Here is a 70,138-nt window from a genome sequence, read left to right on the forward strand (position 1 = left end):
CTCTCTCTCATAATTTATTGGACTTTGTCATTAAGATTATGAGCTTTTCTTAGACCACTTCAGCAGAGACCCATTTCCACATTTTCTTTCCCTTTTTTTTTATATATAGATTTGGTTTTCTGATATGTATATATATAAAAAAAAAAATGGAATAAATGCACTTGACCCTTTCATACAAAAAGGCTATATATATATACAAAAAATTTCATAAAATTTTTTATAACAGTTGAATTAGAAAGTTTTTATAGGTTTTTATATACCGCACACTAATATCATTTTTTTATTTATCATTAACAATCGACCACATTAATATTTACGAAAATTTTTGTCATTTTTTTTTTTTTTTTGGTGTATATAGTTTATCATTTATGATAGATGCACCCATCTCAAAGTGGGCCCCATAAAAACCAACATGCCCTATTAAAAACCCACATCTCCTTAACCCTAACGACAACAACAACAATAACAACCACCACCCCACACCCTTCCTTCCATTCTATGCAATTGCAAAACCAAAACACCCTTTCTTTGTCATTTGCCATTAAAGTCACAGTCGCAGAGAGGGTTGTGTTGTGCTGTTACTTACATTGGGAGGGGACCGTATTGGGTTCAATGCAACTGCACCACTTATATGTGTGCCCTTTCATAAAGTAGAAAATTATCTGATGTGAACTCAAGCACTTACCCTTTGCTTTGCCTCATCATGTGGCAACATCATATGCGACGTATCATGACTCTAAAGATAGATGTAGCACCCCTGCCCCCCCCCCAACCTTTATTTTGATCATGTTTCAATTGGTGTATATATAACATATATATGTACATGACATGAGCAGCTCATTGAGTTTAATCCAAATTACATTTTCTATGACTGATAAGAAAAATCCCAAAAAGTTGTGTTCACACACAAGCATTAATCCACAGTAATTATAGCCTATGTTTCTCAAAGATAATCATTATCTCTTTCGATTTCCTTGGGATGCAACTCAAGTTGCTGCAAGTCAAAATATACACGACATATGTCTAAGAAATTCAGAGCCAACTTCATGTCTTGTGTATTTCACTTGCGTTTACAATAATAATGCTCTATATATATGTTTTCTTATATTCCACATTTGGAGGTTTAAAAGATCTCTTAATTTAATTATACCAATTTTTTATTTGTCGCTGACCTACACATGCCTTTCTTCATTAATTATAAGTTGTTCAATTCTTGCAGTTGCTTTTCTAGTGGTGTAATTGGATAGTGAAACGAAGTTAATGGAAAACTGTTTAATAAGCCTCAATGCAAATGCAGACACAACTTGCGAGTGCAAAGTCATGAAAGCGGCTTAGACTTAATTTCAAACAGGTTGCATTAAGTTGCCTGATTGGACTTGAAAATTCTTATTATTAATTAAGGTGTGTCGGTACCTTAATGGGCTCAAAAAATTGGTCTTCACATGCAAGACCTTTTAAGTTTTATTTTTCTTAAAAAAAATGTTCGGGGGCGGTGAAAGCAATTAACAAATTTTGGTTATAGCTTTTTTTTTTTTTTTTTTCTTTCTTTTTGGTGGGGGGGGGGGTTAATTTTTTAATAATTTGACATTTAAGAGAATTTGAATCTTAGAAGTCTTTGTTGAAAATAATAAATAAGAGATGACAGTTGAACTGTAAAACTCTTGTTTTATAACTTAAAATTTGGTGAAATAATTTAATGTATCTGTTATACTACATATTCTTCTCACATAAAGATGGACTTTACATGTGGATTATATATGTAAGACCTAAAATTATGTGGGAAGGAAAGGTACTACACCAAGTTTATGGAATAATGTCTCTTAAAGTTTTAATGCCTTTTGATCAGATATGCAATAGATAGGGGTTCAAGTGATAGTTCAATGATAATATTATCTTTTGTTGTGTCACATTTATGTGGTTCAAATGTCACGTATTTAGTTACATATATATATATATCATATAATTATATAAACGGAATTAATTAATGTAATATATATGGTTATGTATAGTTTAATTACCTATGAAAATGTTTGAAGAATGAGATATATATAAACTAAGAAGTGCAAAAACTAGTTACACTTTCTTAGGCATTGTATCTAAAGTTCTCCAATTAAGTTCAAACACATAACTGCATTGATCAATGCAAACATAAATAGTGTTATCTTTGTTTTAAAATAAAAGATGTAAAGAGAGAAGGAGAGACTAGAGAGTGAAACATCAGAAACCTTAGTGACTACATTTTTACCATTCAGGATTGTTGTTTTAAAGTGACCCTAATTCCAAATATGGGAACTAAATTTGAATCAAGAAAATCCTTTGATTGGAAAATCAATGACAATTAGTATTCCTTAAATTTAGTCAGTAAAGTATATCAACTTGTGATAAATGTGATTTGCACAATACACTAACATCTCCCCTCAAATCCAAGGTGGAAGCTTGATGATACCTTTAGTTTAAAATGTAAACTTGTGAAGATACCTTAAAGATGACCATTAGCAAATGAATGAGATGTATAATGACATGCCTAATGTGGATGAATCTTGCAAAATATTGACAAATGTAGCAAACAACAACATATGAATGTCGAAAGATGGCTACAAGGGCCTCAGAACAACTACACCAGTTATAAATAAATAAAAATGGTTGATATGGCAGACGGACGACCACATAAGTGGCTTGAGGAATATTGGCAAAGGTTTACATCATGGAGCACATTAGTGAGTTGGTGAATTTCACATAGATTAAACCCAAAAAGAATGAGTGATTGGCCAAATTATGTGACTTGAGAGCCTCAAATGCGAAAATAAATCCCCAAAATTGAAATCTATGCATAAAACAGAGTGGGCATGCTCTAAGTAAAACAATGGATGGACAACAGCAGTCGACGATGATCAAAAGTGTTGGGTTATAAATTGACTCCGGTTAATTAATTCAATTATCCAAGTTAATTAACTAAGTCAAATTACATGAAAATCATGGAAGCACCAACAAAGCTCCAAATAAATTAAGTGAAGTGAAAATTAAATGACACGGTGATTTGTTGATGAATGGGGAAAACCTCTTGCAAGGCAAAAATCTCACTGGGCGATTTTTAGTTCACCACTCTCAAAAATCCACTAATCAAGAATAAGCGATTACAAGTATAAGGAATCTTACCACTATCTTGAACTATCTCAAAATACCAACCTACAGTTGAACCTTTACTCCAATCCCCAATTAGATTTGATCTTATAGAGACTTCTTCCTTTGCACGGATCCCAGTACATGACTAACTCTCAACAAATGATTGATTGTTGTTGGATGCAAAGTTATTCACTTCAAATCACATTGAAGATCTGGAAGCACTTGGTTACTAAACCCTAAGGCGCACAAAAATGCAGTTCTTCTCACAAAGTGCATAAGTTCTCTAATTGAATCTCTCTGTGTTTGATAACTTTAAAATAAAGTTTTTATATGGTCTAGAGGTTTAGTAAACGAAACTCTAGCAACTCAAGTCATCATGGGCCAAAATTCAAATCTGAGAATTCTGAAATCGCAAAGCTCAATAGATCGAGAGATATCAAGCTTGTGTCGAGAATCCTTCATTCAGTCTCGATAGATGCTAGTGACAAGCTTCACTAAATCAACTTTTCTTCACTTGTTTCAAGGTTCAATTTTTAAGTCTTTAATGATACCACTTGTAAAGCAAACTTCACATACTTGTTGATACGTTAAACCTCATTTAGATCTACTCAATTACAAATAAAATGCATTTTGTCAAATGATAAGTTAATACATAGAAAATATGACCCTAATAAAAAGCAATCAATGACTTAGCTCAAATGATGGTTGGCAGTTGGTTGCTTGAAATCAAGTGAATTCCACATAAAATTGACTCTGATACAATGTTAAAAGAAAAGATCAAGAGAGAATAGAAGTAAGAAGAATTACATGATTAGGCTTGATGACTTACATCCATATTGAAATGCCCGTAGTACTATATTCTATTATTTTTACTATTCATAACTAATTTAACAATGAACCCTAGCTAGGTTCTATAAAGAAACTAAAAGTTGCTCTAAGAGAATCCCCTTGATTGGACTAAAATCAATGACAATTAATGTTCCTTGATTTTAGTCAATCACAAATCAGCTTGTGTTAAATGTGATATACATGATAAGCTAAATTTTTTTAAAACAATTAAATTTAATGCAACTATGTGTTTAAATTTAATTGAAAAATCTAAGGTATAATATTTAAGAAATGGTACATAAGTAAAGTTTTGCTCAATCAAGAATAGTGACTATGCTTTAAGTATGTACATTTTAATCCATCAAATACAAAAACTGAAGGGAAAAAAACCTTAATTTGATCACCTTTGTCTATTATTCTCCCCATTTCAAGTGAAATATATAGAGAGATCTCATTCAATTTATATGATTTTTATGTTATTTAAATGATGTAACATTAAATACATATTTAAGGGGTTTTTTTTTTCCCCTTGACCTATGTATCATCTTTTCTAAAGATATTAATCCACAAATTCCACAGGCCATTGAATTCAAAAGAATATGCAAGGGAGACGGATTAAATGTTGGATCATGATTCTTGTCTTCATGTCCTGTGAGCATGATGTTATTTAAAACCTGAGATATGGAAGTTTCAAATGTGAGTGAAGTGATGTAATTATTTAAACAGTAAGTCTCACATCTGATAATCGTGACATGAATGGGTGAGTGATAGATTGATATAATATGTGTAGACTAAAACCTATCATAGCTTTCTAAGTTAAGGTGAGATGCACTTGTAAATGTCGTTGGCTGCATCTAATGGCCACTTTTGGCTTATGCATAATAGTCCAAGTCTAATTCTCGCCCACCAACAAAAATGTCACTATCTTGAAAAAAAACCCTAATTCTCTTCCAAGAAGCAATTGGTATAATGTGGCATGGCTCATCATAGTGTCTTATTTCCTTCTAATCTCTCTCTCTCTCTCTCTCTCTAGCAGCGTTGGTTAATTGTCTGTTGTGGCAGAAGCGAAGGGTCACTATCTCCTTGTTCCTCATCTCTTTCCCATTAGGTGGCTTGAATGCGACGTTACCTCTGAGAGAACTCCTGTCTTGGGCCTCCCACTTTGCCCTTTCATACAAACACCATCCTTCCTCTCCCTGCAACATATGGATACTCATGTGTGGACCAAATGGATAGAAATAGAGTAATCATGTCCCTCTAACCAAAGCTTGTTTAGATGCGGACATTCATCTTTTTCTTACTGTTTTTTTTTTTTATAAATATGAGAAAGGCTAAAGATATAACAAATTTTATTTCATAATTTTTACGGATGTAATAATGAATGTGATTGATGAATTCTAATTACCTTATATATGAATGTCTAAACTATTCTTTTTGTGACTGATAATACATTAGTTTGTAAATATTTTGCAATATTCCTAACATCATTTTTTTTTTTTTAATTTTGGTGCTTCCATATAATAATATTTTTTTTCCGTCTGTGTCAGTTGTATATATTCATTCATCCAGATTTTAAAATTCAAGTTCTTGTCAGCCAAAAATCAATTTAAAACCAGGTGCCATGTTGAATTGAAGTTCATTTCAGACGAACAGAACTTAGGTGCGCAGCTTTATAAATCTTTTCTGCCAATGGAAAATTCCTGAAGGTAGGTATTTTATTATTAGACTAATATTTATAGGTATAATGCAGTTAAAATATTCAAATGAATAAGAAAGTATTTACTGGTTTAAAAGGACACTAAAATCAAATAAATTTAAAACTTTGGACAAAAGGGTTGCCAATTTTCAAAACCAGTTTGCAAATAAGATTTTTTTTTTTTTTTTTCCTTTTTAGTGACTAATATTTATTTATTTGATTCCATCAAAAAAATACACTTCAAACTTTGTAAAATTGAAAACCACTTTCCAACTTACAAATTCAACAAATGCTGTTAGAAATGAATGTTCTTTTTTTTTTTAAGGCTAATTTCATCTTTTGTCTCTCAAAAAGAGTCTGTTTGATTTTAGTCTCCTAATTCTGAAACATTCGATTTTGGTTCCAAAAGCTTTATTAAAAAAATATTGAACAATTTGGTCCCCTTCTATTCTTCTACTTAGGTGACTAGCATAGACTAAGGTACCCCATTTTTTAGGGATCAAATCGAGGCGACCACATATTTAAGTGACTAAAATTGAACATGAACCGTTTTAAAATTTGAAGCTCCAAAAATTAAAAATTACTCTAAATTTTATGAATAGATTATGAGAGACATCCTTTGGTAATTCTAATAAATATCACGCATATTTTAGAACATGTCAAATGTTGTTGGAGATTAGTAACTTTCACATTCTACTTGTTTCCACAGATGTATGATGTATCCCATACCCGTATGTAATTCTATCTAGTATCTAGAATCCTCCTGCAGTTGTACTCCAAGATGATTTGACCTGCAGAGAGATGTGAAGTAGCAATGGAAAAAGGGTTTTGAGACCTTCATTTTCGGCCCTTTCATCACGTGTAGTATCACATTCGAAGCTACAAACCAAAAACTTAATGTTTGGAATAGATATTTGTGCAGAACCAAACAGAAGGAAAAATGTGGATGCAAGAAGACGATGAATGCAAGTGGCAATGAAAACATGAGAGCCCACCATTTATTTGAAGGATAAAAAAGCAGTCTAGCACCATCAATCACACATACAACAATATATTATGCATGGGCTATTGTTTGTGACCATGATGGATGGTGGGCTTTTTTTCTACATGTAAGATCTGAACTGTCAAATGTAAGGATAGTTCTTTGAACTCCTTTTAATCAAAAGCCTGACGCGTATGATATCATTGTTGTCTCAAATTGGAGACCCCTGGACCACAAAAGGGCATCTTTTCGGATGTTGCATTAAGGCTGTGGGGTTGGCTTTAATTATTTGATTTCCTTCGTCCTTTGCCTTTTTATGTTATAAATGGACATCTCTCAATGTATCGATCGGCCATTATTTGGTAAACCTTTTTTTTAATATCTATAAATATAATAATTTTTGTAGTTATAACGTAAGATGAGAGATTTAAAAATTCTAAATATCTTGATAGAAAACAACCATGAAATGTCAATTAAGCCACAAAGCTTTTAACATGATTTGGTAAACTTATGAAAACACAAAATAAAATAATAGAATGCAAGCAAAGAGATATAAATCTAACAGGGTTCGGTTTATACCTAGATCTATGGATAACACCAACCAAAAAAAAAGATCCTACATAACCACAATTACAAGCTCTTATATATAAAAACTAATCTCTTTCCCCAATACATTTGGTGTCCTAAGAGAGGTGGTCTAGCAGTCTTGGTGTGAACGCGGGAGCACCAAATGCCATGTTCGAGCTCCAATGGGCATGATAAGCCAAGAATGTATTAACCCCTTGTGATAGATTGACCAATTAATTAGCCAAGTTGATTAATTAATCAAATTAACATACCATAAGCGTGACAGCACAAACAAATCATCAATTAAACTAAATGTAGCAGAAATTAAATTGACATGGGTGATTTGTTTTCGAATAGGGAAAACCTACATGGCAAAAACCCCACTAGGTGATTTTAAGGTCACCACTCCCGAGAATCCACAAGTGGTTACAAGTAAAGGAATCACAGTATTTTATACCAACATTCAGTTAAACCCTTACCCCAATACCTAATTGTACTTATTCTATAGTGACAATCTCTCATTTTCAATGCGTGGCTCCCAGTACGTGACTAACCAATAGATGCGAGGATCCTAGTACGTGACTTAATCACCAACTTGAGAAGGATATTGGCTACAAAGTTCTTCAATTCATCACACGATGAAGAACAAGAAGCTCCTTAGTCACAAAACCTTACGGTGTACAAACATAGCAGTTTCTTCAAGAGAAAGATGAACTAGGGCAAATTTTGTCTCTAATCACAATTTGCATGAACAAAACTTTGCTTCACACTTGTACAACTTCTGTAACCTTTTACGGTCCTCAAAATAATCCTTATATATGTTTAAGGTTGTGAGAAAAAAAAAAGCCTAAACACATACTCACAGATTGGATGAAAATTAGTTCTGAAAAACAGAGTTTCATAAACCCCGATAGATAGCCATCTATCGAGCTAGCTGTCGAGCCACGGGCTGAAACAGCTTTTAAACCTCAATAGATGTTAGCTATCAAACTTTAAAATCCAGCACTCCTTCACTTGTTTCTTGGACAGACTTGCATGGTTTTAACACTTGAACTTGAAATCTCGTTCCTTGAAGTATTAAATACATCCTAGATCTACTCAATTACAAGTAAAGTGCATTTTGTCAAAGGATTAGCCAATTACATAAAATATTGACATATGTTCCTAACATTAAATCACATATGTTCTAACAATCTCCCCATTTGGCAATCTGTGACAAAACCACAACAAACAAATGAACATATGAGAGAAGTCATAAATCACTCAACTCATAATCACTTGTTGAATACAATAAAATCTATCATAACACAAATTCCTGAAAAACTTTGCAAGAAGAGAGTTTATGGCAAGTAAACTTTGACAACCTGTATTTCTGAAACACTTTAAACAAAACTCATCAGGCATCTTAGTGTGAAATAGAAATATAAGATTGCATACATTATATAAGAAACATATGTATAAAGAAAGAAAATAAACAACACATGGAAAGATAAGTGAATAACATACATCAATATATATAAACCAAATACAAATACAATGTATGTCAAGTGATCACAAGACCAATATACAAAGAAATAATGTATCTAAAAGAGAAAGAAAAGAAAAGATACAAAAATCCTCACTACATCCCTCAAATAATATGGACACTCCTCCTAACATAAATCTCTTATACTAACCCTCCCCCTATGAGTATGATTACTCTAATCTCAAAACTACTCCTCATTTTTGTCACGAGTGACAAAGGATAAGTATATCAAGTAAACATCTTATCATCACTAGGCGATCTAGCACCACTGTCCTTACCATCATCATCATTGTCGAAGTCATTGTCATTATTACCAGATGCCTCGGGAGAAGGAGAGGAAGCCACAATGAAACCACCCATGATAGCCTATCGTCGTGCGATATGACCAACACGAGTGTTCACCTGACACAGCTTATCACTGAGAGTGTCAAGGTGAGCATCCATGCACACAAGCTGTGCCATGATGACCTCAAGTGTCACTCCACTTACAGAAGACGAAGGAGCGGAGGTGGATGGAGATACAAGAGCTAGAGGAGCTACTGTCTCGATCTGCGTCCACATCAGGCAAAGCTGAGCATCACTCCGTCTAACAGTAGCTACATCAATGGCACCTATAATGAAGAAGTGATCGGACGGAGGAAAGGAGACAAAGAAATGGCAAAGAATCCTCGTGATAGCTAAAGGAAAGATGAGCTTATCACGGGTATCCCTAAAGACATCTATAAGGGAAAAGATATAATGAGAAGGGAAGTCAATAGAAAGATCCTCAATGAAGGATAACAAAAAGCGAGCACGAAGCTCTATGATAGTGTTATAACGTGACAAAGGATGAAGGATAAATATCATCACCATGTTTAAGAGTCTCGGACCTTTAGCAAAGGTCAAGCAACGGGTGTTCTGACGATCACCCTTAGAAGACGGAGTCTCACAGAACAGAGACATAAGCTCGTCTTTGGATATAGTCCTCAAACAATCACAACCAGGGTAGTCAGGATGCACTACCCTCGAGACATGGAGCACCTCGAATACAATATTCGAAGTGACCATAATGTGCGTACCTCGAATGCGAGTAGAAAACTAAGGTACAGAAGAATCAAATCCATGCATATTGGAGTAAAACTAATGTAAGATCACGAAAGGGCAAGTGACCGGGGCACCATACAGCGATTCCCAACCCCTACTATAGATGATAATGGGTAGGTCAGTGTTAGAGAAATCTGACAAGATGACTTGGCATTCCGAATGAATGCCTCATCTAGAGAAGTCCTTACGGGCCTTCTCATCACGAAACCGAACAGAAGATAGGGTAGGATCAGAAGAAGAAGTAGATGCCCCAAAACGAAGAGGGTTCTAGGATGGAATAGACTTACATTTAGGTGCCATGATGCAACTAATGCAAGAGAGAGAGAGAGAGAGACAATCAGAAAAGCACCAAACAGTTTTAATATCAAAAGATAAAAATAGTAAGATACGTATGCATGAAAATGCATAAACAAGTGACATGCAAATTTAAATACATCACAGGCTCAACCCAATCCAACCCTAACAACACACAATCATTGCAACAAGGTAACCACACATCTAAATGTATGAAACATTGTTATAATGCGCATGTGATGCAGTGCATGATGTTTTAAAATCAAATATACAATACCCATCCCAAAAATTTAGCAAAAACTTCATTGATTTTGAAAAATCTCAAAACTTTCAAAAAACCCCCCAAAAGTTAGGTTAAAAATATGAAATGCATGATGAAAAGAGGGATTAAGGAACTTACCAATGAAGAAGAACAAGATCAAGGTCAAATAACACCTAGAATGAAGTTTGGAGTAAGTGAGAGGTGTTTGGGAGGTGAAAAGACTCAAAGCAGTCGAGAGAGATCGAAGAGAATGGATCTAATATAGAATCTTCATAAACCTTGATGGATCGAGAGCTATCGAGATTTAAAAGGCGTGTTTTAGCTATCGAGGATCTAATAAGAGGTGTCCACAGCAAAGATTCTCGATGGATCGAGACAGCTATCGAGAAGCTATCGAGCATCCAGAAGGTTTCTCGATGGATTGAAGTAGCTATCGAGAATGCGAGAAAAAGCTACTGAAGGGTCTCAATAGATAGCTTATCTGTCAAGAGGTATCGAGAAGCTATCAAAATTTCTTAAAAACAGATTTTCAAAAAAGAGAAAAACACAAATATGAATGCAATCAAGCATGCTACTCAACCAAAGATCCAAACAACATTTTAAGTTCTCAAAATCATCTTTCACTCAAGAAAAATGTCAAGCATTTAGATCCAAAACACACACACACTAAACAAGTCTAACCAATTTTATTTCAAAAATAAGTTAAGACAATTTAGTGAGCATACATTAACACATGTATTCCTTGTGATGGCCAAATCACATTGTACCTGCATATGTATCAAAAGTAATAAAGAATATTGTATGTTGTGTGTAAAAAACATTGCAAGATTGCATAAGTGTCTACATATTATAACGATTTGAGATATGAGAAAATCACTTTAACTCACACATAATCATAACTGTTTGATGGGGACTATCACCTTCGAGGTACATCCTATAACTCCTACATCTCCTAGAATACACGCTTGCAATCATATATAAAGTATTTTGATTCTTTTTGTTTTTTGTTTTGCTTTGCATATTTTTTGTTTTAAGCAAATCATGCATGGGCATATAAGAGATAAAAAAGAAATACCCAATTATGTTTAGCATTTGACATTTCACTTTTGCTATGCCAGAGCATACAAAATGTCATTTTATGATTGGCGGGCAACAGTGGTGAGATGGTTATTTATGCCTTTCTCTTAGGATTTTCTAATCCTTCCTGTCAAAAAGAGTGATACGAGTGTTAAGCACAAGAGATTACTTAACCTTACTCATCATAAACATATGCCACAAAGCTCACTTGCTTAATTATACATAGAGATGCTCATCTAAGCTATAAAAGATACAAAGTTTAGAAAATTTTGTTTCAATGGCCATCTAAGGTACACAAGTACCAATGTACACAAACACACTGTTTTTGTATTTTTCTGATTTTTCAATTTTTTTATTTTTTATATGAAAAACAAAACTGAAAAATAAATAAACAAAAACATGTTAAACAAAGAAATGCATAAAACTAGACTGACTTAAAACAATAAAGCAAAACACATAAGTAATGCAAAACAAAAACAAGACGGAGAGAGAAAGAGAGTGACAGAATCACTTGGAGCCCTTTTTCCTTCCACACCTTGGAAGAACCTTTCCGTTTAGCAAACCCTTAATCCATTAGTAAGGGGGAAGAATTAAAACCGTTCAAGTTCAAAAGAAACATGACTTTGAGAAAATCTCCAAGAGGAGCAAAGGAGGATGGAAACTGATTTTGGTTTCCCGCCGCGATCATGATGTTGCTTTGTTGAGTGGTTAACCACTTATAGCAATTAGGTCGAGTATGTCCAACTGCGCCACAGTGATGACAGAAATGCTGCTTTTTCTATTTGGGCTTTTGAGTATTTCCCTTTTTAGCCCTAGGGTTTTTAACTTCTTTCTTATCCTGCTTAGAGGGCGCTCCTAAGATAGATTTACATTTGTTTATGTTCTCACTAGCTAATTCATTTTTAACATCATTGTTCTCAGTTTCAATATTATTAGTAGGAGGAACAAAAATAGTAGTACTAGAAGTAGCAATATTAAGAGAAGAGAAATCATACCCTAAACCGGTTCGATCAGAAGCAGATTTCTGAAAATTGAGCATCTCATCAAGCTTTGCACTTGAAGTCCTTTCCAACTGGATTCTGACTTGGAACAATTCTGCCTCAAGTTTCTTGGTCTTTTCAGCCAAGAAATTATTCTTAAACTGCTCCAATGGTCTGATTTGCTTCATCAAACTTTGTGGAGAATTCTTCTCGTTTAAGCTCCACTTCACTAAGCTTCTTGGTAGCCAACCTATACAACTTTTCATACTTTTCTAAGACCTTGTATAACTTTGCATAGGCTGTGTGGATGTCATCTTGTTCATCCATCTTTTCAAACTTAGACTCCACCAATTCCTCTTCTTCATCCACATCTTCAACAATCCCTTCAATAGGATTTATAGTGGCAGTGAAGGCATTTAAGATTTCATCATCCTCATTATCATAATCATCCTCAAGCTTGGTGTCGCTCAAGGTAGCAGCAAGTGCCTTACTTTTTCCGATGGTCTTGAGATAAGTAGGGCACTCTTGTTTCATGTGACCAAAGCCTTGACATCCAAAGCACTTTGGTCCTAAGGGAACAGTGTACTAACCGTCATCCCTAGCATCCTTCTTCCCTTTATCTTGGCTCTTGAACTGTGAGGAACTGGAGTGCCTACAGTCCTTGTTGAAGCCCTTCCTATTGGCATTCTTCAAGAACTTCTTAAATTGCCTTGTAATGTAGGACTTCATTTTAGAATCTTCGTCATCTGAAGAATCATCAATATCATTGCTTTTGACCCTCAATGCCATGCTCTTGTTCTTGCTCGATTTCCCGATCCTTGTCAAACCCAACTCATAAGTCTGCAGATTTCCAACCAACTCATAGGTTTGTAGATTTCCAACCAACTCTATCAAAGGAATTTTGTCAATATCCTTTGATTCCTTAATGGCAGTGATCTTGGCATGGAATCTCTCGGGTAAAGATCTTAGCACTTTTCTGGCAATTTTGGGTTCAGGAATGGTTTTCCCAAGATTAAAGGCTGAGTTCACTATGTCCTTAAGCTTGGCATAGAATTTATCAAACGACTCATCCTCCTCCATCTTGATCTCTTCAAAGCTTGTAGTAAGCCTCCGAAGCTTTGAATCCTTGACAGCCTTGGTTCCCTCATAGGTTGTCTGGAGGATGGTCCATGCTTGCTTTGCAGTTTCAGTGGAGGATATTTTCTTGAACTCCTCATTTGTGACTGCACTGAATAAAGTATTCAATGCCCTGCTGTTGAAGTTTGCCACCTTGATCTTAGCATCATCCTAGTCGGCCGACGCTTCTGTAGGCTTGGTCCAGCCTATCTCCACAGCTTGCCACACTTTCTCATCTAAAGACTGTAAGAAAGCTCTTTTGCGTACTTTCCAGTACGCATAATTAGTGTCATCAAATAAATGAGATGTAATAAGAGACTGGCCTCTATCCATCACAAACAGGGGTCAATAAATCACACAGCAAAGATTAAAATCTAATCAGAGTGTACCTGCTCTAATACCCCTTGATAGGCCAAGAATGTATTGACCCCTTATGATAGATTAACCAATTAATTAACCAAGTTGATTAATTAATCAGATTAACATACAATATGCGTGGCATAAACAAATCATCAATTAAACTAAATGTAACAAAAATTAAATAGACACGGGTGATTTGTTTTCGAATGGGGAAAACCTACACAATAAAAACCCTACCGGGTGATTTTAAGGTCACCATTCTTGAGAATCCACTATTATCAAAACAAGCAGTTACAAGTAAAGAAATCCCAATACTTTATACCAACCTACAATTGAACCCTTACCCCAATACCCAATTGGATTTGTTCTGTAATGACAATCTCTCATTTTCAATGCACGGCTCCCAGTACATGACTAACCAATAAATGCGTGGATTCTAGTATGCGACTTAATCACCAACTTGAGAAGGATGATAGCTACAAAGTTCTTCAGTTCATCACACGATGAAGATCAAGAAGCTCTTTGGTCAAAAAACCCTACGATGTTCAAACACAACAGCTTCTTCAAGAGAAAGATGAACTAGGGTAAATTTTGTCTCCGGTCACAATTTGCATGAACAAAACTTTGCTTCACACTTATGCAATTTGTGTAAACTTTGACGGCCCTCAAAATAATCCGTATATATGTTTAAAGTTGTGAGAAAAGAAAGCTTAAACACATACTCACGGATTGGATGAAAATTAGCTTTGAAAAACTGAGTTTCATAAACCTCGATAGATAGCCATCTATCGAGCTAGCTGTCGAGCCACGAGCTAAAACAGTTTTTAAACCTCGATAGATGCTAACTATCAAGCTAGCTGTTGAGCTTTAAAATCCAGCATTCCTTCACTTGTTTCTTGGACAGACTTGCATGATTTTAACACTTGAATAGCATTTTCAATTTTTCATAAAAGTGATGTAAAAACTTTCTTAAAATTGTTTGTTACAATTTCCCTAAGAGTACCTATTAACATGACCCTATAAAGATTACAACCACATCCAAATCTCCAACACATCCAAAGGTGCTCCTACACTAACACACAAGACAAAATTTAGTCTTTTAACTCTTGCACTAGACAAAGTTGTCTCCTAATTAAATCTCACACATCACAAAAGCTACACCACCACTCTATTTATAGGAACTATTATACCTTCTTACTTCTTTTCTTACCAATTTGGGACTAAAGCTTAAATCGCACACATCACAAAAGCTACACCACCACTCTATTTATAGGAACTATTATACCTTCTTACTTCTTTTCTTACCAATTTGGGACTAAAGCTCCTCGTAGGAATTAAATTTCATCCTTATTATTCTTTTAGCCAATGTATAATTCTAAAACAAATCAAAAAGACCTGACACATGCACACTCCCATTGGTTACAAAGTAGAAAGCCTATGAACGTATTCACACAAAAAAAACCACTATGAGGATTAACCACCAATCCCAATGAAAATTCAATTATTAGAATTGAAGTTTTAATAATTGAAACATACCCATGTTCTTAATTGCTACCTTCAATGGTAATTTACAGGTGTGGCCCACATTGCTCCAAGCACTCTTAGACTCATGTAATCTGGAATCTCCCGCACAAACCACAATCAAAACTTCAATAACCTCATTAAGATTTGATCTCAACAACAAACCCTAGGATGGTTCTATGGCTTCAGCCTTGATCTACACTATGGCAGCATCAATACCAAAAAAATATCTTCTTTAAACTCTTGGGTTTGATAGGTACAGGCTAGGGTTTTCTCACTGAATAGCACTAGCTTTTATGTCTCTAAAACTCTTGTAAAAGTCGTACATAATAGACATTTATATATTCTCTCTAATTAATTAGAGTTAAAATAACCCACCTCATCAACCAACTTAAAACTAAACGTGTCAAGAAAAAAATCGACTTCCTAATTCTCAATCGATTGAGAATCTACCAAGAGTCTGTTAAAGCATAAATCGATAGATCAAATGTCTATCGAGCTTGGAATTTAATTGAACACCATGGGTTCATTGGCACTTTAAGTCAAAACCTAAGTGTCATTTCAGTCTAAATGACTGTTGTTCAGCACTCTTGGACAAATACTCTAGGATTTGATCCTAACATTCTTCGACTTCTCATGCAACACTTTTATCATTTCTTATTGCACCCAAATGCCCTTGACATTACTTTTCCAAAAAAAATAATTTTATTTTTCTCATCAAAGGACTCCACCTATGAGCTAGCCATATTCATATCCCAAACCAATAGCTCTAATACCAATTTGTTATGAAAACATGTAAAATAATAAATAAATAAACAAGCATAGTAAGATACAAAATTTAATGTGGTTCAACAAATTTTGTGCCTATATCCATGGGTGACACCAACAAAAACAAATCCAGTATAAATGATAAAAATTACAACCACACTTACAAATACTCCTAAATCTCACAAATATAAGCTAACCCAAATCTTCAATAAACTCAATGTGTAGTCACACTAACACATAAGACAAAATTTAGTCTTCAAATCCTCTCTCTAGACAACTCTATTTATAGGGACAATTGCACTTCCTTACTTATTTTCTTGTTTATGTAGAATTAACACTCATAATAGGAATTAATGTATCCCCTTATTATTCTTTTAGTCAGTGTAGGATTCCAAAATCAATTAGAAAATCTCCAAACCTTTTTTTTTTTTTTGGGTAAGTAAGTCTTCCAAACTTATTTTTATCATATGTGGACTTAACACTGAGTGCCTAAGAATTTGTCCTTTTGAATCAAAACCTACCACTTATATGTTATTGCTTCCCTACTATGAAGGACAAAATTATATTTACATATTTATGGTTGAGTAGCAAGATGGGTGTTAGGACATATGTGATTTGATGTTAAGAACAAATGTCAACATTTTATGTAATTGGTTAATCCTTTGACAAAACGCATTTTACTTGTAATTAGGTAGATCTATGATGTGTTTAATGCTTTAAGAAACAAGATTTCAAGTTCAAGTGTCAAATCCATGCAAGTCTGTCCAAGAATCAAGTGAGAAAGTGCAAGATTTTAAATCTCAACAACTAGCATCTATTAAGATTTAAAATCTGCTAAAGCCCGTGGCTCAACAGCTAGCTCGATAGATGGCTATCTATTGAGGTTTATGAAATTCAATTTTTCAGAGCTAATTTCAATCCAATCTGTGAGAATATGTTTGGGCTTTTTTTTCTCACAACTCTAAACATATATAAGGATTATTTTAAGGGCCGTAAAATGTTACAGAAGTTGCACAATTCCACAAGTGTGAAGAAACGTGTGACCGAAAACTTAGTTTGCCCTAGTTCTTCTTTCTCTTGAAGAAGTTGTTGTGCTTTGTACACCGTTGGGTTTTGTGACCAAGCAACTTCATAATCTTTATCGTGTGATGAATTGAAGAACTTTGCAGCTAACATCCTTCTCAAGTTGGTGATTAAGTCACGTACTGAGATTCGTGCAATTGGTTAGTCATATACTGGGAGCCGTGCATTGAAAATGAGAGATTGTCACTACAGAACAAGTCAAATTAGATATTGGGGTAAGGGTTTAATTGTAGGTTGGTATAAAGTACTGGAATTCATTTACTTATAACTGCTTGTTTTGATAATAGTGGATTCTCGGGAGTGGTGACTTTAAAATCACTCGGTAGGGTTTTTGCTGTGTAGGTTTTCCCCATTCGTAAACAAATCACCATATCAATTTAATTTCCGTTGCATACTTAATTTAATTGGTGATTTGTATGTGCTGCCACGTACAATTGCATATTAATTTGATTAATTAATAAACTTGGCTAATTAATCAATTAATTTTTCACAATGGGTCAATTCGTTTTTGGCCTATCAAGTGGTATTAGAGCAGGCACACTCTAATTAGGGTTAATCTTTGTTGTGTGATCCATTGACCCCTGTTTGTCATGGATAGAGAACAGTCTCTTATTATACCTCCTTTATTTGATGGCACTAACTATGCATACTAGAAAGTACACATAAGAGTTTCTTGCAATCTTTAGATGAGAAAGTGTGGCAAGCTGTGGAGATAGGCTGGATTAAGCCTCTGGAAGCGCCGGCCGACTGGGATGATGCTAAGGTCAAGGCGACAAACTTCAACAGTAAGGCATTAAATGCTCTATTCAATGCAGTCACGAATGAGGAGTTCAAGAAGATATCCTCCACTAAAACTGCAAAGGAAGCATGGACCATCCTCCAGACAACCTATGAGAGAACCAAGGCTGTCAAGGATTCAAAACTTCAGAGGCTCACTACAAGTTTTGAAGAGATCAAGATGGAGGAGGATGAGTCGTTTGATGAGTTCTATGCCAAGCTCAAGGACATAGTAAACTCAGCATTTAATCTTGGGAAAACCATTCTTGAACCCAAGATTTTGATAAAGGTGCTCAAATCTCTACCCGAGAGATTCCATGCCAAGATCACTGCCATTGAGGAATCAAAGGACATTAACAAAATTCCTTTGATAGAGTTGGTTGGAAATCTGTAAACCTATGAGTTGGGTTTGACAAGGATAGGGAAATCAAGCAAGAGCAAGAGCATGGCCTTGAAAGTCAAGAGCAGTGACACTGATGAGTCTTCAAACAACGAAGATTATAAGATGAAGTCCTACATCGCCAGGCAATTCAAGAAGTTTATGAAGAATGCCATTGCAAAAGGCTTTGACAAAGACCGTAGACAATCGAGTTCTTCTCAGTCTAAGAGCCAAGACAAAAGGAAGAATGATGCTAGGGATGGTGACCAGTACACTGTTTCCTCAGGACCAAAGTGCTTTGGGTGTCAAGGTTTATGTCACATGAAACAAGAGTGCCTCACTTATTTCAAGGCCATTGGAAAAAGCAAGGCACTTGCTACTACCTTAAGCGACACTGAGCCTAAGGATGACTCTGATAATAAGGATGATAAAATCTTAAATGCCTTCACTGCCACTGTAAATCCTACTGAAGGGATTGTTGAAGATATGGATGAAGAGGAAGAATTGGTGGAGTCTAAGTTTGAGAAGATGGATGAACAAGATGACATCTACACAGCCTATGCAAAGTTATACAAGATATCAGAAAAGCATGAGAAGTTGTATAGGTTGGCCACCTCAGCTTAGTGATGTGGAGCTTGAGCGAGAAGAAATCTCTACAAATTTTGATGAAACCAATCATGCTATTGGAGCACTGAGATTTGAGAATAATTTCTTGGCTAAGAAAACCAAGACGCTTGAGGCAAAACTATTCCAAGTCAGAGCTCAGCTGGAAAGAACTTCAAGCACTAAGCTTGATGAAATGCTCAGTCTTTAAAAATCTGCTTCTGATCGAACCGGTTTAGGGTACGATTTCTCTTCTTCTAGTATTGCTTCTACTAGTGCTACTATTTTTGTTCCTCCTGCTAATAACATTGAAACTGAGAACAATGATGTTAAAAATGAATTAACTAGTGAGAACTTAGACAATGATAAATCTATCTTAGGAGCACCCCATAAACTTGATAAGAAAGAGATTAAAAATCCTAAGGCTAAAAAGGGAAACTCTCAAAAGCCTAAGCAGAAAAAGTAGCATTTCTATCATCACTGTGACGCAGCTGGACATACTCGACCTAATTGCTACAAGTGGTTAGCCAATCAAAGGGGCAACAGCATGATCACATCGGAAGACTAGAATCAGTTTCCATCCTCCTTTGCTCCTCTTGGAAATCTTCTCAAAGCCCTCATGTTCCTTTCAAACTTAAACGGTTTTAACTCTTCCCCCTCACCACCGAATCAAGGGTTTGCTAAACGGAAAGGTTATTCCAAGGTGCGGAAGGAAAATGGCTCCAAGTGATTTTGTCATTTCTTCTCTCTCTCCCCTTCTTGTTTTTGTGTGTGCATTACTTGTGTGTTTTGCTTTATTGTTTTGAGTCAGTCTAGTTTTATGCATTACTTTGTTTTTAACATGTTTTTGTTTATTTATTTTTCAATTTTTCTTTATTTTGTTTTTCATAAAAAATATAAAAAAAATAAAAAAAATTTTGAAAAATCAGAAAAAATACATAAACAGTGTGTGTGTGTGTGTGTGTGTGTGTGTGTGTGTGTGTGTGTGTACATTGGTACTTATGTACCTTGGATGGCCATTGAAACAAAGTTTTCTAAATTTTGTATCTTTTGTAACTTAAATGAACATCTCTATGCACAACTAAGCAAGTGAGCTTTGTGGCTCGTGTTTGTGATGAGTAAGATTAAGTAGTCTCTTGTACTTAACACCCGTATCACTCTTTTTGACGGGAATGACTAGAAAATCCTAAGAGAAATGCATAAATAACCATCTCACCACTGTTGCCCGCCAATCATGAAATGACATTTGTATACTTCGGCATAGCAAAAGTGGAATGTCAAATGCTTAACATAATTGGGTTTTTCTTTTCTATCTTTTATATGCTCATGCATGGTTTGCTTAAAAGAAAAATATGTAAAGAAAAATAAAATCAAAAAGATCAAAATGCTTTATATATGATTGCAAGTGTGTATTCTAGGAGATGTGGGAGTTATAGGATGTACCTCGAAAGTAATAGTCCCCATCAAATGGTTATAATTGTGTGTGAGTTAAAGTGATTTTCTCATATCTCAAATCGTTATAACATGTAGACACTTATACAATCTTGCAATGCTTTTCACACACAACATGCAATATTCTTTGCTACTCTTGATACATGTGCAGGCACAATGTGATTTGATCATCACAAGGAATACTTGTGTTAATGTATGCTCAATAAACTGTCTTAACTTGTTTTTGAAATATAAAATTGGTTAGACTTGTTTTGTGTGTGTGTGTTTTGGATCTGAATGCCCATCATTTTTGTTGTTGAGAGATGTTTTTGAGAGCTTAAAATGTTGATTAGATCTGTGTTTGAGGAGCGTGTTTGATTACATTCATATTTGTGTTTGTCTCTTCTTTGAAAAACTGTTTTTAAGCAATCTCGATAGCTTCTTGATAGCTCTCGACAAATAAGCTATCTATCGAGACCCTTCAGCTTCTTTTTATTGCATTCTTGATAGCTCTCGATAGCTAGTTTGATCAATCGAGAAACTTTCTGACTCCTTGATAGCTGCTCAATAGCTACCTCGATCCATCGAGCTTCTGTGTGTTGAAACCCTTCTTTTTTATCCTCGATAGATCCTTGATAGCAAGTTCAATAGCTGGAACACGTGTTTTAAACTTTGATAGCTTCTTGACAGCTCTCGATTGATTGAGATTTATAAGATTTCTATATAAGGAGCAATCGCGATTTCAAATCTCATTCCCTCGATCTCTCTCGACAAATTTCAAACTTTTCACCTCCCAAACTCACTTTTCTCTCTCTAAACCTTCACTCCACATGATTTTCGGCCTGTTCTTACTTCTAATCACTTGGTATGACCTCTCTACCTCTCATTCTTCATGCATTTCATGCATTTAGATCTAGGTTTTGGGTTGTTTGAAAAATTTTGGGGTTTTTCAAAATTGATGAAGGTCTTGTGCAATTTTTGGGATGGGTGTTGCTTAAATAAGTTTAAAATCTCATGCATTGCATCACACTCACATTATAACAATGTTTTATGCATTTAGATATGTGTTTACTTTGCTGCTATGCTGTGTGCTGGTAGGTTTGGATTAGGCTGAGCCCATGATACATTTAAATTTGCATGTCACATATTCATACATTCTCATGCATACGTACCTTCCTGTTTTTATCATTTAATATTAAAATTGTTTGGTACTTTTCTAATTGTCTTCCTCTCTTTCTTTCTTTCTCTCCCTCCCTCTTACATTAGTTGCACCATGGCACCTAAGCGTAAGTCTATTCTATCCCGGAACTCTCTTTGTTCTGAGGCATCTTCTTCTTCTTCTCCATCTGACCCCACTCCTTCTCATGTCTGATTCCATGATGAGAAGGCCAAATCGAACTTCTTTGAGAACTTCTCACGACACGGCATTCATTCAGAACGCCAAGTCGTTCTGTCAGACTTCTCTAAGACTAACCTGCCCACTGTCATCTATAGTAAGGGTTAGGAGTCACTATGTGGCACCCCATTTATGTGCCCTTCCGTGATCATACAGGAGTTCTACTCCAATATGCACAGATTTGATTACTCTATACCTCAGTTTTCTACTCGCGTTCGAGGTATACGCATGGTAGTTACTCCGGAGATTGTTTCCAATGTACTACACATGCCTAGGGTAGTGCATCCTAACTACCCTAACTGTGTGCGTCTAAGGACAGTGGCCAAAGACGAACTCGCGTCTCTGTTTTGTGAGACACCATCATCTTGGGGTGACCATCAAAACACTCCTTACTCGGCCTTTGCTAAAGTCCGGGATTCCTAAACATGGTGATGACATTTGTTCTTCATCCATTGTCTCACTATAACACTATCACTAAGCCTTGTGCTCGATTTTTGTTGTCCCTCATTGAGGATATCTCTATTGACTTTCCTTCACACTTTATACTCTCCCTTATAGATATCTATAAGGACACAGCGACTCGTGATAAGCTCAATTTTCCTTCCGCTATCACGAAACTCCTTCACCACTTTTTTGTCTCCTATCCCGAGTCTCCCCATTTCTCATATATGTGTGCCATTGATGCCACTACTATTAAGCGGAGTTTTGCACAGCTTCGCTCGAGGCAGCCCCAAACGCAAACGGTCACACCTCCAGCTTCTATCGCTCCATCCACCTTTGCTCCTTCTTCTTCAGAGGGTGAAGTGGCACTTAAGGCCATCATGGCACAGCTTGTGCGCATGGATGCTCGCCTTAACACTCTCAGTGATGAGTTGTGTCAGGTGAACACTTGTGTCGGTCATATCGCACGACGACAGGCTGTAATGGATGGTTACACAGTGGCTTCCTCTCCCGAGGCATCTGAGGATGAGAGTGATGGCTTCGGCAGTGCTAAGGATGATGATGATGGCTCGCTGAGTGATGATGAGATGTCTACTTGATGTACTTACCCCTTTGTCACTCGTGACAAAAAAGGGAAGTAGTTTTGAGATGAAAGTAGTCATACTCATAGGGGGAGGGTTAGTTTAGGAGATATGGGGAGTGTATATTGAGGGATGTAGTGAGGACTTGTATGTATCTTTTTCTTTTCTCTCTATTTCAGATACATTACATCTTGTATATTGGTCTTATGACTATTTTGACATACATTGTACTTGTATTTGCTTTATATATACATTGTACTTGTATTTGCTTTATATATTGATGTATGTTCTTTCACCTATCTCTCCATGTGTTGTTTCTTTTCTATCTTTATACACTTGTTTCTTATTGAATGTATGCAATCTATTATTTCTGTTTCCCATTAAGATGCCTTGATGAGTTTTGTTTAAAGTGTTTCAGAAATACAAGTTGTCAAAGCCTACTTGCCATAAACTCTCTTCTTGCAAAATTTTTCAAGAGTTTGTGTTAGGATAGATTTTATTGTATTCAACAAGTGAATATGAGTTGAGTGATTTATGACTTCTCTCATATTTCATTTGTTTGTAGTGGTTTTGTCACGGATTGCCAAAGGGGGAGATTGTTAGGACATATGTGATTTGATGTTAGGAACATATGTCAACATTTTATGTAATTGGCTAATCTTTTGACAAAACGCACTTTACTTGTAATTGGGTAGATCTAAGATATGTTTAATACTTCAAAAAATAAGGTTTCAAGTTCAAGTGTTAAAGTCATGCAAGTCTGTCCAAGAATCAAATGAGAAAGTGCAGGATTTTAAATCTCGATAACTAGCATCTATCGAGATTTAAAAACTACAAAAACCCGTGGCTCGACAGCTAGCTTGATAGATGGCTATCTATCGAGGTTTATGAAATTCAATTTTTCAGAGTTGATTTCAATCCAATCTGTGAGTATATGTTTAAGCTTTCTTTTCTCACAACCCTAAATATATATAAGGATTATTTTGAGAGCTATAAAAGGTTACAGAAGTTGCACAAGAGCACAATTCCATAAGTGTGAAGAAAAGTGTGACCGGAAACCTAATTTACCCTAGTTCTTATTTCTCTTGAAGAAGCTGCTGTGTTTTGTACACCGTTGGGTTTTGTGACCAAGCAACTTCATGGTCTTCATCATGTGATGAGCTGAAGAACTTTGCAGCTAACATCCTTCTCAAGTTGGTGATCAAGTCACGTATTAGGATCTGCGGAATCGTTAGTCACATACTGAGAGCCGTGCATTAAAAATGAGAGATTGTCACTACAGAACAAGTCCAATTAGGTATTGGGGTAAGGGTTCAACTGTAAGTTGATATAAAGTACTGGGATTCCTTTACTTATAACCGCTTGTTTTAATAATAGTGGATTCTCAGGAGTGGTGACCTTAAAATCAACTGGTAGGGTTTTTGCCATGTAGGTTTTCCCCATTCATAAACAAATCACCGTGTCAATTTAATTTCTGCTGCATACTTAGTTTAATTGGTGATTTGTTTGTACTGCCACGTACAATTGCATGTTAATTTGATTAATTAATAAACTTGGCTAATTAATTAATTAATTTATCACAAGGGTTCAATTCGTTTTTGTCCTATCAATGGGAATAATATTTTTTAAAAATAAAATAAAATAAAATAAAAATCAATTTCCAAGAATTTTATAATATTTATATTATAAAATTTATCAATGTTATCACCGCGCACCTTTGGTACGGTGGTCACTCCACAAGTATAAATATTTAGGGTGTGGAGGGGCAAGGGTCGAGGTTCAAGTCTCCAGGAGGGAGTTTCATACACATATACACTTAGATCAGGCTAGAGTAGAAATTCTATCTTGTATAAAAAATAAAAAAAAAATTAAAAAATAAAAAAAGTTTATCATTGTTTAATAATTTAAAATTTTGGAATTGAGTGATAATTGATCTTGAGAGTATTCGTTCAAAATCTTGTCCATCTCTTAGACTCTCAATCAAAGAGTCTTAAAGTAACTATTAAAAAATTTTAATTCTCATGTAGTTCAAGGAACTTAAACTTTTGAAACAAGTGATGATATATCAGAAAGAGTATAAAGAATAACTACTTAGACGATATATTAACCACCACACACCCTTGGTGTGATAGTCACTCTATAAGTATAAGTGTTTATAGAGTGTGAGGGAAAGGGTCGGTGTTCAAGTCTTCAGAAGAGAGTTTTACACACATATACACTTAGACGATAAAAAATAAAAAGTTACGATATATTAATGGTAGAAAATGTAGTAATTGATATGTTGGAGATTGAATGAGTATTTATTACGAATATCTGTTGGAATTGGCTCATATTTGTTTCTAGTTCAACTAATCCAAGGCCTTAAAATAAAGGATAATTTAAAAATTGTTACTACATATAGAGTTATGTTATATATAAACATTGTCATAACCATAATTTCTCATAGAGTGATTAATAGCCATTAGCTCCTATGAACGTAAGGACACTATCGAACCACGTGAGATTTCTATATTTATTTTTCTCTTTATAATCTTGCTTAAATTGATTATTGACAACAATATAATATACAGATTGAAAATTTTGGGATTGCTGTAAGGGCCATTAAAAAACTTGTGAACCAAGATTTCCCAACCCTAGCTTGTAACATATCTAAGAACTTTCATTTCAAATGATGAAAGATGTCAATACATTTGCACGTGCCTATCGCTTTCCTCATATCTTAGATGGATTTTCAATGATTTTTTTTTTTTTTTTTTTTTTTTTTTATGAACAACTGGAGCTTTTATTCAAGAAAGATGGATTTTCAATAATTGAATGATGAAGGGTTGCCTTTTTTTCATTTTTCTCTTTTCTTTCCTATCTTTTATGTACGAATCACATGTCAATATTGTCTATATATATCATGGAAAAATATGTGAGAGATAATATGAACTAGCATAATCTTTTACCAGAAAACAAAACTAGCATAATAAGTTGTCCATATATATCATTCTTCCTAAACCTACTAATCGTGAAAAATCTGACATTACGAAAGAAAATTATGTATTAAGAAGATTTTTAGTGCATTATCTGATTATCAAATCAAAAGCGATCTTGCTAGTGATGAAACATTACAGAAGAATGAATTTTGGTTGCTGGCAATATTAGTGAAACTAAAGAGTAAAGAGAGAAAATCAACACAAAGATTTATGAAATTCAAAAGTGTGTCTATGCCTATGAGAACGAGTAACAAAAATCTTCATTATGAGAAAATACAGGGTTTACAATGAATTTATAGTCTCTCTGAAGAAACCCTAACTCAATAAAAATTACTACATTCATTGCACTCCGCCCATGAGACCCCTAATTAAAGACCGATGTTACTTCTAGAACAAAATATGAGCCACCATCTCTAGCTAATAGTTTTAGTGGCAAAAAAATACATGCAAATGCTTTCACCATTTGCTATAGATTTGTTGCAGAAGTTAAAAACTGGTTTAAAATTGAAGTGGCCAAGATCATGGGTAATTCAAAAGGACTGTGTTAGTAAATTCACAAATGTTACAAGCCTTAAATTTTGTTAATATATCAAAGTTGAAAGATAACATTGATAAATTACCACTTATCTCGATCCCAGAAAGTTAAGCTAATAAAAAAAAAGGGGTTCGAACTTAATCATTTAATTTGACAAGTTACTTAAATTAAGTTCCCAGAATATTTCAATTCAACTTTCGTACAATATTATTGACCCATGTGTTTGGTTGTCGCTATGACAAATAATAATGAGAGAGAGAAGTTATGCACATTTCTTTGTTCTTTGAGTTTGACATTAAAGTGCCACGACGATGGTATCTGAATTTGGTAGTTGTAAGTTAACGACGTTCACATGAATAATGTTCCCTCCATTTACTTCGATCACTGGTAATAGGTCCACATCTTTAAATCAGACGTTGACATGAGAGGACCATTTCGAATTATCTCTTATGGATTTACACATCAACTTTATTAAGTATTTACAAGAAAAGTAATTGAAGAGTGGCTTCTAGTTGAAATGCTATGAATAAGAGCTCCTTTTGAAAATTATGCTAAAAGGTTATAAAAGCATATATTGCGTGTACAAATGTCACCCATATGCAAAGGAAATTATTTGGGCATCTCTTTTTTTATATAATTATAAACCCTAGAAACATTTATAAGAGCATCATAAGTGACTAAAATTCAAATTTTTATTTGTTTTATAGTGGGGTGTCGGGTTAGAATTTGGGTTATACTCTTGAAAGCTGGGTAGTATCATTTAGTCAAAATATTTTAAGCGAATGATGAACTAGTGTCTGCAGATAGTGGTTAAGGTTAAATTTTTTATTGTAATAAATTAGGTTTTTAGGTGCTGTCGTACATGAGTCAGTCAAAGAAATATCTGTATATTCATTTTTGTTATTTCTTAATACAGTAAGACCTAATAAGTTTCTCTTCAATGGGAGCGACACTCATTAATAAAAGCCGTATAAGATTCTTTTCTATGTGCCCCAAAAAAAAAAAATATTGTTGAACTTGAATGACTAAAGATGAAGCTTGCGGATATCATCTCCCTTTATTAAAGTACAACCAAGACTTTTCCCCCCCTATCCTAAGCCATTTTACCTTGTATGAATTTATTTTCTGCAGGTACAGAATTTATTTTCTTCTTTTCTGGGTAATGCAACATCGGCAGCTAGTCATTTCTTTTATGTTTGCAGCTGTTCTATGGTACTTGTCGAACAACCGCACATGTAGATGAGAGATGGAGAAAGAGACAGAGACAGAGAGCTTAGATCTATGCACTTGGTAGGCCATAGTACTTGGGCTTAAAATTAATAACCAATGCTCTCTGGCATCCTCAAGTGGTCCTAAACAAGTACTCTTTTTCTTATGTCTTGTGTTTTTATCATCTTTCGTACTGGTTCCTAGCCTCCACACAAAAAAACTTTCTTGACTTTTCCTACAATGTTTAGTAGTACTGTACTGTAGGGTCACTTTGTGGGGATGAGAAAAAGCTTTGCAAAACCCCAAAATACATATATAATCATGTTTGTGAACCTAATCTTGTACAGGATCATAACTAGTTATAGAAACCTATCATAATTATATTGTTTCTCATAATAGTAGTTTCATGTTTGAGAAACAGTTTCATAGATATCCTTGTTGTCTTCAAAAAGGTAGGTACATTTGTGGTTTTAAGTGTCAAGTTGCGTAACCGCAACTGTCCATCATGTCATGCCATTCTGATCATTACCAAAGAAACCACTTCAATCACAACAAGTAGTCCAAGGAGGCTAGCTAATGGGGTCCTTGATATTGATACAATATAGTTGGCCAATTCCATCATTATTAGCTTTTATAAACATCTCCAAGATTTGTGAGATAACCTATATCAAGCCCTTTCTAGATTGGAAATTCTAACCGATACATGAATAATGATTTTCTTTCTTTCAAAATCGCACAACGAATATCCGTAATGGGTCCCAAGAAAAAATATATATTTACTAGAAATTAATTTTGGAAATAATTTCCATTTTAAGTATTCACAGCTGGAATTCAACTAGTTCTGGTTAATAAATAATTGATGAAAGAAAAAAGCAAAGTACGACGTGCATAACTCAATTATTGCGCTGGATTGCTTTGGATGTTTTAACAAAAATGGTGAACGATCATTTGTTTTGCTAAGTATGATTGTTTAGATTTTAGAAATGACTTGAAACTGTTACGTTAATATTCAAGATAATAGATAATCTTACAGTGACCAATTTTGTCATCTTCATCTAGAAAATCCAGGGAATTTTTTTTAAAATAGTAAATCATTGGCCTGTTAGGTCACTGATTTATAGTTCCAATTAAGTAATTAAGATGTGAGTGACTGTAAAGAGTAATTATCATGGAACAGATTTGGTTAAAGTTTGATGGTAAAAAAATAATTATTATGGAACGAACACCATAAATTTTAAATCTTATTATATTTATATTAAAAAATATTAAAACAAATTTTTGTGCAGTCAACTAACTGGGATGAAGTGTTCACCCTTTTTTATTGGGGGAGAGGGGGATGATTAGAGGTTTTCGACCTTATTTTATTTCCTAAACTTGAGGTTAACAACCTGACTTGACCCTAATAGTAAAGGTTTGGTATTTATTTTAAGGGATTTGGGTGGGTATGAATTCAAAATTCTAAACGGGATAGGGTTTCAGGAAATACACATTAGGTACCTAAATCTAATCTGATTTATATCAGATTTGTAGTAATTTTTTCATACGATTTCAAAATATCAGATTATTATGACAACTGAGTAGTTACCATGCTTGATTATGTTTGGATAATACTATCAATGTTTCTTTTTTTGAAGCCAGACTATAAATGTCATTCTTATTATTGGCCAAGCTCTCTTTGGTTCTGGGTAGGGATGTCAATGTTTAACACGACCCGCAAACACGAAATGGGTTTTTATAAGTTAGGGTTATGCCTTAACGGGTTCAGGTTATAATTGGGTCAACACGAAAATAACACGAGAAGAAATGTGTCACAAGCAGGTTGACCCACTTGACATACAATTGACACATTTGACACGCTAATTTATTAACACTAATTAATGCGTTTAACACGACTTGTATAACCCGTATAACAAATAAATATTCATTTTATTTTAAATTTATCAAACACATTTTATAGCCAACCTATATCATTAACTTATAAAGAAAAGTGAGTAATTACAACAACAATAAAAAAAACTTATAAAGGGATATAATTGAAACCATAAATCTCTAAACCCTTCACCATGAACTTCTGGAAAATACGCGTTAAGTATTTTATGTTATTATTAACATTCAAATTGTATGCTTAATAAGTATATTGATGTTATGACTTTGTATTAAATTTTTTGTTTATTAAATTCAAGACAATATTAATCAGGTCAAACGTGTTGAAAATGTTTACTTTCTGTAAGCAGGTTAATGGGCTATATTTATGTCAACCCAACCTATTTAATATTAATTGGATTGAAATGAGTCATGTCGACTCAACAAGACCCGTTTATTGAGTGTATCAAGTGAGTTATATTGTATTAACCCGCTTCATTAACAAGTCATGTTAAGGTTGAAGGGTCATAACACAATTATTAAATAGGTCGTGCTTAGGTTGAGCTATTATCAGAATACTACTACCTCAACATAATACAAACATAACACACTAACACGAATTGACGCTCCTAGTTTTAGGGATGGGAGAAGACTATCATGGACAATAATAACTATAAAATAGGCCAAGAGTTCACTCTAGTTAATAAATTATAAATATATAACACATTATCTCAAGGATAAAGAAGAAATAAAAGTTGTTCAAATTAATCTATCATTTCCAACAGAAAAATGAGGAAATCATATTCTCTACTAATAAATTATTTCTTGCCAATCTTTGCGGATGTGCACGCTTACAAAGAACAAAAGTTTGGGTTGAGACCACCTCAAGCTCTCTTTTTGATAGGCCTCAATTTAGGAGACCATTTACTGCTCCTACAAGCTTCCTTTTTGGTGGGCCTCAATATTAAAGAGAGAACTGGCTTCAAATCCGAATCTTTATCCAAGTCAGCTAGTGAGACCCAATTTAGAGAAATATCATGAGAAAGAGTTGGAAAAAAACGAAAAATAAGATGCAAAACTATAATGATTCTTACATAGTTGCAACATGCATGATGAATGTGTTTATTTGCGCTGTTTGATGCTCCATTGTTTTCTTTCATTCTTGCCTCTCTTTTCTTAATCTTTTCAAACAAATGAATTTCATTGAATGGTATCTTCGTCCTTCATTAATCAGAAGGACCACCAAATTTAGCGGTCAAGTAATATCAAAGTCATACATGTGGTCCTAAATTGACAAAAGGTTTTTTTTTTTTTTTTTTTTTATTGCTAAAGATTGTGAGAGGAATCCAATTGTTAAATTTTGAGTTATTGGCCTGAATTGCTAAGGATTCTGTTGAGTTTAGGGTTTTTTTTTTTTTTTTTTTTTCGTTGGCAATGGCAGACAACTGACAAAGTAGGTCCCTAAATCTCTATGAAATCAATTTTTTTTTTCTTTTATAAATAGAACCGAATGATATACATAAATAGACATTCTAACCAATGCATGTCAAACAGGTTCCGAGAATCTCACCTTTTTTTTTTATCCCTTCAAAAAAGGCCCAATTCTAGGCATGCAATGGGCCTGTCACCAAGTCGGACAATAATTAAGATATTGGACCCACCATTGAATTTAAGCCTGAACCTACAGAAGCTGGCTCAAGCTTAATATTGCCTGAATCTGAAGTTTGGACCATATCCGTACTCAATGTGAATGAAATAATTAGTGATGATAACGTGGGCTCAAATTTAGGGATAAAAATCTTATATTCTGTTTTAATTTCTAAGTGTTTTATTTTCTACTTCGTCAATCACAAATTTTTTTTTCATCAAAGTTTAAAATAGAAAGAAACTAGACACATGTCTACTGCAGTTGTTGGAGTATAAATTGGAACACTAAAATAGTTTGAAAATTGTGGGTACTTTTTAGGATTTCTTATTTAAGTAGCAATTTCTAGCCAACAGCCTCTCGAAAGAACCATACATTTTTTAACTATGTCATCCAAGAGGTGAAGTGATCTCTAATGTCTTTGGATCCATGACTGCTCCACCTCTCTTTACTGAGAGAGGGTGCATCTATTGGCCAGGCCCTTTTTTATGTATGCTTCATCTTTGCGATGCATGTGGTGCTTATAATCAACATTAATCTTTAACTATCGAATTATCAGCAAACTCTCAAGATCGCCCCAAAATTATACTATGTGAAAGAGTAATAAGTTAAATTCAATGTGAGCAGGATGTATACCGAATGTCATGTACAAAATGAATCATGCAAAAGTGTCATTGAGGTTACGATGGGTTAAGTCTATCAATTTGGACATGGCTAATTGGAATTGAGATCCAAGATAAAAGGGAGACAGCTCGAAAATTTGAAATCGTTCCACTTATTCTAGTAGAAAACTTGTTCTAACAGAAAGTCCTTCCCAACAGTACAGTGGCTTATGACAAAAACCTAGGACATACTCCATGTTTCTCTTTTGGCTTGACGGAGAGCACAACCATACTTGTCAATCGTAACTTTTCACACTTTTTGCAGTTTTAAAGTTTGCACATCTGACACGTTCTCGCTGAGGGAGTTTTTTTAAACCCGCAAATAAGCATTTTCAGTAACAACGAGCAGCAATTCCAACAATAAACCGCTACTCAGAAACTTCAAGCAGCAATGGATGAGTTCATCTCATTGAGAATGCGGTAATATGTAATGTGATCAGAAGTGTTTTGGAAGCCAGGAATAAAATCTGAAAAGAACCTCAGAATTGCAGCTAGATGTTGCGAGTCATTGGAAGCAAATGCCGCTTCAAGAAATAATGAAGGCCGGACATTATTGACCTGAAAATTTTAGTCCTTTAGCAAGTCCACAACTTCATCAACCCAAATCAGCATTTTATTTTATTTTTTGCTGAGTAATCCAAAATGCTAATTATTAACACAGACTATAACAAAAAGAAAATATCAAGCATTTTTGTAAAGTGAAATGAACTCCTTTTTTAAACACAAAATAAATGGAAAAGGACTTGGCAAAAATTGTAAATCATCCTCCTTGGACGAGGTATCTCATTGGTCTTTTAAAGTCAAATAGAAAACCAAAACCATAAACTAAATAGAGTGCACATCCCAAGGATTGTGGGAGGCCACAGCAAGATGCAATTTCTACCAACCAAAACACACTTGGGAAAGGGATTAGACAATAAAGACAGAAATTTTCACTCTTCAGCTTTTTCAGTGCTCCAAACAAGGAATAACTACTAAATTTTATACAAATTTTAAAACATGAAATAGTACTCTTTCTATAGCTCTCTTTTGTTTCAATTTTTAATGAAACTAGTCGCAGACCCACACGATGCGTGAGAATATACAACTATTTTGTAACATTTTATAATATATGATTTATTCTATAAAACGTACTGGAGATATTATTTCTAAAATTATTTTTCATCTCTCCATCTCTACAAATATATCATTCTATTATTTTGAGTTTTTTTATTATTTAAAAACTTAGGTGCATTCGATTGATATTAGTCTATTATATTTTTTGAGATGAAAGATAGAAATACTATTTTTTTTTTTCAAGTGATCTATTTTATTCAAACTTTTGTATAATGTGTTATGGTTTTCTTTCTACAACTAAAATTTTTTAAGTTCCAAAATTAATTATTTGAATTTCCCATTCTCTTAAGAAGATTATCATGATAATCAAACCTAATTACAAATTTACAATTGATATTACTCAAATAATTTATAGAGACATTCAAATGCATAATCATCTCACTTCTTAAATATCTAAAAATTAACTCAAACCAAAACTATAAGATTAAAGAGTATAAATAACTCAAAAAACACACCACCAAAGTGTATCATCCAAGAGTAGAGACACAAAAAAAAATTCATTAATCTAAATTTACAATTGCAAGAAAGAATTAATAATTGAGAGAGAGAGAGAGACAGAGAGAACAATCACCTTTTTTGGAAGAGAATGTGAGACAAATAATAAAATCATATAAAACAAGATGAGTAGAAAAATATTTAAAAGAAAAATGTATAGTTCTAAACACCAAATTATCCAAGTCATGCTATGTAATAGAATAATAGTAAATCATTCTATAATTTCAAAGGATAACATATAACAAATAAATAAAATAATATTAAAAATATAATAAATTAAAATATAACCAAATCATATCAATCTAAAGTAGAGTAAAACATAAAGATTTATCACTCTAAAGAATCAAACATCCACCAAAATAAAGAATATATATCTATGTGTGTATATATATAGAGAGAGAGAGAGAGACAGAGTATTCACCTTTTTGTATGAGCAAAATATGGATTGAATGTAAGAGAAATAACAAATTTTTATAGTCAAAAAATGGGGAGAAGAAGAGTCAAAATAAAAGGAAGATGAAAGGATGGAGAAAGTGCAAGGTCAAGGTGTAGAGTAGTGGGAAGATAAAAAGGTTAAAATAAGTAAATGTTGGAAAATGTGTAATTGTAAAGTGGCAAATTAATAAGGAGAAAAAAAATTAAAAATAAGAGAGAGAAAATATTGAAAATAGATTGATGATGTGGTGTTGGTGTGGTGCTGCTCAACAAGAGCATGGCAACATTAAACTCTACGCTTCAGCTTTTAGATATATATAGATTAGCTAAGTAGGAATTACCTTGTACTTCCGTGCATAACGTAAAGCTTCAAGATAATAACCGTCTTGCACTAAAAACAATACATAGTCATGATGTAAAGAAAGCTGCCTTAGCATATCCAGACCCAGCTTCCTTGTTTGGAAATTCTGACGGCCAGATTCGAGGAGTTGCAATGCAACTTCTTTGGAGGGTTCAACAATCTGTGATAAAAACAGAATTCCTCTGTTAACATCATATCACACATAAACAAAGCCTAGAGCCAGAGACAGCCTTTCATTACTTTCTAATCAGAAAAACTTATAAAAGACAATTAGAAAACCTTGTTTATGACAAACAGTCCAAGTTCTGCATATCGCTCATTGCGCACTAGCAATTGTATGGTCAAAACATAGAGATTTGGATGTACTTTAACCTTTTCAGAATTAGCACTGCATAAGTAAAAACAGATAAGTTGGGACAAAAACAGAAAAAGAATAGGTATTGTTTATGGGATACACACAGACACACACACACACACAAATAAACATGCATTTTTAAAAAGAGAAATATTTCATGATATCTTCATTTTATCATTTAAGCGCTCACCCAGCCAAAGTGGCCTACTAATTCAGAGACCATTCTGAATCCAGTTCTTGGACTACATTTCCTAGCCCATCAGGTTGCAACAAAGCCATATAATAGCTTGATTTCATTTTTAACCTTGTCCAGAAAAGAATCACTGCCTTTTGAAATGAATATTGTACTTTTGTAATATTTTCACAAAATTAGATTGTTATCAGTTATTCCAATGAAATTAGCAAACTAAGTAATTAATCATGAGAATAGTTGTCAAACTTATTATATGCATTTGAACAATGTGGGCATGGATGGCCATCTTAACACAGCATCAGTCCTTAAGTAGCAACGATCAACTAACCCCAGGTAAAAGCTGAGTTCCTCGAACTTATAACGACCACATTAATGGGAAGAGAAATGTGATAATGAATAATTTCAAGTACTGATGGAGAACTCAAACTGCAATTTTTTTTTTACTAGACCCAGCAAGATTTTGCTTTTAGTACCCTGAATCACTTTTAAGTTCATTGAATACAGCATACCAGTGAAGGAACTCAACGATGATGGCAACCAAGTACGAAGGGTCTCCCACTATCTCCTCCTCAACAGGAGCAAACACAAAGCTGTACATCTCTTCAGGTGAAATTGCTGGTGAAGTAAGTTGAGCCTCCTGCTGCTCAGAACCATTAGCATTCAATGGGTTGTTACCTGGTTCAAGAAGATGATGTTGTAAGGATGTTGGCTGAACTTCAGTACTAGAAGTTTCAGCACCCATTAACTTTTCATTGTCCACTTTACCATCAAAAATTTGAAGATCACTTAAATTGGTCTTTGGTGGTTCAGAGCTTGGATTCTCCTCAGAGTCTGAAGCATACTCATTGTCCACTCCAGCAGCAGATGCATGTTTAACAGACTTTTCAAGTGCATCTACTCTACTGGCAGATACATCAGCTCCAGATCTAGGACTACTAACATGCGGCACACTAGAAGGGGATGTCTTCTCAGATTTTATTCCCTTAAGATAGCTGCCTGTTTTGACAGAGTGGGAGTAAGAGGTAACTAAAACATCCATTGCTCTGGCAACCATGGGCACAGGACTGCGTTCTAGAATAACAGTGCGTGCTATTGCCAAGCACAATTGTTTAGCCTGAAACAACAGAGAACTATAATTAAAATTCGTTATTCATCACGTAATTTAAATTAGAGAAGGGCAAGAAAACAAGACCATACCAAGTGATGTTGAAAAACATTACAATATTTTTAATAATTCCAGACAATAGTAGTTTGAGGCTTGGCAAGGGAAGTTTGCGTGACATCGTCACATTGATGTTTGGAGATTAGTGCCTCATTGCTTAATGTGGTGCATTTGGCGTGAAAGGAATGCGAGGAGCTTTGAGGATTGTGAACGTTCTTTGCTAGAGATTACGTCTTTTTTCTTGCACACTCTCTTTGAATGGAGTGTGGTCTTTTCTCATTTTTCTTGTTCTTCTTTTCCTATTTTTCTTGATCATTGTACTCTTGTCTCCTAATTTGTGCCCCCATAGTACATCCCCAATGTACTCGGCTTGGCACTTTTTCTATTATAAATAATATCCTTACATTACTTATCAAAAAAATAATAATAATAATTCCAGACAATGACATAAGTTCATCTTTTGGTATTTCATAATTGTCTCTAAATCTTAGTTGGGCAATTAGCTTTATTTTGTGATGATAGATGTGTTTATGGTAATGGTAGAAGGAATTAATTAGGGCCTATTTGGTAGCTATATTTAAATACAATTTTTTTTGTTTTCAAAACCAAAAATGGTGGGTGCCACATTTGAATCCATTGTTTGGCTGGTGTTTTCTAAATACAATTTATAGAAAATTATTTCCTAATCTCATTGTTGAAAACAGGATTTTGAATACACTGGCTAAAAAGCACGGACACTTCATTTGGGTTGTAAGTTATAATTTTTTACAAATTACTTGTGTCACCATGTTATACACGTACCCATATCCATGTTCGTGCTTCCTAGAGAAAATGTTTTTAATGGTATAGTTGTAAATAAATTAAAAACCATAGACCCCATAGATTTTGCACAAGTTGTTTTCTCTCTACAATTTAGGAGCTTAGCATTATCACAAAAATTTGAAAACAACAAATTTGCATGGGATGAAAGAGAAAGGGAATGAATAGGTGTGATGTACTATTGGTGTCTTTTTTTCCCTTTAGCTTTTACCATTGGAGTTTTTGACATTTTGTATGTAATCCATTGTTTTTTTTTTTTTTTAACATTGGTGTTTTTATATGTTACCAGCTAATTTTTGTCACAAAAATAAATTTTTCTCAAAAATATAAAATGTTCTTCCAAACTCTTTTTTTTTTTCAATATTTTGAAAATTGTCCTTAAAAGTGGGAGCCAAACAGTTATAATGCAAAAAATTTCTCTAAAAAGTGGTTTCAAATTCATTATTTTGAAAACAAAAACAAAAATCCACCTACCAAACAAACTCTTATTTGCAATGTGGTGTACGTAGCCAAACAAGTATAATGCAAAACTTTCAAATTCAATTTTTAGAACACAAACAAAAATCGACCTACCAAATAGGCCCTTATTTGCATGTGGTGCAGTGTATGTATGCCCCATAAACAATCAGGTAAATACTGAGCAAACCTAAACTACATAAAGAGTACTACCTTATTGGCTTCCAACTTCCGGCGCTGCAAAAACTCTAGTACTGATGGCACTTCTGAGCTACTGGCAGAAATTGCCTGCCAGAAAAAAGAATAAACATTTATTGACAGAATAATATCTTAATTTAATTAGAGACGCCAAAAAAACAAAAAAGAAAAGGAAAGAAGATAACTTGCCTCCAAATCTAAATGAATCTTCCACAGCAACTTGTTGGCAACATCGCATATGAATTCGGGAACGAGAAAAGTCCAGTCATCTCCATATATGACTGCTTCATTGTCAGGTACAACATTAGCCTCTGAACTTCCACTATCTTCCCTACTAGATTGAGAAACAGAGGTATTAAATCTGGGGAAACCCCTCAACAGCAGGGGGAGTGGGGCAGATATGGGTGCCCGAGAATCTGCATATATGTCATACAGAATAACAACCTTCGCATCATTTTGGTGAACAAGCACTACATTATCAACCACACTCACAGCAATCCTGCTTGAATAAATCGGCAAAGAACCCTGCACATAATCAACATCAATTTGAAAATGAAGTCAACAATAAGAGTAATGTCAAATTACTGCAATCATTTGTGGTCCAGAAAACACATGATTGTGAAATTTGAAATACAAGCACCAAAGTAATTTCTCCCACCACCCAAACTTGATCTCACAACAACAAGATAAAAAATACATAGGCAACAATCAAGAGATTCAAAATCACCTAATTAACTATTTTATGTGCTTAGATTTTTTTTATAAGATAAATTATTGCATATTGATGTCACAGAAGCCAGGAGAAAGCACACACACAAGATGCTCTCTTTGATGGATAGAAGCTAAACTGTTAGTTTCTAGATAATAAACCTCAAATCCATGAGAGGTTCCTTGAATCCATAAGGTGTTAAAACTGGAATCCACCAAAGAAGAAAATTAACAAAACATTTGTATTTTATTGATAATAGTCTAATTTGCCTCTGACGGCTACAAAACATATAAAAAAAAAAAGTCTAAAACCCTAATTCGCACTAATTACGCGATTAGGTGACAAAATACCGAAATTTACCCAAAATGAGAAAATTGAGTTAAATGCAGAATCATAAACTACTGACCTTAAGAGTCGTCCCAAAACAAGCAAAACCATATTTTGACTTTTAAGTAAAAAGTTATTAAGAAAACAAAATTGCAGTTTTCACAGCCTAAATGGACGAATTCGCCATTTTCAGGGGTACCTCGTGGCGAAGCGACAACTATCGCTCAAAAGGCTGTTTCACTTCAGCTTACCAAATTTTATGTGATTCCGACTCCATTGCCCAAATGATTTCTACTAGTGCTTTTTTGCCTTGCGCAATTTTAGGCGCGCTTGGGAGTTAAAAAAGGCCATAGTGGTCTATTCTACATTACATATGATGCCAACACAAGTAGTATAAAAGAGAAGACTACCTAAGGTATGACTTATTTGGGCTGAACCTTGATGTTCCTTTAAGGCTACCATTGTGTGGAATGGCATTATAGAGAGATTGGAGAGGCAGTTGGCAAGACCTAAAAAAAAAATCTCTCAAAAGGGTGTAGAATCACTCTTCTTAGAAGTACTTTGTGAAACTTGCCTATTAATTTTATGTCACTCGAGACTTGACTATGCTGGTCAATGTAGCTAAAAGATTAGAGATATGTACAGGGAGTTTCTTTGGGGTGGTATGGGTGTGATTTCCTTCTCCCACCTAAGTGTGATAGCTTAGGAAAACCTGGTGTGATTGCCTAATGTTATTTCACCCTCTATTCATTGTTTTAACACTAAACAGGCATCAAACATATTCAAAATCCAATATTTTCAGTACCCACCTTAAACATTAACCTTATTCAAAAACCATTTAAGATCTCATCAAGACATCTAATAGTTCCAAGTTCCTAAAGATCCTACATCATTTTGTTACTTTTGTTGATGACTACCCCCAAATGACTTAACTATTTTTAATGAGAAATCTTTTTGAGTTAATGTTAAATTTCATCTTTTTAGAAAAAGATATCAAAACCAAGTTTGGCCAAAAACATTCAAATACTGCAATCTAACAATGCCAAAGAATGTCTCAAAGACATCCTTTGCTGCTTATCTATATGACAAAGGCATTGTACACCAGATCACTTGTCATCACACATCTGAGCTGGATGTATAATTGTGTGTTACCTTAATCCCTCTGATGCCTCCTCCTCCCCATCCCCCTCCTCCACCCCACCCTCACCCTCACCCTCTCCCTCAACCGCCACCATCTTTTTTCCCTTTCTTACCACCCTTACATATTCCTCCTCCCTCTCCTCTTCCTTTGTGCTTTCCTCCACAGTCTAGGTTTTTCCCATATCCTTATCCCCCTCCTCCATCATTGCCTACCCCATCCCCACCTCTTTAGGGGCCTAACCATGCTTTGACTAAACCGTCTAACCTTATACCTGCACCTCTAGCCAACCAAATATTCCCACCATAGAAACCTCACAAAATATCCCTCCTACATCTCGATCCTCTAACCATGGGGGCAATAAGAGGTCTTTCCGTATTGATGCAAAACTTTTTTTTCCTCTTTTGATGGGGGGTGGTCTGATTCATATGCCATACATGAGACACGCAGGAATGTTAAGAGCTCTATTGGGGTTGGACATAGGGGCATGGAGTAGATCCTTAACTATCTTACCGATATCCGAGACTGGGTGCCTGGTCAAGATGTACTTTGTAAGAGACTCAAGTACAATGGGAAATTGATAGAGTTTTGTGGTAGATCAAATAAAGCTGGTCTTTTTTGTGGTTATAGTCGTATATTTTGGAGGGGCTAGGAGAGATTGTGTTATGATACCAGCAAGTTCTAATCATGCTGGTTGGTCTTTGTTTCGGAAAGAGCTAGGGAATTTTATATCCAGTGCAAAACCTGTATCTATGGCCAAAGTATCCTCCAATAATAGTGGTGGGGGTGGTCAATCTGCTAGTGGTGGCCGGAATGGGAAAAATCTGTCTGCTTATGGTAATCAGCAGAAGTTCAGGAATTTTGAAAAAATTGGAACCAATTTAAGGCAAAACGTGATTCATGGAGATCCTATAGTAAATGTTTCAGTTATAAATGGTAGACCCACGTGGGTATTTAATTTTAAGTTGACATTTGCTAATTTGGCTTTAAAAGTGTGCAAGCCTGAGGGTGGGTGACACGCGGTGGCTTGTTTGGGTGTTAAGGATTTTAGCTAGCCCAAGGACTTAAGTGGTGGGCCAGAGGTTATAAAACAAACAGGTGGGCTTGTTAAAGCCCAACCCCTAGCACAAGTGACTCTGAAAGGTAAGGGTAATTTGGTCAAGCCCAACCCGATACACTTAAGTTCTGCTATTGTACGTTGGTAATGGGCGAGAGCTCGAGAGGAAGTGGACTGCAATCGAGTGGAGTTTCTGAGACGCCAATGATAGCATGAGGTGCCAAAACCGGAATGATGTGTCTCTACCCTCATTGCAGACCCTCTTCCTATCACCCCGATGGTCTCACCTTCTGTTGGGATAGAGGGAGATCATCCCGACGATGTAGCACGTGCGACGGAGGCTTGCAAGTATGGGTCCATCGGCGAGGCAGTGACCAATCTAGGTATGGGGGCTGATATCTCGATTCTGATGTCTGGTGACTTGAGTTTAAGGGCGACGGTGAGGCCGATGGAGCCTGAGACTAACAATTCTTCTCACCGTCAAACTCAGTGGGTTAACCAGAATCAGTTTTCTCCTCTGTCAAGTTTGGATAACGAGATGGGCTTCTGTTGTGGGAAGAGAGATAATTTCACAAAAGTATCAAGTGATAATGGAGAAAAATGGCGCAATCCTCATGCTGAGTTAGTGTCGTCAAGTTACTTGGATGGGGTTGAGTTGTTACAGGGTGGTTCTAAGCCTTTTCTGCTATAGTGGAAGCATAGTGGAGTTAATCCTAGTGGTTTTTTTTCACGGGGAGGAAGAGAATGGCTTATTGGAGTGTTCAACTCTATCTAAGTGGGATCCTAATGAACAAAAGGAGTTGGAGCTGACTCAGGAAGTTGATGAGGGAGAGGCTCTAGGGTCAGAGGGAAAAAATTCGAAATGGGTGGTGAGCTTGATGAAAAGTTTCTGCAAAGTTGTGGGTTTTCCTGTTGTAAAACATGAAGATCAATGTCTGGCTTTATTTCATCTTCTAGAACAAGACTGCATTGATGTGGTTAACGTTAGGACTTCTAAAGGAATAGTAAACTCAAGGCAGAAAAGGCTTAGGGAACTTAAAGGTTTGATTTCTTCAATTAATTATGATGGGGTATCTTCTAGAGGGAGGAACAGAGGTTCTTCAGAAGGTACGGGGGTGATTACTAGTTTTAAATGAGTTTATGACTTTTATCTTGGAGTGTTAGGGGATTAAACAATCCTCAAAAGCGAGAGGTGTGTAAGAATCTTCTCAAGGAGTGGAAGCATGATATTGTTTGCTTTCAAGAAACCAAGTTGTCTTCTTTAAACTCTTCTATTGTTCGAAGCCTTTGGGGTTAGCCCGTTCCTCGACTAGGTTACTCTAGATGCAGTCAACACTGCAAGGGGGTGTTAATGGTTTGGGACAAGAGAGTTTATCAAAGAACTAACAATGCTATAGGTCAGTTTTCTGTTAATGTTTTACAGAAGGTGTGGATGATTTTGTGTGGACATGTTCAGGAGTGTATGGTCCTAATGATGATAGCCAACAAGATGCTTTGTGGGAGTAGCTCACAAGGATGCTATCTAGGTGGAATACAGCATGGTGTGTGTTTGGGGGTTTTAATATCATTCGATATCCGAGTGAAAGATTTGGTTGTGAGGCTTTTAGTCCGACTATGTTTGCTTTTTCGGATTTCATTGAGGCTAACTACCTTGTGGACTTACCTCTTGAAAGGGCTTTCCTGGTTTAGAGATTTGAAGACAAATTGTATGTCAAGAATTGACAAGACCTTGGCATCAATGGATTTGGTAGATCATTTTGGGAATGTGTCTTAAAGATGACTTGAAAAAGTGGAATAAGGGGGAATTTGGGGATTTGGCCTTTAGGAAGAAATGTCTTTTATCTGAATTGTTGGGTTTGGATGCTAGGGAGGATTTGTTGGGTCTTTTGCAGGAGGAACAAACTCGCTGTATTCAGATTAAAGGTGATATTGCATATTTAGCCTCTTTGGAGGAGATTTCTTGGGAGACAAAAGTCCCGGATATTATTTGTGAAGGAGGGTGACAATAATACTTGCTTTTTTCACTGGGTAGCAAACTCCCATAAAAGAACTAATCATATTCGAGGTATAGAGGTGGATGGTGTCCTTTATGAGGATAAGGAAGAGGTGCGGTCTACAGTGGTTCATTTTTATCAGGGTTTGTACACAAAGTCAAATACTTGGCGTCCTTCTATGGACGGTTTGGAATTTGCTAGAATAGAGGAGGATAAGCAGCTTGCTCTTGAGAGGGATTTTTCTAAGAAGGCGGTACAGGTCCTTCAAGAGATGAAGGGTGATAAAGCCCTAGTTCTTGACGGCTTCACTATGGCCTTTTTTTTCATAAATGTTGGAGTGTAGTGGAAAAGGATGTTAGGGCCTTCTTTGATCATTTTCATATGAGCTCAAAATTTGAACGGTCTCTAAATGCTTCTTTTCTATCTTTGATTCCCAAGAAAAATAATGCACTGAATATCAAAGATTTTTGGCCTATCAACTTTAGTGAGCAGTGTGTATAAGCTGCTATCTAAGGTGTTGACTAACAAATTGAGGATGGTGCTAGATAAACTCATTTCGGAGTCACAAAATTCTTTGGTTGGTGGTAGACAGATTTTAGATTCAATTCATATTGCTAATGAATGTCTAGATAGTAGACTGAAGTGTCATACTTCGAGGGTGGTGTGTAAGTTAGACATCAAAAAACCCTATGATCATGTGAATTGGGACACTTTGTTCTTTTTGTTGGAGAGGATGGGCTTTGGGGGTCAATGGAGGAGATGGTTAAAGACTTGAGTCGCTACTATCCACTTCTCAATTTTGGTTAATGGATTTCTTGTTGGTTTCTTTGGTAGCTCTAGAGGTCTAAGACAAGGTGATCCGTTGTTTCCCCTTCTCTTTCTTTTGATCATGGAGGTTTTAAGTTAGATTCTGAAGAAAACTGAGGAAGGTGGTCTCATTCAGGGTTTTCATGTGGGACCTATTAATTCTACTAGTATTCATATTTCTCATCTATTATTTGCTGATGACACCATTCTTTTCTGCGATGCTTCTAGGGAGCAGTTGCTTTCCATTAGGCTGGCTTTGACTTGTTTTCAAGTTTTTACTAGTTTGAAGGTTAACGTGGGGAAAAGTGAAATTGTCCCTATTGGGGAGGTGAGCAACATTCAAACTTTGGCTAATATTCTTCAGTGCAGGGTGGGCACTTTGCCTATGATTTATTTGGGAATGCCTTTGGGAACTTTGTATAAGACAGCCTCTATCTGGAATCCAATTCTAGAGAGGATGGAGAAGAAGTTTTCGAGCTGGAAGCAGTTTTATTTGTCAAAGGGTGGCAACTCACTTTGTTGAAAAGTACCCTTTCAAGCCTTCCGACTTATTATCTTTCCCTTTTTACTATTCCTAAAGCTATGGCAATCAGATTAGAACGTATTCAGATAAATTTTTTGTGGGGTTCCTTAGTTGAGTGCTTCAAATACCCCTTGATGGCTTGGGAAAAGGTTTGCTTACCGCGTGAGTTGGGTGGTTTGGGAATTCGGAATTTGGTGTCTTTTAATCAAGCTTTATTAGGGAAATGGCTTTGGAGGTATGGCCACGAAATTACTCATCTATGGCGGAGGGTCATGGCCATGAAATATGGGGAGAGCAAAAGGGGTTGGAGTACTAGACTTTGTAGAAGAGCTCATGGTTGTGGTTTATGGCGAAGTATTAGTGACGGGTGGGAAAGTTTTTCTAAGCATTTGTCTTTTGTGGTGGGGGATGGTTTTCGTATTCTTTTTTGGCACGATAAGTGGACTAGGGATAATTCTCTTAAAACTCTTTATCCTCAATTATTTGTGTTCAACCAATAAGGAAGCTTGTATTTCTGAAGTGTTAAGTCCTCCAGTTGGTGATAATGATAGAGTGTAGAGTTCAAGATTTTATAGGAAATTCAATGATTGGGAGTTAGCAACTTCCTACTCCCTTCTTCATTTCATCCAAACTCGGGTCGAGTTCCTAAAGGTGGAGGTTGTGACAGTCTTTGTTGGCGTTTTAATGGAAGTGGGGAGTTTTACATTCGGTCTTTTTATCATAAGATTCGAAATGCAACTCTTTCTGCTTTCCCTTGGAAAGGCATTTGGAAAATAAAGGTTCCTAAAAGGGTGGCATTCTTTATGTGGACAACAGCTCATGGTCAGATTCTAACTTTGGATAATCTTATACTTCATGGTCGCCCTTTGGCAAATCGTTGTTGTATATGTTGTTGTAATGAGGAATTTGTGGATCACCTGCTATTTTTTTATTCGGTAGCTCATTTTTTGTGGATCTATATACTTCAGTTGTTTGGGATCGATTGGATCATGCCAGTTTCAGTTGCAGACTTATTATTTTGTTGGTATCATTGGCTTCGGAAGCATAATTCTGATATTTAGAATTTGGTTCCAGGCTATTTAATATGGACTATTTGGACTGAATGGAATTGGCGTTCCTTTGAGGATACTGGGAAATCTTTGGCTCAATTGTTAGATTTATGCCAACAGATCCTCTTTCATTGGTCTTGGTGTTGGGGTCTCTTGGATTGTTCTGCACTAATGGATTTTCTTGTGTCTCTTAGAAAAGCTAAGTGGTTGTTTGTTACTTTTTGCTTCTTTTTACTCTTTGTTCACAACTGTGAACCCTGTGTATTTTTCCTGCCATTCCATTTTCAATAATATTTTTTTTCTTACCTATCAAAAAATAAAAGAGAGGGAAAATAGACACCTCCTTAATTTTGTTCAAGCTCCCTTGTTTCAAATGGATGTACCTCATTAATTGGATGCCTTCCACTATTCTTGATGGAGCATCTCTTCACTCCATCTTATCCCCTTTTTCTCCGGCCTTCCATTTGTCTCCTCAAGGTTTTAGGTGTGTTATGTTCATAATCTTGGACCTCGTTTTGACAAACTTGATCCTTTCTCCATCAAGTCTCTCTCAACTATTCACAAACTCAAAACATATATCGATGTTATTCTCTAGTATTACAACACTACTTTACCATTTTTTATATTACTTAATTCGAGTCCCAGTCATATTTCTTTGTACCTAGTTCTCCTAGGGAATATCAGTTTGAGATGTATGTCCTCTTTCCAACTCTGAATTTACTACCTTCCTCACCTATTCATGTACCTTCCCCTGAGTCATTGCTTCCAAAGGCTCCAACTCCATTGCAAGTATATACTAGATGTCTACAATCAACAACTCTATTGCCCCTAGTCAACTGATCCCCCATGCACTCCAAACTCACTTCCCATTTCTCTCTGGACAGGTATATATTCCTATGTTACAAAGCATCCCATTAATAACTTTATTTCTTGCCAAACGACATCTCCTTCCTTTTCTAGTTTTATGTTCCTATGTTACTAAGCATCCCATCAGTAGCTTTATTTTTGGCCAAACACTGTCTCCTTCCTCTTTCAATCTAACAAGGTACGAAGGAAGAAGGTTTTACCGTCAAGGATAGATAGTTTACAACCCTCAAAACTTCTAGCATTCCATTCTCGCCAAAGGCACCACATGATCCAATATGGCACAGCCTTCCAAAAAGCAACATTTCTATGCCTTCAAAAAGATCCCTACTTCTTTGGCATAACCCATTGGGGCCCAAATAACCAAAACACCACTGTCCACAGCTCGTAAGCTATTGGACAATGAAGAAGAAGGTGATCCACAAACTCCCCACACCTTTTACATGCAACACCAATCCAATACAATAATCCCTCTTCCTGAGATTTTCAAAGGATAAAATCTTCCCTAGAGAAGCAGCCCAAGAAAAGGAGGCCACCCTAGGCAGGACTTTCGATCGCCACACCAATTTCCAAGGGAAAAACATGCTGTTAGAAGCAGATAAGGAGTGATAATAACTACAAACCACAAAACCCCCGCACTTGGCAAGTCTCCAACAGGGTCTATCCATTCCCCCCTTCCCCCCCCCCTAACTGGCTAGGAATAAATAAGATCCAAAAAAGCAACCAAAGGCTCCAGCTCCCAATCTTGGACTACCTAGAAAAGCAAACATCCCAATAGGACTCCTCATTAGAACGACGTAAAACATCATTTATTGCAGCTTCTTTATGGACTAATATTAAATAACTCAGGGAAACCCGCCCTAAGTGGACAATCACCACACCACACGTCATGCTAGAACTTTACTCTAGGCCCATTCCCCACATCAAATTGAAGAAACTGGGAAAAGGTCGACCATCCCCATCATATAAATTTCCAAAGGCTTACACCATAGGGATCCTCCACAAAAAGAGAACTCCCCCCACCCCCCCCCCCCAACAAAAAAATTTGTTCCCATACTTAGCCTTAATAACTCTCCTCCAAAGATGCTCCCTCTTGGTCCTGTATACCCACAGCCATTTACCTAATAAATTTTGATTGAATCTTCTTATGTTCAACCTTTCATATCAGCTTAAGTTTTTGGAACAACCCGTCATTTATCATGGCATCAGAGTATAGGTGTCTTGAGTTAGAACTCTCATCTCCACCCAAACTCCCATTTAAAAGCTAAACATTCGAGATGTTAGCTGCCACTTATTGAGACGGATTATGGACTCACATGTGAGGGGGGTTGTTAGAAAAATGGCTAAGAGATTAATTAAATTCAGCATTTCTTATTAGTTCAAGCTTTTGGGGCTAGTGATAGTTTATCATGATATAGACACTCTACCAGGCACTTCTTGCCTAGGTTTATATAGCATCAAACCATACAGAGTCTAACAACAAAATTTTGGGTATTCTACTCTTCTTCGAAATGAGTTTTGAATATTTAGACAAAAAATGCGGCATGTAATAGATACATAAGTTGAGCTTTTTCTGATGAGGTGACTAGTAGCATTTGAAGGCTATGATTCATTAAAAAAAATAAAACCATACATTAGTTGAACAATGTCAAATAAATTTACCAAAATGATGAACATATCACAAAATACACTCATGCATGTTCAACTCTATCATTTAGAAATTGTAGTAAAGCCTGTCTGTATACTCTATAACCAACATCCTAAATTGGTTTTCAAATGTGCTTTAAAGACATGATAATTATTTAAACGAATCCAGCTAGTCTGCCACTAATGGATTGAAAATCCAACTTGAGTGAATCAAAGGACTGGAAAATAATTGGGCAAGAACTTACCTGTTGTATGACAGCATCACGGTAAAACCTATATGAGTGGAGGAGCATCGCAACTCTATCAACTTGCAAGCAGTATATTCTACCATAGCTGTGAACAGTGACAATTATTAAATATTTGACTTTAGGGAACAATTTGAATATATTAGCAGGAGAAATTAAACAATAAGAACCTACACAGTGTGTTCAAAAAAACCTACACAGTGACAATATTGATATCTTCAGCAGCTAGGACAGGCTTACTGTTAGCCTCAGATTTAGCCATTGCCATGTCAAACCTTGGCAAGCGAATAACCCCTGCAGATGAAAGCTAAGAAGAAGAAATAGTAACTATGTCAGACCATGGGAGATGCTCAAAATTTCCACACAGCTCTTAGTCTTATTTGCATCAAGGAACACCACAAAAGCTGCATTGATATATGTCTCAAGGAGGAAAGGAACTTTCTGTTCTAGACCCGTAGTTAAACCAAACATTATTTCTTTCTTTCATACTATTTATTCTGCCAAAACTAGGTAGACTGGTGAAAACAAATTATGTAGGGTCCCTTACACAGGTCATGGTTTTTAAGCCAAAACTTTCTATACGGCTTTGAGCTCTAGGGCAGGTTCTCCTTTCCCTTGGAAGAGTGTTTGGAAGATGAAGGCCCCAAAAAGGGTAACTTTCTTTGTATGGAAAGCTATCTTAGGTAAAATCCTAACTATGGATGACTTGAGAAAACATCGACTCACAGTGGTGGATGGCTGCTATATGTGTTAGAAGAGAAGGGAGACCATTTATCATTTACTACTCTTCTACGAGGTGGCTAAAGAAATGTGGGACATGGTATCATGTAGCATGTTGGAAAGGACAGTTTGGTTGACACAGAAATAGAGGCCTTTGGGAGGCAATCCCCTCATGAATCGTGCAGTGTTTGGAGAGAAAGAAATGCTCAAAGATTCGATGGTTGTTAGAACTCGGTTTTGGATTTGAAGATGGAGTTGAAGACCCTATATGATTGGATGACAACTATAAGGTCTTTTTCTTTTTCTAATTTACCTGAATTTATGTATCTTTTATATGTTTTCTTATTTTTCTTTTATTAATTTTTTGGGTTTGGTGTATCTCATGTTTTACTTCCCAGGTAAGGTTGCACCCCTTTACACCACTTTAATATATTTCTTACCTATAAAAATACTTTTTTTTTTTCTTTAACTTGATGCTTGATAAAAAAAAATAAAAATAAAAATAAATTAAATAAATAAATAAATAATTTATTTATGCCAATGAGCTCTAGCTCAAAAGGCACCCCCTCCCCCTATAAAAGCAAAGGGAGAAGTTAAGAGACCTACTGGGGTGGACGTGTAGTGTAGTTACTAATTTATAAAAATAAAAAAGAGATAGAAAATTTTCTCAAAACTGGTTCAAAGAACTCTCTTCCAACCAATTATGTGGAGGTTCAGATGACCATCAAAATTATTTTTAATCATGACTCATTAAGTAATAACAAGTCGCATGACTCTTAAATTTATTTGAGTCTCCACTTAGTAGGTCAAAGGAACTTTACACCAAACAGGTTTGAAGAAAAATTCTGTCCCAAAAGAAAATTCTGCTTCCAAGCACATAACCATAAGTTGGCTATGCAACCAATTTCTACACAACCTACATTAGAGCAATAGTAGTTTCTTAGAACCAATTCCCCAATCCATTTTTTTCCCCAAAATACCAAGTCCAGCCTAACAAACACAGCCTACTCTAGCAAGGGATAAAAGACAAGTAAAATAATAGCAGCAATGGTACCATACCTGAAATCCATTGAAGGTCTTGCACTGCATTCCAGAAGCAAGAAGAACCAAGCGGCTTTCATGCGTGTAAACATACCAACTAACAATCAATTTCCTTGTCTCTACCAATTGGAGTGATTTCAACTCAGAATTGTACACAAATAAGTCCAGCCCACTGTGATATCACTCCATTTAGTAAAATGGAAGAAAGAAGATAACATAAAAGATCTCATATTTGTTGAAACAAAATCTATCCCCCGCCCCCACCCAAAAAAAAAAAAAAAGGAACAAAGAATAGAAACAAAAATCCTGTATATAAACAGAGGCCAGCCAACAGGCAAGTGCAGGGGGTGGGGAGCTAAACCATGCAGGGATGTCAATTAATGTCAAATTCATTTTTTTAAATTCACTGAAAAAAAAAAAATGAATTTGACATTAATTGACATCCCTGTGTGGTTTAGCTCAAAACCCCTCGCACTAAAAATAACAATCATAGCTAAACGATTCAAAGAAATGAAATTTATCCATTGATTTTCATATAAAGAGTACGGGAAACTTCCCTTACCTGGTCTTTACAAATACAATATCACATGATGGACAATCTGTCCAAAAGAACCCCAGAATACTCTCTGACTCTGGCCTGCACCTCTGACTAAAAGTCTCCCCAGTTTCTCTATGCCTAAACTGCACCTCATGATTAGATCGTTGGATCGCTATAAACTTTGCATCTAAAGAATACCGAATAGATAAGATGGGCCCCTCACTTATTGAATCAGAGGTAGGAGCAACAAGAGGAGAAAAGGGTACAGTTTTCCATGAGAAGACCTAAGCAAAAGAGAAAGGAAGAGAAAAATAAAATACGACACCATTTAGTTCACATAGATTTTTTTTCTATGAAAAAAAATTGAAATCTACTATACTTAATTTAAATATTTAATGTTATAAAAAAAAAATTTTTTTTTTTGATAAATAAGAAAGAAGTATATTCAAGAACTACCTCATGAAAACACAAGGCAGAGCAAAGATTACAGAGGAAGAAACAAACAGAAAAAAGAAACAAAACACAAAAACAAACAGAAAACAGCAAAGAGCTAATTACAAAGGAGAGAACAGAGAAACAAAGGGAGAGAATCACTAGAGGTGAGTCCCCAAGCCCTAGACCAATGCAAGTACAAGTACTTCATTCAAATTTTTTCTTATTACCTGATCAGATGTTGGGGAGAGTATTGACTTATTTCCATCATCATAGAATAAACCTCTTGATCCAGGAACGTTGCATCGTAAGGGTGGATACTGAATATAAACATGTGACAAGGCACTAGATCTGCTCAAACCAACACTAGACTGTGAACTTGATGCTTTCCCAGACATCTCCCCTAGTCACCTTTTAACTTGGAGAAGGCAATGTATCGCAAATATTGCTGCTAACAATCCTAAAAGAAAGCTTATGCACTCAAAGTACACTGCAAAAAGTAGAAAATATCACATCAGTGGAACGGCGAATATGAGATCTGAAGGAGCATTAAAACCCTAGAAAAATAAAACAATAATGCAATCTATTTTGCAATACATAAATTAAAAACCTCTTTTCTGCTGCTTTTGACCACTGCCTCCAAACTTCACAGTTGGTGCTTGCAGTATTCAACATATGCCTCAACACAGTGATAATGCAGACTACAAAGTTAAACCTTTCCTTGCAGCTATTCAAGGAGCAAAAGAAAAAGGTTTAAGTAAAAAATTTCTTGAATAAACTTTCCAAAAGCCTTTTTTCCTCTTGTCACACTAGAACATATTTCTTTATCAGTTATAGAATACAATACCGTTTTCAGCATGCATGTCTTTAGGGCAAGAAATTCTTTCAAACACATATCACGCTCAACTTCTGGAACCTTGGCTGCAACACAACCCCCATATTCTTTTGCCTATCAAAAAGAAATATCTTGCAATAGTAAATCAAAAAGATTCGAAACACTTATATAGAGAAACTCCTGGTAACTTGTGTTTATAAAATTCAGAATAGAGAAATAAGCATAGACACTAATTAGTTCATTTATTACATACTGTACCCTTTTATAAGTTAGCTTTACAAACACTTTAGCAATATTCATTTTTCATGTTTTCATTCTTTTCCTACATGAACATTATCTATTCCAAATAAAGAAACATATTTCTGGATAACGATTTAAAGCTAATCAACAAACCTGGGCTGAACAATTCACTAAAATGCGCTTGAGGGTGGAAGTGGAGTTCCTTTCTTTCATGTCCAGAGTGCTATCAAAGAAATGTTTAATGAATAAACACAGTTATTACTAGCACAATGTAGCATGAAAATTTCATAACCCAGCTGATAATTATGAGGATACATGCAAAAGGATTCTAATTCTAAGTGTCTTTTCTATTTGTAGGAAGGTATATTCCCTTATTTCACGACAATCATAAGCAAGATTGCACCCCCAAATCCATCATATCTTTGAGACTACCATATGTGTAGATTATGCTACAAAAGTATCAATAATTCAATAGCCACTTGAAATTAACGAGAGCTAATTGTGGATGACCATTAGAAGGGGCTGGCCCATGCTGCTGCGTTTTATCCAGTTTGAAGCAGGGGAGGGGTCCAGAGTGAGATTTTGGTAGGATCTATGGTGTGGAGGGAGCTCTCTAGTTATGTTGTTCCCTGAGTTATTCAGGATTAGTTGTGATAAGGAGGCTAGTGTGGCTGACCTTATGAAATTCACCAATGGGGTCCTTCATTAGGATGTGAATTTCACTAGGGCTGTGCAGGATTGAGAATTAGAGGACTTATCAAATTTTATGGATTCCATCAATGGGAAGTGGGGAGGATAAGATGTATTGGATTCTAGTTAAGAAAAAGGGTTTCAAGTTTAGTGGTTACTATCAGGTCTTTCTTAATGCTAATGTACAGTCATTCCCTTGGAGAAGCATATGCAAGTCGAAGATCCCATCCAAAGTTGCTATAATTTTATGGACTGCTGCTTTGGGGAAATTTTTGACAACTGACAATTTCCAGAAGCGGCATGATTGGATTTTGGATTGGTTCTATATGTGTAAATGTAAGGAGGAATCAATTGACCATCTATTACTCCATTGCCCTACTGCTACTGATTTATGGTCTATGATGTTCGGGTTGTTTGGAGTTTGTTGGGTGATAATGAAGACTGTTGTCGAGTTACTAGCTTGTTGCCAAGGGCGATTTTGCCATCATCAGAATGTTCATATTTGGTTGGCTGTCCCTCACTATTAGATATGGTGTATTTGGACATATGCCCATCGTAACGTGTCCTAATTTTTCAAGAATCATAGTTTCACCGTGTGGGATACGTGTAATTTCTGTGTTCGTGTCCATGCTTCTTAGATCCCATGCTTGTATTACAAGCAAAGGTTTTCCAGAAAAGCAAATGATATGGTCCTTACAGACATAATGTGGAGGCTTTTAAGGATGATAGGGATACGAACCAAGGCTATGATTTTGATTGGTTCCCTTTTACTAAGAAGCTATAAACCCTCAAATAAAATTTGAAAAGAATGTAATAAGCAGGAATTTGACGATGTGGGAATTAACAAAAGAAATATGAAGTGAAATTTCATGGAATATCGAAATTCAATAGAAATGCAAATATTCAAAAACCCTAATTCATTCCTGAGCAAAATCTACACACACGCACGCACGCACACGTGACCGGCAATGAGAAATGAATTTTCAAAGTATGATTCTGAGAAATACCTGATGAATTGACCATCGGAGGGATCGCTGTGTGTACGGAGAGAGCAAAAGCAAGCAAAGCGAGAGTGAAAGAAGAAGAAGATGATGATGAAGAATTTCAGCAACTAACAGTCTTGAGTCTTGTTTGGATTTGATTTGCTGATTTTTTTTCATTCACCGCTGCGCAAAACGGGTTCGAGTTTGAGGTTGAGCTCGACGAACTGAACTGCCACGTCATTTTTTTCTCGGTCTTTTTATGTGGGCCCTTTTTAGATCGATTGACAGGCCTTCTCGAGTATGGCCCAATTGGTTTTTGTTGAGGTTTTGGGCCATTTGGGGATTTGTTGCTGTTGCTAGATAAACAAGCCTGGCTTCATGCTAATTTTCATTTTAGAGCATTCACAAACCTTCATTTAAAACCCAAAAATATAAATTTTTGCTAGAGTGACTTTTTACAAGATGAGAGGGGTAATCGTAATTCTACCACAACAACATTTTTCGCTATAAATTTCACAATGGCTGAGTTGATGAGTTATTATATATTCGCATATAAGTTTACTATTGACATTACTTTATTATTTATCATTAACAACTTATCATTTCAATTTTGGTGATTGTGAATTATATTGTAACTCTAGACTTATTGGAAATGAGTAATAGTAAATCTTTCATCTGCCCTTTTATGAATTAGATTCTCATGCAATACATAGGTACTCGTTCCTCTAAAAAAAACATTAACTTTTTAAAAAAATTTAATTTGAAGGTTGAAATTAAAAGTAACTTTTTTTAATTTTCAATCACAACGCAGTTGCAGCTGTTCTCGCCTGATCTTAATCCTCTTTTATTGGTTTATTTAACCTCATCTTTACCAAAATCATTAATCAATCGGACGAATTAAAGGGAGTTCCCACTACGTGTGGTGGTCTTGCTAGGTCGTGCAGATTGTCAAAGTTCAAGAGGTTTGTGTGACTTTGAAAGAAAAATAAAAAAACATGATAATGAAATGTTAAAGAACTATAATTTTTATAGAGTAGTGATAAATGATGGGATGTGGGGTTATTTTTTTTGTATTTTAAAAGTAGATAGTTAAAATAGAAAGAAATAATAGTTTTTTTTAATTAAAAAAAAAGGCTAAACTTTATGTAGGGCCCTTGGGCCCAAAAGTTCATTATTTATCCATATATTGGGCCTATGGCCTAAGCCGAGAACAAGGATCTGTCCGAGGAAGAGATGTCTTCATTAGAGGAGACTGCGCTAATAAATAAAAGATGGGGTTTGGTCATGATAGCTCAAAAGAGCTCGCCGAGGATGAAAGAGTCCTCGGCTAGACAAAGCCGAGGATCTAAAAAATAGTTTATCAGCATTGATTACAGTCCTGGAAATTTAGTTGAAGCAGACAGACATTGCAGAGACATCAGATAGGGAGGAGTCCCAAAATATCTTAAAAGAAAGCTGCTACCTCCACATTAAATGCACTGCAGTCAACTCTCTGACCACATTAATGTGGAGGGGATGCTTGAACAATGGTTTTTAGCCTTACAACTACTACATGAGGACTTATAAGAAGTGTTGATGGGACAAGTATCTAGAGGAACCATCTAGAGTGCACGTGAAAGTTGGAAATGGGAGGAGAAGACGATATAAAAGGAGAAAGAGGGAGTAGGACAAGGGGATCGAAAAAAGGGGAAAGAAAAGAGAGAAACAAAATAGCATTCCAGAATCAAACTTGTAATTGGAATTATGAGTAATATAAAAGAACAAACCTTCTCGGACTTTGCCGAGAACAATTTTTTCAATAAAACCCTTTTTCTTTTCATTCTCTTATCATCTGAATCCTTCCTAGTGTTCGTTTGCTTAACTAAAACCCAATTTTTCAACACACTTTTTACAAATTTATTATTTTTTGATTTTTTGGGCCTAAGTCCATCCACATAGTGGGCTGGGAACTCAAATCTAGTCCTTACACTTTACATAACTGAATGTATATGCTATTTATTTTTGCTGACTTATTTTTGCTAAAAACTGAAAATATTGTAGCAAAATAATTTTTAAATGTGTGAATAGTGTCATGGAACCTATTTTTAATGAAAAAGTTACTGAAAAGCGAAGTTTGTGAGACTCGTGAACAGTGCACAGGTACATTATTCATAGGAGAATAGTCAAAAGTTGCAGCTTAAAAAAAAAAAAAAAAAAAAAAAAAAAAAAAAAAAAAGAAGAGAGAGAGAGAGAGAGAGAGAGAGAAAACATGCAAGTGCTAAACGCAGACGCCAATAAGTCGAATCCAAACGGGTAATTAGTGTTATATTTTTTTTCTTTTTTCTTTTTAAGTTGTATTAAGAAATTAGCGTGGATGTTATATTTTCATTGATAGTTTCTTTATGTAAATCAAACTTAAATGGATGGATTAGAATTTACTATCTAGTCAGTAAATTTTAGTTAGTTCAATTGATAAAATTTATTGTCGTCAAATAGGAGATTTGAAATTTGAATTCCATCTGCAAGAAAAACTAATTAATGTTTTGACATAATGATAAAAAGTAACATCATAAAGCTAAAAAATAATCATCATAAATCAAACACTATAAATCAATTGAAAATCTATCCAATTTATAACAAATATATATGGTAGTTGGTTAAAACTTAAAAGTCATTAAAAAAAAACATTTTTTATTCATTTGATCATTTTATTTACCTTTTGAGATGTGGCATCACAATTCATAATAGAACATTATTGGAGAAACACAATGATTATAGAAGAAGTTTCTTTTCGCTTGTAAGTTGTAAGTCAGTTGTGAGTTCTACGCAATTCATTCAAGATAGAGTTCTCTTCAATGTTTACCCAAAAAAAAAAAAGTTCTCTTCAATGAGAGCATTAACTGTGTTTTAAAGGCTATTTAAATGTAGATTGGGATAGATTTCAATAACTAAATTTTTGATGAGTTGGTCTAACTTTTTTTTATTGACATGATGAAATGATTTCAATATATGATGGTCACTCAATGATAACTACTGTATTATTTATCATAAAATTAAGATTTTCTTTTTTTTAGACAATATTTGAATTTAATTCTTCTTCTTTTTTTGTGAGAAGAAAGTCAATTATTCAATAATATAAAACTTTATTAATTGATTAGAACCGACGTATCTTATTAATATATATATATATATATATATATATTTTTTTTTTTTTTTTTTGCTGAATAACTATTAATCTTATTAATATATGATATCATAACAATGTGTTCTCCCTATCAAAAATATAATAATGTACATTATATTTCTTGAACATTAACGTTACAGCACGTGTTGCCCCAACCGTTGAGATGGCTACCCAAAATCAATCCAACGATCAAAATTAACTGACCTCTACATATAATATCCACTACGAAGTACGAACTCCATCGGAGTTCAATTCTTAATTAGACGAGTCTGGCATTTATAAAGACTTCAACCGCTTTTAGCTGTTGGATCGGTTGTCAATGGTCATCAATGTAACCTACATAAAAGAGACGAACCTTTTGTTCTAAAAGAAAAAAAAAATGTCAAAAGTTTAATGAGAAACTGACACAATTTCAGCCATGCATTAATCATGGATTAAACATGCCAACCACCATTGAATATAAGGCCGGTCTATATCAAGTATTTCTTGTTTTGACTTTCGATCAGTAATGGTTTCCTCTCAAAAAAAAAAAAAAAAAAAAAAAAAAAAAGATCAGCAATGGTTGATTATCATAGATAGAGCATTCGCATCTGTAATTTTCAAATTATTCTATTTTATCATCTTAAAAGTTATTTTATTTATTATACCATACCATTTTATAACATATCCAACATCTTAACTTTTATTCTCTAATACAACACATTAAAATAATATAAACAATAAAATAAAAATAATATAGAAATATATCTCATTTCTCTATCTAACCTCTGTTTCTTTTACTCTCTCTCTCTCAACCACCCACCACCACCACAACCGCCGAGCTTCCCAGTCACAACACCTACCATTAAAAGCACCACAAAGAGCTAACATTTGGTTATCTTGACCACCCAATCACGCCACCCACCACGACCTACAGCAAACCACTAATCAACCACAATTCAGCAAACCCAACCCAACAAAACCTACTGCTCATTCAAACTCAAATCCATGACAACCTACCGATTAAACCCGAAACCCATCAAACCCATGCCGCCAAACCCATCAAACCCAACAAACCACAACCAAACCCATCAAACTCGAAACCCAGCTAAACCCGCGAACAACCTATAACCAAACCCATCAACTATCGATTGAACCCGAAACCCATCAAACCCACATCGCCACCAGACCACGCTGCCACCAACAAACCATAATCAAACCCATCAAATCCGAAACCCAACTAAACCCACGAACAACCCATAACTAAACCCATCAACCACTGATCAACCCATCAACAACCCAGAACAACCCGATCCTAAAACTCATAACAAGACCTACCAAATCACGCCATGTCGCCACCAGACCCACGTCAAACCCACAACCCATACCAAAAAAAACCACCATCGTGAGAGAGAGAGAGAGGGAGATGACAGATTGATGAAGAGAGAGAAAGAGGTAGATATTTAAAGTAAGGAATAAAAAATATTATATCGGTTTGCAATTGTGCTACAGTACCATCACAAATTTATGAAGGTACTGTAACACAATTGCAAATTTTTTTAGAATTGCAAGTCCGGGTAACGTGAGTTTTAAAGGGTTTGATGCTAAAATTCCTCAACACATTTACAAGACCCAATGTGAATAATCTTATAACTTATAATTTTGTATTGTGTTCCACCCGAAAAAGCCAGAATTTTCTATTTCAATTAGTTATTTAGTACAAATTACTCTCTTTGTTTCATTTTGTTCCAAATTTTAACTCATTTCACTCCATTTCACCTTATATGGTGATTTTTGAAGGTACATAAACAAATCATTATTTTTTCTTAAAAACTTTTTTTTTTAATTACTTCACTCGCATATGGCATTTTCTTAGTATTTTCTTTTAATAATTTTTGTTCTTGTTTACTTTGCTCACATAGGACATGGTTTTTTTCTTCATTAATATTTTTTTTTCTTTCTATGTATATATGACATGTTATATATTTATATTTTGTAATAATTATATATATTTTTTAAGAGAGTTTAAACCTATGACGTTCGCTCATAATAACAGTTATTTATCATCAAACTAAGATACCAATCCGTTTTTGGTATAGGCAGGGATTAAATTTCAGATCTCTTATTCAATTATTAAAGACTTTACCAGTTGAGCTAACAAAAACCTACTTATAATAATTATGTTAAGAATGCACATTATTTAATTTTGAATTAATAATTTGATTGGTATAATATCATATAAATATATAAAGTTTTAGCAGTAATCTTGAAAGGGTTTTACTAATGTATGCTCTAAACTAAAGATATACATTAATAAACAATTTTTGAAAATTTTTTATGAAAAATTGAAAAAATAATTAACTGTTTTGACACTTTTTTAATTCTATATAATTTTTTTTTTAAAATAGATGCTTAATATATGTTTTAAGAGTATACATTAATCTGACCTATCTTGAAATGGTAAGTTAAAATAGTTTATATCAAAATGTTTCCAATAAACAAACTAAAACGGATCGGAAATGATATTCAGAACATTGCCGATTATTATGCATTTGTTTTGTGAGGATACACGAGTTTTCTCGCTATGGTCCACTGGAACAAGTAATCATTTATCTTGAGCCAAGTAAAAACTCAGTAATAATTCTAATAACTGTGTTGTTGGCATTTTGTTGTAATGTCGCTATTATATAATTTAAAAGGTTGTAATAAGGACCCCCACCACTCAACCTCTTCTTTCTCTCTCACACACACATAATGAGCAATGATGCTTACTGCATGCTTGAATTTATCCAACCACTCCTAATAAACTTTGAATTAAGCAATACTTTAAGTCTCTGTCGGCAAATACTGTGATGATGTAAGGCTATCTGTTTGATTGGGCTGTACTACTAGCAATCATTTATTTATTTTTTTTAACTAGGAAAAAAAAGTCAGCTTCTATTCCAGCAAATTCTGATGATGTATTCACTCTATTCAGTATTCATTGGTCAAAGATGATATTTCCATAAGAACTTACGGTGTGTTTAGATTAGTGTTTTTCATTTATTTATTTATTTAGTATTTTAGTTTATTTGGAGTTTTTAAAACTTTATTAATAAAAGCTGTGATTTCTTAGATATTAAAATAGAACTAATTGACCGGATCAAAATTTTAATTGAATTTTGCATGTCACGGATGCCTGGCTAAAGGTGGCGGCGGCTGGGTTTGTCCTCGTAAGTCGTAACTAAAAAAAACAAGTATTTTGTCATGTAAAAGTAGCAGAGTGAGATATGCCAATGTGATTCTTTTTAGTAAATTATTAGTATAAGAAATGTTTATTAAAAACATAACTGGAATGTATGAAATACATACTAGCGGAGAAGCAGGACGGTGATTGCCATCTAAGAGCATCTTCAGTAGATTAGATAAATTTTTGTATAATTTGGAGAATGAAGAGTGATTTTTATCTTTTAACTACTAATTTTTTTAAATACACTTTCCAACAGATTTTCTATCTCATTTAAATATTATTTATTTATTTTTTAATAATTACACATCTTCCAACATTTTTTTATTCAATACCTAATTATTATAATAGAAAAAAAAACATTTGAAGAATGAACAGTAGCCCATCAAACTTGATGAGCTACTGTTCATGAGTCAAAAAAAATTTCGGTTATGGAGAGTCCATTGGAGACCTATTTTGTAGATTTACTCTCTATAGTAGAGAGGATTTTGTGTTAAGCTCTCCTATTGGAGATGCTCTAAATTAATAGTATGTTTTTCATATATGGCCACGGATGGTGATGGATGTTAAGGTCATTGACCAAGAAGAAACCTCTCAATCTCTCTCTCATAAAATATTATACATTTTGAGAGGGGTTGGGGGACTGAAATATTGAGGATTTTTTTTTTTGGGTCAAGTATTGGTGAGGATGGTTGTTAAGCATGGTTAATTTTGTGACAGCAACTAATGAATTAGTGCGGAAAAAGGTTAATAGTTTGAGACTAAATATATATGTATATATATTTTTGTTGCAAGTATGTTACAAAGGGTTTCATTTATACTATAATGTTTAAAATTGAAAGAGATGTTTCAAGTTTCAACTCTAAATTATCGCTTTAATACCCCTAATTATGTGATGCGAGTGCAACCTCATCAATAAAGGACGTTGAAGCAAAAAATAAGTAAATAAAATAAATTGGGTCATCATATTAATCTCATCCCAATTAATAAGTAAGAAAGGTGGACAAACCCAAAAATAAATAAAAGAGAATAGAAAGGAACGGAGATGCTTCTGGCTCATATTTCATATTTTTAATTAGGCCTATACACTGATACACATGGATTGGTTTATTAGATTCCAACTGATTGGAAATAAAACAAAAGGCAAAGTATCCAAGACAAAAGGAATCCTTTCGTTACAATGACTCAATGAGTGGTTGGTGGACAGCTTTCTCCTTCGGTGGGAGTAGAGTAGACCATGGATATCAATACCGTACCGTACCGGCCGTACCGGCCAGAATATACCGTACCGGCCAGCAATCCGGTACACTCGACCCCCCTGTTTCGTACCGGAAAAAATACCGGCCGTACCGGCCAATTTCGGGCAATACCGACCGGTACAGAAATTTTTTTTTTTTTTTTTTTTTTTTAAGTTTTGTAATTTTTGAATTTTTGTTAGGACAAAATGGTAACTTATTTGTATTAACTTATTAGTATTATTTGTTTTCTTAGTATGCAATGGTAACTTTTAAGCTTTCTATTTTATTTTTTTATTTTTTTTCCCTTTTAATTGATACTAAAGTCTAAAACCATGAATAACTAGTTCTAAATTGAGGAAATGTTTTATGGTAAACTTTTATATTTATTATAATATATATATACACAAACACATACATACATATATATATATATATATATATATATATTTATAAATATAAAAAATAACGGTAAACCCGAAACGGTACACCGGTATTGACCGGTATCCGAAATATATCGTACCGGTGGCCAAACCGGTACGGCCTCCGGTACGGTATTGACATCCTTGGAGTAGACACAGCAATATGCTGGAAAGGTTACCTAGAAACCCATAAAGAACTCGAGAGAGAGAAAGTATTTTGTGACCTCTCGCAGCATGGAACTTCTGTGGCAGTAAAGTCAAATCTAAAATCTTGAGACATTCCGTTTTAGATTGTTTTAGGAAATAAAGATCTAAATAGTATAGTTTTTTTCAATGAATAACTTTAATTGAAAGGACATTTAATATTTGAAACTTTTTAAAGTAAAGTAAAAAAAAATTACTTTGAATTTCTTAAACCAGTTTGGTAACTAAATTGAAAACAATAAATAGATGTAAAAAAATGATAAATGAAGAAAAAAAAAATGCTTTGTACTTGTTTTTTCCTAAACTTGTTTAATTCAATTAATTATCAATATTTTAGTTTAATTATTATTATTGTTGTTGTGATAAAATATAACTTATATAAGGTCCATGTCATCTACTGTCAGCTCGGATAAACAATATTTGTAGACATCATATTTTGTACATAGAGATGACAAAATCGCTTTGCCTCGCTTAACTTGCTCTGTCTCATAAGGGTCAAAGTTGATATGTGCACTTATTTCAAGGTGACAACTCATTTTTTCGCCATAACATTGAATTAGTGGCATATTTTCGAGCCCATGTTTATGTTGGTTGACATGGTGGCATTCATGAGCTATATCTTGGGATGCTATTACTTGCTTCTTACTTTCCTTAATGATATCTCAATATTTTTTTGCTTATAAATTTCTTAATTGAATCTTGTCGTCTCTCTTACCCTAAATGATCCATAAGTTGAAACCTTCATCATGGTTAGTTTGTTTTTAATACTTTGTTCTTGCTTTTTTATTCGATGTATAAACACAAAAACGATAATAATAAAATTATTGTTGTTATTACTTATTAGTGTTTTTACTCTTTATTTTTTATTTTAAAAGGGGATATAATGGTAATATTATTATAAAATAATTCTTTTTTATTTATTTTCATAGTACTCCCAAACAAGGCTACTTACATTTTGTTTTTTCATTTTCTTTTCTTATAGGACATCTAAACAAATTTTTTTGGTCCCATTCCATTCCATTTATTTATTTTTGGATAAATAACCCAATTTAATAAGAGAAAAATGGATCTAAATACACATGCGGTATTATATGGGTTCATCAAAATCAAACTCTTAAAGTAAAAAGATCAATCAAATCTAATAGGGAAGAAAAGTAAAATGAACCCAATGTTGACATACAATCAAACAAAGATTTGAAAAATAGCAACTTTAAATCGAGAATAGTCCATTCATGACATCACTCAAAACTTCAAGCATTTAGTTCCCACCAAATAAACCATATAAAAAAATGAGGCATAACTTTCCAAATTTTTATATACCAAACCGATCTTACCAACAAGCTAACATATCCATAACACTCTTCGACATAACTTATTGAACTTCAATTAAGCTGAATACCATAGGCTACAACTCTCTAGCTTTAGGACAATAGAGAACTAAACAATCTTCAATCTCCCCACTACATTTGCCCATTTAATACCAATCTATCATGGTAGTATGCCTCTTCTGTAAATTATCAATTGTTAGGATTTTCCCTAAAGCCGCCGTGGTCCAAGAAAAGAAGTGACTCTAGTTGACACCTTAGTCCTCCAAATACATTTTCAAGGAAAAGTCATGGCATATTAGAAGAACGATAATAACATCTAACCTCAAAGCCTTACCTTACCTAGCTTTCAAAAAAAGAATATCATCCCCACTCCCTCTCATTAGGTTTGTTTAAAGTAAATCCATAAAGGCAAACAAAGACTCCAAGTCTTGAATAGATATTGACAAATTCATATCCCAATGACGAATGCCATTACAAAACTTAATAAGATCCACTACTAAAAGCTTCCTTAAGTAATGCAAAACAATTTCAAGTATACCTCTGTTAAATTACTAGTTCTCCTAAAAACTTAAACTATTAGGATATGGTAAATTTAATCATTTAACCTCATACTTCTAACATTCCCTCTCACATGTGGGTCGAAACTACCTTTAATTGGTGAGGCCCAACACATGGGAATTTAAATGGGAGGTAGAGTGGAGGAGATGAGGATCAAACTCAGGATTTCATACTCTGATATTATGTTAAATTACCGATTCTTCCAAAAGCTTAGTATTATGAGAGCAGGAGATCCTAAATTCAATTTCTATCTTTACTCTACCTTCCATCTAAAATATTAAATTCCCACTTGTTAGGCTCTAACTTATTAAGAGGAAGTTTACGCCTACAAGTGAGGGGGAGTGTTAGAATTATAGTTAAGTGATTAAACTCACAATTTCCTAAAAGTTTAAGCTTTTGGGACAATCAATAGTTTAACAACCTCTTCCAATATATAGTCGTCAGACCCAAAATTTAACTTTGGTTATACTAAAGATACCACGAAATAGATGCCCACTCTAGCCTTATAAATTTTTATAAACTAATGCCATATAGGCCGTGCACAACATTGGTGCCCTAATTGCTTCATGCCTTCATGCACTCCCATACTTCACCTTTATTACCCTTCTCCATCGCATCTATAACTCTTTTTTTGTTTTGAAATTAATGTTTTTTAAATGAGTCATTTTCAAAAAATAATTTTTGGAAAACTATCTCATTATTTTATGTTTGGTAATATTTTTTGAAAAAAATTAGGACAAAATTTAGCTACAAACTTGGTTGTAGCCTAAGACTACAACATTACTCAATATGTTTTTATTGGAGGTGAATTTTGACAAATCCACCGTTGGTTTACATCTTCTTCTTATATACTCCATGCTTGCAAAATTTCTAAAAAATTAAAGATCAATAGCTATGTTATCAATAAGTTTATATTGCGTGGGCCGTAGTTCCTGGGCCCCCACGCAAAACGGTCCTGGGCCGCGAATTTACTAGGCCCACAAATTAAGAGGTATTTCTGTAGTCTTTGGTCACGCGGTACTTTTTGGCGTCCCAGTGTTCGAGGTGCGCCTTCACGAGACTCCTTTAATCTCATGGTTGCAGGCGGCGTTGGAAATTGAGCCGGAGACATTTTGTCTGTAGCGTTCCTTGGGACGCTGCGTAAATTAAATGCCACCACCTTATCTTTTTAAATAAATAGGAGAGAAAGTTGCTTTACCTACGCACAAATCCTTCAGTTTCCTCCCTTAGTATATCATGTTGGAGGCGAGGGTTGGGGAAAATGAACTCTCTCCGCCACAGAGGCGTCGTGTCTTCCTGAGACTCAAAATAGTGAGGTACGGGCAAAGGAGGCATAAATTTAAGAGAATATTCCGTTTTGACAGAGGGGAAAAGGTGTTTCTCCCTCTTTTAGTCAAAATCCGAAGCAGGTTCTGTTCGTGCCAGAATTTTGGTGTGTCAGAAGAAAGATTCTCCGCCATCATCGCCTCTGCCTTGTTGCAGGCAAATTTTTGGTGAAGGCTCCTCAACTTCCGGCTCCCTGCACCTTCCCTTCAGCGGTGTGAGGCTCCAGTTGAGTTTCATGCACCTTTTCTTCAGCTACGCTAGCCTGGAGCTGGGCTCTCTCTGCACCCTTTCTTCGACGGTGCAGGCCCCAAGCTGGGTTCTTTTGCTGCCTGAGTTATGGGCATGTAAAAGCATTGAGGAAGAACAAGGTCTTGGAGCAGTAGCCAACCTCTCCTCTGTGCCACCTCCTCGGCTTTATCTTATTCCCTTGTATCTTTCCTTTTCAATTATGTAGTGAGCTTTGACATAAGCTGATTCCAGCTTTTCATTGTACGCTGTACTATTTCTTTACTTTAGTAAAAAAGGAAATTTATTTACTTGTTTTGAATACTATTCTTTTTGCAACACTACTTTGTGAAAGGGTGTGCTCCATGTGTGTGTTTCTTCAATGATACTTAGAGCGGGAAACCTTGAAACATAATCCAGCTAATTCGTCCGAGAATGATAATCTATAAATAATCCATCTGAGGAGTTGACTGAGCAGTAGAGAATTGCTCTATATTGCATCGATCCCTTTGGTGCTGAAGATCCGAAAGCAGACTTGAGAATCCTCGTAATTTAGGAACTAACCCAATTGTTAGTGGAGAGTTTTCCTCGGGTAAATCCTAAGGTCCATGTAATGTAGTTTTTCCCTACAAACTTTTTGAGTACTTGGTTTCCCCATAGGCTTGAGTCCGAGGACCATGCAAGGCCTTGGTTCTGTCCAAAACTTTTTGAGTACTTGGTTTCCCCATAGGCTTGAGTCCGAGGACCATGCAAGGCCTTGGTTCTGTCCAAAACTGTTTGAGTACTTGGTTTCCCCATAGGCTTGAGTCCGAGGACCATGCAAGGCCTTGGTTCTGTCCAAAACTTTTTGAGTACTTGGTTTCCCCATAGGCTTGAGTCCGAGGACCATGCAAGGCCTTGGTTCTGTCCAAAACTTTTTGAGTACTTGGTTTCCCCATAGGCTTGAGTCCGAGGACCATGCAAGGTCTTGGTTCTGTCCAAAACTGTTTGAGTACTTGGTTTCCCCATAGGCTTGAGTCCGAGGACCATGCAAGGCCTTGGTTCTGTCCAAAACTTTTTAAGTACTTGGTTTCCCCATAGGCTTGAGTCCAAGGACCATGCAAGGCCTTGGTTTTGTCCAAAACTTTTTGAGTACTTGGTTTCCCCATAGGCTTGAGTCTGAGGATCATGCAAGGCCTTGGTTCTGTCCAAAACTTTTTGAGTACTTGGTTTCCCCATAGGCTTGAGTCCGAGGACCATGCAAGGCCTTGGTTCTGTCCAAAACTTTTTTGAGTACTTGTTTTTTTTTTTTTTTTTTTTTTGCAGGTCAGCCCCTTGACCAGGGCGGGGAGAGCTGACTTGAGGTCGGAAGCCCCTAGAGCTGCCCGTGCCGTTGGCGCTACAGGACGTAAGCCCTGGCACAAGTTTATGTCGGAACAACAACTGCATGTCGCCGGAGATGGGGGAAAACCCACGAATCTCTGCTTGCTAGAGAGTTGACTCAAACGCCGCCTGTGCCAACGTGCAAGCCTTCCCACAGACGGCGCCAATTGTAGGGACACGATTATTTGACGGCCCAACAATGATGTTGGGCTCGCACATGAAAGATCCCTAACAATATGATTTGTAGAGAGTGGGCTTGAAAGGCTTGCCTTTGATTACAGGGCGATGGTCCGGTCCTGATTTTAGAGGAATTCATGTAGAAAAAAGGGTTGGGTTTGAACATTTAAGCCCTATAGCGTCGCATTCTGAGGGATTGGTCTCCTCGGACTTGGTCCGAGGAGTATTAAGGTCTTCCCCCGGTTACCCGGCGGTGGGTTTTTTTTCTGTGGTGTGCAGATATCCTTAAGGTGTCTTCACCCCTAGAGTCTTCTTTCTGGAGGTGGGGTGGGAGGCTCTGCTTTTTTTGGCCCCCCTTTCCAGATTTACTTACTTTTTCTTTTATACTAGCCTGCGTTCGCTGTCCTTCGTCCACGTTTAGGGTCAACCTTTCCAAGACTGATATTTGTCCCGTCAGTCTAATCCCAGAATTGTTGGGGATGGGTGATAAAGCCGAAGAATCCGACTCTGCTGGATGCATAGTCTTATCTGGGAAGGGTAATAAGGGCAGCTTTTCCGAGATATTTTAGATATTCTTTCCAGTTTGGTCCTATACCGTTTTTGCCCCTCTTCTCGGTGGAATTTTGGGTCTGCCGAGGACTGAACTGTCCTCGGCAACATCTCCGGGTCATTTGGGCTTTATGTTATTGAGCTTGGGCCGTAGCCTTCTTTGACTTGGGCCTTTGGACTACCCACGAGCAAGTGGACCTGACCCATAAATTATTGGGCCCCACAATAAGATATTGTTGTTTTCAATAGTTTCTATATAATTTCATTTATTTTACGTGACATGATATAGAGTTATTTCTAGAAATTTTTTGTGAGAAAATAATCTTTTAGAAAAAGTTATATTTTTAATAGGATTTTTCGTTGACCAAATATAATTTTCTTTTGGCATTTGTTTTCATGCTAACAAATATAGAAAACTGCAAAAATTATCTTTACAAAATATTTTCCATTGAAACAAATAGAGCATTTGTACCAAACCTCCACAATGACTTCACCAATGGAGCCTGATTAAATCACCTCAGATTTTGATGGTCAACCCCTCATTTTGAAGAGGTGCACAAATCTTGGTCCGATTGATCGAATGGAATTTGGACTTCTCACCTAATCTACTCAACAAAAACTCTCTATGTAACTTTTCAATATGTTTAGCCACATTAGTTAGAATAGGAAAAAAGAAAGAAAATAGATAGGCAAAGTTTAATAGAGTAATTTTAATTAACATAATTTTATCTCATTTGGATGAATAAAGCCGTTTCTATCCCACAATTTTCTTTCTGTCTTCTTCATAATCGTGTTTTAGATCGTCTTCTCGGTGAATTTGCAAGTCTTTTTTCCATCTTCTGCATAAATAAGGTGTGAATGTGAAGTTGTTTTGTGAGGGTTAAATGGTGACTCTAATCGATGGAAGATGGGATTTAGTCGTTTACTTGTTGGTGAGGCAATGACTTTGGGTTTCTAAGGCGATCCAAATTGTCTTTGTTTGGCTTTGATATATATATATATATATATATATATATCAAAGTTAATTAAAGTTCAGAGAAAATTAAATTAGAATCCAAATTGAATTAGATTTGGATTATTGAGCGTAAAAATCAAATAGTCGAAATTCAATTAGATTTAAAATTGGATTTCAATTAGAGTCCAATTTTGTGTCACGTGTCTATATAATTTTTTTAAATTTTGTTGCAAGTAAATTATTAAGTGTAAAAACTGAAGAGTCTAAATCTAATATATAAATAAATAATGAGAAGCCATTATATATTTTAGAAATTTATGGTTTAAAAAATGTGTAAGTTAATATCATATATAATTTCAACATCTTCTAAAAAAAATGTATAATTTGAACTGTATAATTGTGATTATTTTTAATTGTATATGTGCATATGCACATGGTTACACACTAGTAATTGTATAATGGAATTGATAAACTTATTTTTGATTTAGAAAATTGGTTAGTTTAACAGTGGTCCAAGCGATTCTCAACATGACTTTGTTTTTCACAATTTGTGGGTTTTAAAAATAAAATTGATAGTATCACCATGCACCCTTAGAGTGATGATTACTTCACAAATACAAAGTTCCTATGGGATTGGAGAGCAAGAGTCGGAATTTAAGGGCACGTTTGGTAGACTGTAATAGGCACTGTAATGTAATAGTTTATTCCTATGGTTTAACTATTCAATAGTTTGGTTATGTTTTTATTACAGGGAATAGTTATTTCTTATGAATAGCTATTCTTTAAAATGAAGAATAAATATTCCTCTGTAAAAGGGTTGTGTGGGGCCCAACAGTTTAGGGGCTCGGCTCGCTCGCTTATGGGGAGTCCACAGGCCCCAAACTAAAGGAGGTCAGGGCCCAAGTCTAAAAATAGGAAGCCCAAAGTGGCCCGAAGATACCGCCGAGGACAGCTTAGTCCTCGGCAGACCCAAAGTCTCATGGATTAGAGTGGAATACAAGTTAACTTGAAAGATCAGAAAATATCTTGGGGGAAGTTGTCCTTAATACCCTTCACTGATATGACACTGCACCTAACAAAGCCGGATTCTTAGGCTTTATTGATCATCTCCCACAATTTCGGGATTAGATTGATGGGACAGATATCTGCCCTGGAATGGTCGACCCTACACGTGGACGGGGGACAACGAACGTAGGCTAGTATAAAAGAAAACGTTAGGTAACGAAGGAAGAGATCCTCATCTCAGTTCCTGGGAAAAACTTCAGGAATGAGAATGCCCAGACAATATATGCGCATCACCACGGAAAACCCACCGTCAGGTAGCCGGAGAAAAACATTAGTGCTCCTCGGACATGATCCGAGGAGCCCAATCCCTCAATTTATAAAGTTATAGGGCTTGGGTATCCAGACTAAAGCCTTTTCTTGTCTGGGTTTATCTAAAGTCCGGCCGGTACGAACGCCCCGTGACCCAACGTTAGCCTTTCAAGCCCACTCTCTACAAATTTTATAGTGGGGGATCCTTCACGCGCGAGCCTAACGTAATCGTTGGGCCGTTTGAAGATCGTGTCCCTACAATTGGCGCCGTCTGTGGGGAAGGCTTGCGCGTTGGCACGGGTGGCGCATGAGTCAGTTCTCTAGCAAGCAGAGATCCACGAGTTTTTCCCATCTCCGGCAACGTACAGTCGTTGCTCCGCCATAAGCTTCTGCTAGGGGCTACACCTTGCACTGCTAACGGCGCGGGCAGCTCTAGGGGCTTCCGGCCTCGAGCCAACTCTCCCCTCCCTGGCCTAGGGGTCAACCTGCGAAGAATAAATGATAAAAAATTATTACTTAAAAAAAGATATCTTGTAAGTTTTGGACAGAACCAAGGCCTTGCATGGTCCTCGGACCCAAGCCTATGGGGAAACCAAGTACAAGAAAGAAATCTTACAAGTTTTGGACAGAACCAAGGCCTTGCATGGTCCTCGGACCCAAGCCTATGGGGAAACCAAGTACAAAAAAGAAATCTTACAAGTTTTGGACAGAACCAAGGCCTTGCATGGTCCTCGGACCCAAGCCTATGGGGAAACCAAGTACAAACAAGAGATCTTACAAGTTTTGGACAGAACCAAGGCCTTGCATGGTCCTCGGACCCAAGCCTATGGGGAAACCAAGTACAAAAAAGAGATCTTACAAGTTTTGGACAGAACCAAGGCCTTGCATGGTCCTCGGACCCAAGCCTATGGGGAAACCAAG

General features: G+C 35.5%; 1 protein-coding gene across 5 annotated transcripts; it reads right to left on the reverse strand.

Annotated features, from left to right (window-relative positions):
* Positions 1–31,858: 31,858 nt before the first annotated feature.
* LOC126692857 (uncharacterized) lies at positions 31,859–53,426 on the reverse strand. 5 transcript variants are annotated; one of them, XM_050388659.1, is made up of 16 exons: positions 53,219–53,424; positions 51,675–51,744; positions 51,294–51,395; positions 51,057–51,173; positions 50,677–50,936; positions 50,039–50,298; positions 49,495–49,648; positions 47,913–48,022; positions 47,716–47,803; positions 37,545–37,880; positions 37,371–37,445; positions 35,486–35,834; positions 35,230–35,395; positions 34,452–34,560; positions 34,153–34,332; positions 31,859–32,323 (listed from the first exon to the last, which is right to left on the reverse strand). In XM_050388659.1, the coding sequence occupies exons 5-16, from the start codon at positions 50,842–50,844 to the stop codon at positions 32,147–32,149; spliced, it is 2,172 nt and encodes a 723-aa protein (XP_050244616.1). In that variant the 5' UTR covers positions 50,845–50,936; positions 51,057–51,173; positions 51,294–51,395; positions 51,675–51,744; positions 53,219–53,424; the 3' UTR covers positions 31,859–32,146. The 5 variants fall into 5 exon arrangements, with proteins under 5 accessions (XP_050244616.1, XP_050244612.1, XP_050244613.1 ...); XM_050388655.1 differs by having other exon boundaries at positions 35,230–35,834; positions 53,219–53,425; XM_050388656.1 differs by lacking the exon at positions 51,057–51,173 and having other exon boundaries at positions 35,230–35,834; positions 53,219–53,426.
* Between the last annotated feature and the right edge of the window lie 16,712 nt (positions 53,427–70,138).

Source organism: Quercus robur, chromosome 7 (assembly GCF_932294415.1).
Source record: "Quercus robur chromosome 7, dhQueRobu3.1, whole genome shotgun sequence".
Taxonomy (NCBI): Eukaryota; Viridiplantae; Streptophyta; class Magnoliopsida; order Fagales; family Fagaceae; genus Quercus; species Quercus robur.

Bases quoted from the DNA above. Each gene is read 5' to 3' on its own strand.
- LOC126692857 (XM_050388658.1), bottom strand. From the start codon at position 50,844: ATGTCTGGGAAAGCATCAAGTTCACAGTCTAGTGTTGGTTTGAGCAGA. The intron at 48,023-49,494 runs GTATGGTACCAT...TCTTCTTCTTAG, and splicing joins AGACCTTCAATGGATTTCAG to CTTTCATCTGCAGGGGTTAT. The intron at 37,881-47,715 runs GTAAGTTCTTGC...GATTATGTGCAG, and splicing joins GTGATGCTGTCATACAACAG to GGTTCTTTGCCGATTTATTC.